The 56,237-nt window shown below is 41.6% G+C and overlaps 1 protein-coding gene across 1 annotated transcript; it reads right to left on the bottom strand.

Moving 5' to 3' along the window:
- Positions 1–2,236: 2,236 nt before the first annotated feature.
- On the bottom strand, positions 2,237–36,620 carry ENPP6 (ectonucleotide pyrophosphatase/phosphodiesterase 6). Its single transcript, XM_060246458.1, has 8 exons — positions 36,167–36,620; positions 26,185–26,364; positions 15,486–15,597; positions 10,642–10,783; positions 8,035–8,214; positions 6,712–6,849; positions 4,424–4,547; positions 2,237–3,057 (listed from the first exon to the last, which is right to left on the bottom strand). The coding sequence occupies exons 1-8, from the start codon at positions 36,402–36,404 to the stop codon at positions 2,852–2,854; spliced, it is 1,320 nt and encodes a 439-aa protein (XP_060102441.1). The 5' UTR covers positions 36,405–36,620; the 3' UTR covers positions 2,237–2,851.
- Between the last annotated feature and the right edge of the window lie 19,617 nt (positions 36,621–56,237).

Below are 56,237 nucleotides of genomic sequence, written 5' to 3'. Positions count from 1 at the left end.
GTTTAAGTGAACCTCTCATGAGAGGGGTAGGGAGGAGTGATCCAAATGATCGAAAGAGCCTGGTCTATTAATGAGAAGCAAAGGCCGCTAAACAATCGGGGCTTGTTTCCCAGCTACTGCAAGTGCTCAGAAAGAACTAAATTGCCTTTTATACTCAATTGCCTGATAACAAAAGATGACATTTCTTTCCTTTGTTTTTCTCCTTCCAATTGATTTGATGGCTGACTTGATTTTTTTTAAACTACAGAAATGTTTACTAGTTATTACAGAACTCTTCTGTCAGGTTAGTATTTAAGTACGTGTATAAAACATGCAGGTGCAGACTCATTGTAGTGTATCCTCAAAATATCTCTGAAAGCAGCCAAAGGTATGATTTTCATAAATATTCAGTTTGTGAAATATGTCTTTCCAGCGTCTTAAGGCAGCAGACACCCTAAGGCTGCGATCACACATGCAGTTCAGTCTAGTGTTGCCCCACTTCTAATTGATCGAGGGGGTTTTTTGTAATGAAGAGTTTTGATCAGACATACCCCCTTAACCCACTTCAATGCGCTTTCACTCTGTGGTTGATTGAACAGACATGGCAGTCACAAAGTGGGGCAGTGGGCTTTTAAAAATCATTTGTCTTTTGAGCATGCTCATAAGCAGACCCCCTTTTTTTTGTTTAGCAGGAACACAGAGAAATGCAGTTCTGGCTGGCTTGGTGTCAGGGGTGTGGCCTAATATGCAAATAAGTCCCTGCTGGGCTTTTTCTACAAAAAAAGCCCTGTTCATAAGTGCTTATGGGAAGCAGCACTTCAAACTTCTGACAGAATGGCAACACCTGGTCACCAATGGGATTGCTGGAGGAGGATAGGTAGTTCAGTGTGGGGAAAATGTTTTTGAAACTGTGTATTTGATAAATTCAATATTTCAAAACCAGAGGGAGAAAACAGGTTTTTGAGAAGTTCCTGTGTGTGTGAGAGAGAGAGAACAGACAGAGAGGTGCGAATATGCATTTGTGCATACCTCCCTAACTGTCTCACACACACAGCCACCTTAGTTCAGGGAAGGGACAGGCAAGGTGGCAGCTCCAGAGGGAGGCTGTCTTTGATTCAGCTTAGGGAGACAGGGGTGAATGGTGCGGGCAGTGGGAAGGAGCCACAGGGCCAGCCCAAGACTGTCTAGCACCCTAGGAAAGGCTAACTTCTGCGCTGCTGCCCCCCCTGCACTGATGTCACCAAGTCTCATGCCCAATTCAGTGCCTCCAGAAGGTCGGCACCCTAGGCAATTGTCTAGTTTGCCTAATGGCAGGGCCAGCCCTGGGGCGGAAACAAAACCCCATAGATAGTGCTTTGCAGTGCATAGCTGCTTTTATCCACATTGGTAACTCGGTGGGAGGAGGGAATGGCAGCAAAACAGAAAGTGAGTGATCTGACTTCCCAAAAGGCTCCAGCCTACAAGAGAGCAATCAGACATCCACAGAAACACTGTAAAACCAATAGGTTTTGTAAAGACAGGACGTTCTGTGGTGTTGGGAAGTCAGGGGTGAGCACGCAAGGCTGATGACTACAGCACGGGAGCCAGATGCTGCTGTCTGATCAAATGCTTCAAATCCATTCAGGAGGAGCAACAACAATGGATCAAAGTGCTCATGTGATCATACCCTAAGAGATAGAAGAAGAAGAAGACTGCAGATTTATACCCCGCCCTTCTCTCTGAATCAGAGACTCAGAGCGGCTTACAATCTCCTATATCTTCTCCCCCCACAACAGACACCCTGTGAGGTGGGTGGAGCTAAGAGGGCTCTCACAGCAGCTGCCCTTTCAAGGACAACCTCTGCCAGAGCTATGGCTAACTCAAGGCCATTCCAGCAGGTGCAAGTGGAGGAGTGGGGAATCAAACCCGGTTCTCCCAGATAAGAGTCCGCACACTTAACCACTACACCAAACTAGAAGGACTTGGTACTGGTTTTCTTTTCTACAGAGAGTGCAGTCTTATTTATATAAAGAAATGCTGGTAGCTTAACCATTAAGCTAAACCAAGAACAGCTTTTTAAACTTGCTAAATGGGATCTAAATCAGAGGGATTTTGTTCCTCCTCCTCCCACCATTGGAAATATTTTCAAAACTAATTCAAATCATACAGCCTAAAATATTTACTGTAAGAGAGCTGGAAGGAATGGTAAACAGAAATGATTTGTGAAACTGAGAGGGAGGCAGCCAGTATGCCAGGATATGTCATGAAAACCAGAATCTAGATCCTAAAATATATTTATTTAAAAGTGAATCTCAAGTTCAGGTAAAATTAGTGGGACTTTCTGCTGTGTAGGGATGAAGTGTCATCGCTCTGAGAGGAACAGCCAGGGAAGGCCATGGCCAAATAAAAACTGAATAGTGATGTTAAGGGGAACTTGGGAAAGGGGAGTGGTTGCATAGCAACCACATGGCAGTCTCCCAAGATTATCACTGTATGTAAGGCCAGAAAGGCTGCTGGAGGAGGAAGCAGAAAGAATGCCTAATTCTGAAATTGATTTGGTTGTGTTGTGATGATGGCTTTTGAGCTTCAGCTGGGCCCTGAGGAGATTGCTGGCGGAACAGAGGACAAGTAAAAGTGAAAGTGGTTCTCCTTTTTTTGCTGTCTTTTGTAAGGCACAAGCACCTTCCTCAAATGAAGCATGCTTCAAAGTTTTGCTTCTTACACTCCAGACAAAACCTGGAGACAGGCTTGTTGTTTTTAAAGAGATGAATGTACATAGTTTTCTCTAGACAGCATTCCATTAATGCTGCTATTCAAATGATTAAATGGAGCGGGGGTGGGGGGACTGGATACACTGGCTGACATTGTATTGGGACCAGAGTAACAAGATGTGTTATACAAACAACACAAACAGAACTAGTGCCAGTGCAGAGCTGCTCCATTGGAATAACTGTGCCAAACTGGCATTATTTTTTAACATGCACTCCACTCTGGACCAGGATCCATTGTTTGGCAGTGGCTGTACTCCTGTGACTTTGCACATAACATTATAAACATCCACTGCTCTGATTGGTGCTGCTCTGAAGTTAGACTTGAAATCTGGAGAGAAAAAATGACAATGAGGCATTTTAGATGGCTGTAGTCACAGGCAGTCTTGCAATCTAAATGAACATCACTGTCCTGGGTTTGAAATATTGCCTAACTTCTGCAGGAGGTCAGGTATCTAGTGAGAAAGCGAGAAATAAATGCAAGATTTCAAGTATTTATCTTGGTGTGGCACAGTATGCCATCCTGTGTGTGTAGCTGGTTCAAGTGTTCCCTGTCGCATGGAGCCCTGACCATGTGGAAGAGGTTACAAGTGGCCAATCAGCTCCTTCAGTGAGTCTATCCTGTGTTGGAGCATCCCAGGATCCACATGAACAGGGTAAAAAGGTAACGGTAGTCCCCTGTGCAAGCACCAGTCATTTCCGACTCTGGGGTGATGTTGTTTTCACAACGTTTTCACGGAAGACTTTTTAAATGGGGTGGTTTGCCATTGCCTTCCCCAGTCATCTACACTTTTAGATCTTCCCATACCCAAAATCTGATTTGGTTTTGCAGACCTTGACAAGAGCTGCATCCACACATTGATGGAGATCATCACACAGTCATTTGAGCTAATTTAAAAGCTCAAATGATGCAAGATTCACACTTTTCTCATTCCAACAATTCCTGAGACTTGGTCTGTTGGAAGCAAAATTAAACAGGAATCTTGTGATGCATTACATACTACTTCCATGGACTAGAGTAAAATCTGATGCATGTGAAGTCTTGCCCAATAAGAACCCACTACATGCATCTGATAAAGTAGGGTCAAGTCCACAAAAAGTTATGCTAGACTTTAAAAGCTTGTCAGTTTTTATGGTGCCACAAGCCTCTTCTTTGCTTTTACACTCTCCCCTCTCCAACAAGTCATGGGTGCATTTGAGGAAGAGATATATTAGCTATGCAACCTCATGTGGATCATAATGGAAGGTTTCTAGACATTATAACAAGATAGCTGGTCATGTGCTGGTAAAGTAAATTGAAGGTCATTTTACCAAGAAATTGAAAAAAGATATGGTAGTTAGAAGTACAATAACTCTGCCTGCTTCCTTTATTCTAATGGACAGTCTGACCCCCAAGTCTCTGTGATTAATGACATTACCTACAAGCAATTAACAGAGCAGAAAGGGTTGGATCCAACCAGTTTTTCTGTTTATGGAAAAGAAAGACTAAATCTCCTCTGAGAACCCAAAAGGGCTATGTAGGTGATCACAGGACCTACCTGGACAAAAATCATGGGGGACAACAGGGTTTGGATAATTGGGTAAGATTGTGTAAAAAGAAAACTGATTGGGTTCAACCCAAAATTCTGTGCAGCTGTTTTAGGACAGAAGGTGGCAGCATTTTTTTCATATGATGCTTATTTCTCCATTTGGCCTACCTGGGCCATATGCAAGGAAGAAACCTCTCATATTCATGAGCTCATTGTCATAGCCATGCCATCCGTTCTGCCAGGCCTCTCTTCTCCCAGTGCCATTCTCCCAAAATGGAAGGGGTTCTCTGCTCTGTGTGAGAAAGACATTTGTTCAATGTGACTTACACACCTGAGGCTGCAGTCTTAAACACAGCTACCTAGCAAAAAGTATTGTTACTTCCAAGAAAAAGAGATTATTAGTATGAATGGATTTCCAAGAAGGAAAAGTGAAATAAACAACTATTTAAAATGTAATTGCTATCTGAAACCACACCTGAAGGTATCTAGATACTCAGTTTCATCTAAGAATCTCTAGAGATACCACTTTCTGCTCAGTCGTCCAATATTCCAAGAAATGGAATATTGGAAACTAGTCTACAGGTATTGGCATCAGAGACATCTACAGAAGATTTTTTTTTCAGAAGCAGGTTTTTAATACCCTGCTTTTCTCTACTTTATTTAAGGAGTCTCAAAGCAGGTTACCATCACATACCCTTCCTTTCCCCACAACAGGCACCTTGTGAAGTAGGTGGGGCTGAGAGAACTCTGAGAGAAGTGTAATTGGCCCACAGCCCTCCAGCAGGCTTCATGGTGGAGGAGGAGTGGAGAATCAAACCCAGTCCTCCAGATTAGAGTCTGCCACTCCTAACTGCAACACCACACTGGCTCTCAGGAGAGGCCATATTATAGTTGCCTTAACTAGAGCTGGAACGACCCCCCTGTCCCTCTTCCATTGCATTTTATATCTTGGTTGACTAACCTCCATGTGGGGCCTGGAGACCATCTAGAATTGCATCTAATCTCCAGACTACAGAGAAAAATACAGTTGGATCAGTTCATGTATAGTCAAAGAGCAATAGTACTCATGATAGCCTGTTTTAACTAATATATGTTCCTGCTGACCTAGTTCCCCCTTTCTGCTTTATGTTAATCTAAATATCCTAGGCAAAATTTCCCTTTTACTTTCTCTCATATTAAAATATTTACTATATTTGAACACATGTACATGGAATGCTAGTTGCTGAGGTATGCTGGCCTGAGAAGAGGGCATTCCATTCCTTGCTTTTTGGCACACAAACAAGCTGAGCCAACAGCAACATCTAGAATTGTTGAAAGGCTTGAGTTATGTCATGCTGGCTCTAGAGGGAGCTTGCAAATTAGGTAAGAACTGGCAGTCGGTGAGTTGCTGTAGACGCTGCCTAATAGTGTACAGACCACTGACAGTTCTGCTTCCTGGAATTACATTAAACAACACAATGGCACAAAGGGGCTCTGCAGCAGGCAGAGGGAGTCCATTTTCTCATTTTCTTGTTCTGAGTGCCATCAGCAAAAATAGCTGGAGACAGGGGAACACATTTAATTTGTCAGCTAGAATCGTTCAATTATCTGGTACATCTGCTGACTATTAGCTACAAAAAATGCATGGATACTCAAGGGCTCTAAAGGTTTTTTTTCCCAAGATTAAAAAGAATTACTACGGTGCTGACAGTTTCTAGGCTTGGTTTCTAGTCATAAATAAAAGCAGAAGGAAAAAATCAAAAGAGAGTCCAGAATCTTTGTGTGTGTGTGTGTTACTTTTTGAAATTTTTTGAAACTGTCAACTGAGAGGGCATCACTCTCCAGTTTGCCATTAGTAACTCATGTACCTGTCAGCATGACTCAAAGAAAGGAGAACTGGAATATCCCCTGTCAGCAGAGACAATGGCTTTACACAGAATTTCACAGCACCTGGATGTAGTACCAACCCTGCTCTGCTTCTGAGCCCTGATGAGATCGAGCTATACCATGCCACTTTCCTGAGCAGAGTGAGCTAAAATGACTGATTTTAATGGACTTAGAAGGTTCTGCTTAGGACAGCAGTGTAAATCAAGTAGCTATGAACAGGTTGCCTTCAAATATCTCAAAAGGCACAGCTCATATTTTCAGCACTTAATGAATCAGAGTTGCAGTTGCACTGGTATACTATAGCAGTTTTAGAGAGTGATATATCCTTACTGTGATGCATTTGCCACCAAAGGTGGTGAATAGCAGCTAGGAAATCATTTAAGCTAATTTAGATCAGTCCATGTATTGTGACCAAGAGGTCATCAGCCGTGATCACCAGTTCTCCAGTGGCTCATAAACTTCCTGGTGTCTTCTTTTGTTTTGCTTCTGTCACCAACTCATCATTGCAAAAACAGTGGCACTGTGATGTATCAGGCCACAGTGCTGGCTGTGTTCTGTCTAATAGGTCACAAGTTCACATAGGGGATTACCTCCACTATGAACCATCCTTCTTCAGCCACAAGTGTCAAAGGTGAGACAAATTTCCCCCTTTTATAGTGGAACCTGTCAGGAATATCTTCCTTCCTGTAAACTGTCATGTGTGGCACATGTTTCAGCAAGTTATAGACCTGCAAATAGATTAAAGTCATGACATTTGAGCACATATTTGCTATATGGCAGCATGCATTATTACACTGAATGCAAAGCATTGCTATAAGAGAGGCTGCCATTTTTAAGTAACGTGAATTTAACCTTTATGGGAAAACTCTTCAAAGATTTTCTTACAAAAGTTGCCTCTGCTCTACATTGTCCTGCTGTAAACAATAGTGGATATTACTTGGACTTCTGCCAATCTTGTTTTGTTTTTCCTGCTGCAAGCTTATCCAGAAAAATGGTATGTTTGAGAAGTACAAGTATTTCAGTTATGCAAACTCTGAACTGTTATCTGGAAGATAATAGAAATCCGGTGCAGATAGTGGAGCCCTGGTATGCTCCCAGTGATTCTCTCCCAGGAGGAGGTCAGCAGTACTGCCCTAAGCCACAGCTGCAACTTCTAAGCCCACTGACTTCAATGGACTTAGAAGGATGTAACTCTTCTTAAGATGGCACTGCAAGGATTGTATTGTAAGGCTGCCAGATGGCCCTTAAAAGCAGACCACTGTAGATTGTGGTGCAGTAGAATAGCCTTGGAATTATGGAGGTATGTTCTGAGTCACTATTAGATTTTATGGCTTTCCCAATTTAAGTTACTGCCATGTCAGCAGACAGGGCCAGCCCGCCAATAGTATATGTAGGTATAGGGTTGCCTACCCCACCTGTGAAGGCAGAAGTCCCCTGCCACCAGGCCCTGAACGCTGCTGCCAATCAGCTGGCCAGTGAGAGGATTTACCAGGAGAGAGAGGGAGGCCTAGGCTACACCATCAGTGATATTGTGATATCGCTTCCTGTGAGGGCCGGAAGTGACATCATTACATTGGTGATGTTATGGCCATGCTCTGGTATTTGAGCAAAAACTCTGTAGTCAAAATTGCTTCTAAATTAGATTTTTTTTTGCCCAAATACCAGAGCATTGTCACAACATTACCAATATGATGACATCACATCCGGTGCAAGCTGGAAGTGATGTAGACATGTCACCAATGACGTCACCTGGGCCTTCCTCCTGTTCCTGGTAAATCCTACCCTATCGCCCACTGGTCAACAGGAGGGACTTGGCAACCCTATGTAAGTATGTAAGTAACTACAGCAAAGCAAAAACTAAATGATTGCCACAAGAACATTCATGAAAGATAAAAGGTGACTTTTTTCCTTGCCTGAAGCTCCTTGTCTTTGGCTGGCCACAGGCTTACAACAGGGCCACGGTCCTTTACTTGTATAATGTCACTCATGTTGATACAGTTTCTCAGCTCAATCAATTTTTCCATCCAGGAAATGTCAGTCATCCCATGATCAGAGAAAAGAATGACATTCAGGTTGTTCTGCAGGCCCTTATCCTGTCAAGATAGTGAACTCAGTGGATTACAGTTTGAAAAGTACACAGTGCAGTTCCCCATGTTTATTTTGGTAATCAGATATACCCCACCTGCAATGCACCTTTTCTCAATCTCAGTACTAAAGAGGCTATTTTTAAGAATGTGCCTGTCAGCATCACTCAGTTTAGGCCTTGATTCAGATAAAGTCACATTTAAGCAGAAATAAATGAAATTGAACACGTATCTTGCAATGGGGAGTAGTTTGCCAGCCAAGTGCTGGCAACCACTGGGAATATTTAGGGGACAGAGATCTGGGCAGCAAAGCTGTATGATATCATGACATCATGTCTGGCTGAGAATCTGGAAGTGATCAGGGCTGCCAAAGAGCCACCACACCCCCCAAACAAATATAGCTAAACAAATCACTTCAGCTTTCTGTTACTGTGAACAGAATAACAACTGTAACCTGAGAATAAGCTCCACTGAATTGAAACATCAGCCTCTCTCAAATAGTACTAAACTGCAAAAAAGGCTTTTGAAATATGTCTACTAACATGAAACAAACTAGCAAAGGCAGATTACAGGATGCTTAATAGGGGAAGGAAAATTGGGGTAATGTGAGAAGCCAGTTACAGTTAAAAGTGATTGTAGTGATTGTAGTCCCTGCTCTCTTTTCCCTTTTCATTCTATTCTATCCCCTCCTTTTCTGCTGCTAGCTCCTTGAAGAGGAAAAAAGGAAGCAGGAAAGCAATGTCAGATTGGGCAGCTGAAATTATCCTGGAAATAATTTCTAGAGTCACTTGAGCTCCTGATCAGGTTGAAGGTACAGAATCTTAGTAGATCAAAGGGTACAGAATTGACCAGATCTTCTGGGAGATATTCTAAGCAGATATCTTAAGTTAGAAGTAAGTTCCATTTTACTCAGGGGGGCTTAGCCCCAGTTTTCTGTTTCCCTTGTATATGAATTTTTAAAAATGTAGCATATAATATGAATTAATTATAAGGTATCATAGCTCCACAGCATGCATTTTAATGGAAATTACAACTGCTTTTCTTCCTTACCAGCAAACATTTTTTTCTCTGTGGGTATCAATACGTGCAGACTGAGCATTTATTTATTAGAATTCACTTCATGCATCTGATGAAATAGATTCTAACAACGGAAGTGGCAGTACAATACATGTTGAGATTTGGGTTTGGTTTTGCCACAACAGACTGCCATGGCTACCCCTCTAGAATTTGTCTTTTTTAGTTACTCAATTTAAGAAAAGATCTCACTAGGACTTAGCCTAAGAATTTGTTTTCAGCAGAGACTGTTATGGAAGAAACTTTCTTCTGGGCATGCACAGAATGTCTTTCCCTCAACAACAATTACAAAACTCTGGGGTCTGCCTTCTTCCCACATCCATTAATAATTCTGTAGCATACTTAAAAATGCAGAGAAAGCATCAAGATCACTATGTCCTGTTTCCTATGCTAACCATTCAGAAGCTTCTGGGAATCCCACTAGCAGGAAATAATGGTAACAGCCACCCCAATTTTTACAGGTGCTGTAAAAATGAGGGAAACCACCGGCACATAAAAGGCTAAAGATTTACCTTTAGAACACAGTGGTTATTTCCCCACTCCCTTTTAGATGATTATTTAGATGGTTATTTCCCCACTTATTTACTAACCTCATAAAAGTGCTTGTTGCTATTAACTACAAGTCATTAAAGTGTTATGGCAGTGATAGTACCAAATTGCCTTGAGCATTTGATTTAAATCTTATTTCTGGGCATGATACTAATTCATATTGACATTAGTTTATTTAATTGGAAAAAAGTGTTAGGTGCTGCCAAGCCACAGAAGTGACAGGCACATGGCTATGAGGGTTCCAGTTGAAAATTACTTCATTCTCTGAGAAATATTTGTTGTTTTGATCATCATGAAAAGACGTACTATGTACTGAGATGAAAAGTTTTTTGGGATGGCTTATACAGGTTGAAAGCAGATTAAGGCAAAAATAATATTAAAAGAAACTAATCTTAGAAACTAAAACAAGATTAGTAGAACAAACATTTACAAAACAGTACAAAACCAGCTTTAACAGCAAAATGAAATAGAAGGCAGTTTCTGAAAGTTTATATGCTAGTAAGGACCTGGTCAAATAAAAAGATTTTTACCTGACACCTAAAACTCAAGAGTAGGTGCCAAGGAAATGCACACAACAGTGGAGTTTTGTAAATGAGGCACCTCAACAAAAAACGGTCTTTCTAGTATATTATCTTATATGCTCCATTTCCAAGGTGTCATTCAGATGTCCTTCTCAAGCAACTACCCAAGGTAACTGGAGGAATCAGGGACTAAACCTGGTACTTAAGCAGTTTAGGGTCTCTCAAGCCAAGTGTCTTCAATATGTGTATATCATGGGGGGAAAGGACAGCTTAGTTTCTGAGTAATACTGACCTTGATAAACTTAGTCATATTGAGCAGTACATTGTCCACAGCTTTTAAAGCATTCTTCCTCTGAACAGACAAAGGCCCATAATGATGACCTTCTACATCGATCCTTTCATAATACACTGCTGCCATATCTGCTGTGCCTCTCCTGAAGTGGAAACACAACAGAATGCTTAGGTAAGAAACAAGTGACCTACTGTTTTAGCATTTTCCCCCCAGGCATGGCATTCAAATTGGGATTTTTAATCCATTTTGCAGATGGAGAAAGTATAGTGTTGCAGATGACTCTGGCCAGGCCTGATTCTGGTATAGGCTTTAGGTAGGAGACTCATAGCCTTTTTGATGGCCCTCCCTTTTTTGGCTGTGGAAAAGCTAATAGTTGGAGCCAACTATACATCCCATTATGTCCCAGCATTTCAAGTTTTTCTGACAAAAATGCTTGCTTGGACCTTCCATTCTGGATGGAAGTTTCACTCTGGGCGTTTTCGCACTCACCTTAATCAGCAGCGACCCCCTCTTCACCACGCAGGATCTGCGCGGATTTCGCACTAATTGCCGCGGAACACCCGGAAGAGCCGGAAAGTCCCGGCGCTTTTGCGGCGCAAACGGAAACCGCCAAAAACCAGTTTCCGTTTGCGCCGCAAAAGCGCCGGGACTTTCCGGCTCTTCCGGGTGCTCCACGGCAATTAGTGCGAAATCCGCGCAGATCCTGCGCGGTGAAGAGGGGCATCGCTGCTGATTAAGGTGAGTGCGAAAACGCCCAGAGTGAAACTTCCAGTTAAGACCATGTTCTTCATTATTTCTGGATCTTTTTAAATTTTTGTCTTCCCTTGGTGAATTTGCACCATTCTACCCACTGCATCATTCACCTAAATAATAAAGTTAATAATTCTATCCTTGGTCAAAACCCTAGATAGCCCTTCCTAATCCTGCCAAAGAGCCACCTTGAGCATCTCTAAAAGCAGCTAAAGGTGTTAATGCCTTTGGTTGTCTTGGTTATTTATTTAAATAAGTTATAATTTACTTTTTAGAAAATCTCCCAACATGGTTTACAGTAAAATAAAAAAAAGTGTAACAAATGACAAATCATAAAACCAGTAACATATAATGAATTAAAATCAATGTAATCTGTAAAAGATGGTCCAAAACCAGTAACAAAAATTACTGATGTAACAAACACGAATTTGAGCAGACTTCGGTGGATGGTGGAAGACAGGAGGGCCTGGCGTGACTTTGTCCATGGGGTCGCAAAGAGTTGGACTTGACCGTGCGACTGAACAACAACAAAATTGAAAAGGGATAGGAGTTCCAAATGTTAGTCCAGCTACTGAGAAAGTCTTGCCATAAGTCCTGCCCACAAAATTTCTGAGGGTAGAAAAACATGGAGCATAGTCTCTCCAGCTGTCCCAAGAGTGTAGGTAGATTTCTAATAGAGGAAGTAGTTCTTCAAATACCTCTATCTCAAACCATCTTTGACTTTAAAGTCAAAACTATGACTCTAAATTGAACCTGAAATTGAAAGGAGTTGCATCGAGACTGGCATTGTTTCTTTATTTACTTAATCAATTTATTAAAACATTAAAAAAATGCTAAAACAGTAGGTTTTTTGCAAGCATAGGCAAATAATTATGAAATCTCATGCAGCGTTTGTGATTCAGCACAATCTGATCCTTGAAATAACATTTTTAATGTTTTAATATTCTACCCTTCTCCCTGATGGGGACCCAATGTAATTTACATAATTCTTCTTTCCTCAGTTTTATCCAATATGTCATAATTTGTTAAAAGCAATTAATCCTCATCTACAAATAAGAAATCTCATTGGGAACAAAATGAAGTTTCTGGGAAGTTTTCAAAAGCATGCACACATATAGCACATTACAGTAGTCCAGTCTAGAATTCAACAGTGCATTTGTAACTGTAGCCAGATCAAAGCTCTCTGGGGATACCAACAGTTTGTATTATCAGCCTAAGTGGATAGAAGGTATTCCTAAGTATTTAAACCTCCAATGGCAATCTAAGATCAAGTAGAATGCCCAAATCAGAATCTAGCCCTTCAAGGGGAATACAACTCCATCCTGCACAGGCTGAATCCATAGGACATCCAATAACCAAGGAGATTTGTCAAGGCATAAAGGGTAACAATGTTACGAATAGATTCAGGTGGGAAGCCGTGTTGGTCAGAAGCAGCAGAACAAAGTTAACCATCTGTGCTGAATACTGAATAGCCTTTTCTGAAGAAGTAAATAAAGATGCACTTATTAACTATCATTATTTGGCACATCACAATGATAGCAACCCTGCAAAAAATTTTTTTTGCAAGTATAGGCAAATAATTATGAAATCTCATGCAGCGTTTGTGATTCAGCACAATCTGATCCTTGAAATAACATTTTTAATGCTCTGGTGAATGTGAACATTAAGCCAGATTTCTGCCCTTATCCAAAAATCTGTCGGGGCTTTCAAAAAGGTATTATATTACTATATAATATATATATATAATACATATATGTATTTCCCTTTTATGCAAAAATAACATGAACAGTTCCATAAAGTCTCATTGAACGGCATCAAGGTATTCCAAATGTTAAACTGGACCAAGTGAAACTCTTTTAACCAATGTATGAAGCCTGAGCAGTGGAGAATTAAGAGGATTTTCAAGATTTGGGGGGGGAGGAACACTAAGAATTGTATTACAATTGTACTGCTGTACAGCAGAGACCTATAACATCTGGCTTGGATCCTGGAGAAAACCTTTATTGATGGATGGGATTTCTGTCAGTGGAGCAGGACTTCCTTGCTTTCCCATCTCACTGCAGCCCTAAATGCCCTACAGGGCCCCCAGGAACAGCACTGGTGGGCATTCTGGGCTGAAGAAGGAGGGAGGAAGTTAACAAAAAAATTCCTTCAGCAGAAATCAGAAATTTTCCACTGGAGCCTACACTCCATCAGTAGCTGTCTGCTATATCTACATTCCCAAATGTTTTACTACCAACAGTATTTAGCATTTTGTCTGAAACTATTGAATGGTTTGCATGCCTACCTTACAATCACAAAATTCTTTGGCTAACTTACACAGCCCTCATGTCCTCTTCTCCTTTGTTCACCCCAGTTATGTTGACTGAATGTATACTGGGAGTTCCATGCTTGGAACCTGATTTCTAGGCCCCACATTTGGATTGAAACCAGGGCATGCAGGGAGAGGAGGTTTAAGCCTTACCCCCCTATGCTGTTTTCCCTGCTTGAAATTGCCCTGGGGAGTAGTTGTCGGCCACACTGGGGGAACCTATGCATAAGTGCTAGATTTTTATCTCAGTAACTTGACTTCTTTTTACTTGATAAATGAAATGTGAACAGAGATTAAAATAAAGTGGAAGTTGAGCAGGAGATGACAGAGAGTCTGATGCAAAAACTTTGTAATGTGGGAAGTGGCCCTTGGGTGGAAGATTCCCAGGCAAACAGCAGCTTAAGAAGGCCCAGGGTGCTTCTGGCAGTCAGAAGAGAAGTTCTGAGCTTAGATGAACTAATAGTATGTCAGCTTCATATGTCAGCTGAGGGACAGCCTCTGCCTATATATGCCCATGTGACAGACCTGTTTTCCCCTACAGTGTCCATTAACCATCTTTATCATCATTGGTCTCATCCATTTGTGTGGATCTTCACTTTTCTGGAACTAGCAGCAAGCTGAAGGAAGGGCTGCACCATCTCTGCCCTGTTTGGAGGCCTTGCTGTTGGTTTTACTAGTCTTAAGCTGTCTGATGGTTGTTCTAGATTTTTATGGCATGTTGCAATATTGCTGGAAACAACTTCGAGCTGCAAAGAAAAGGTGATATATATATACCTCTGATATATTTTATCTATTTATTACCTTTGTCCCATTTTCCTTCAGTCATAAAACTCAAGTTGGTATACATAGAATTCCCAAGAGGTCTCCTGTCCAAGCACTGAACACCAAGGTCTGCTTAATTTATGTTGTGTATGTGGACTAATGATGCTTTTATTAGGGTTGCCAATCCCCAGGTGGGGGCAGGGGATCCCCCGGTTTGGAGACCCTCCCCCCGCTTCAGGGTCGTCAGAAAGCGGGGGGAGGAGGGGAAATGTCTGCTGGGAACTCTATTATTCCCATAGAAAATCATAGATAATTGATTTGCAGGTATCTGGGGCTTGGGGGGCCTGTTTTTTGGGGCAGAGGCACCAAATTTTCAGTATAGCATCTAGTGCCTCTCCCCAAAATACCCCCCAAGTTTCAAAAAGATTGGACCAGGGGGTCCAATTCTATGAGCCCCAAAAGAAGGTGCCCCTATCCATTATTTTCTATGGAAGGAAGGAATTGAGAAGGTGTGCCATCCCTTTTAATGTGATGGCCAGAACACCCCTGGAGTTCATTTATACTTATCACACCCTTGCTCCTGGCTCCGCCCCTAATGTCTCCTGACTCCACCCCCAAAGTCCCCAGATATTTCTTGAACTGGACTTGGCAACCCTAGCTTTTACCTATGTTCCTGCCTGGCTCATTGGAGCCTTTAGGTCAGAGCTTGGGGACTGGAACAATGGGCAGTAGGATCCAAATCCCTGCTGCCCAGCTCCAGTCACGGCCTCCTACTGGTTTAAATGATCCAATGGCGTCCTAGCTCAGGAACCTTGAACTATATATAGTTGGCCCTGTTGGCCCAGTAAACCAGTAAACTAGTTTCTCCATTACCATGCTGTAACTAATAAAAAGAGTTATGATCACTGCAACCATGTCTCCTCCTTGCATTGAACCCACTATATTATAGTTTATGTGCCTTCCAACTATACAATGGGTCCATAGCACACCAAGGAACTGAATAGCTTTTGGTTATTTTTACCTCAGAGATTCAATAGCATTATTCACGGCATTGGAGAAGTTGGCATCTGTTGGAACACTGTAGTATGGTAGGCAGTAGGTAGGCCTGATTCCAAGGATTTCAACTTCACATCCTAATGAGAGAAATGTTGGCAGTTATGTCTTATTCTAGATTCTGGACTTTCAATTACTGAAATTAATTGTGATGAGGCAAATTTTTGGAGGGATTCCTTTTCCTAGCTTGACACATTTTCTTCATTATAGAATTTGTCAAATCAGAGCTGAAATTGACTGCAGCACTTGAAACTGAAGTCGCCAATGCAAATGATTTAATGTGAAATGTCATAACAACCTAAAACTAACCCATGCTCCATATAGATATACACACACACCTAAATGTTGAAACTTTTGTCTGAAAATTTGATCTTAAGACTTGAATTCAAAGCTTTTCTGTGAAACTGACTGCCAGGAAGAAAAATGCTGATTTCACTATTCAAAGGTGGGATTTGTAGATTAAAGCTGTTTAATGAAATCCCTGTTATAATTTCTTCATTTGAGAAAATGACTGAATTTAATTTTTTTAAAGCAGCATAGGCTACCACAAAGTTGGGGCCTGACCTACCCCTAAGCCATACACCCTATGTCTCTTATTTTAATCTCCTTTCTCAGGGGGATTCAATTAATTCCTCTAAACCATATATAATTAAGATCAATTCCATTCATTACATTAAGTTCAATTCATTAAATAATACAATAATACAATTACACTATTACACAATTAGTTATTATTTCTATTCCATCAGCTATCCACTAGTCCTCTTTCCACTTATTCAGCATATATATATGTATGTTTAGTTCTCTGCCATATAGTTAAATTATCTATTCCATAATCCATCATATATTAAGTTCACCCTTTCTAGTTCCTTCTTCCTCCTCTTCTTCCACTATGAAGCACTTTCTTTCTTCCTTTCTTTCTTTCCTTCCCTTTTTCTTCTTTCTTCTTCCTTTCTTCTTGCAGTTCTTTCTGATTTTGTAGCTCTAATTATTGTCTTTAGCTACACAGATTATTCCAACGTCTCAAAAGCCTCAAAACGTCTCAAAAGCCTCAAAAACCCATCTTCAGTGAGGAGACAGCCGCAGCGAAACTGCTGCTCAAAACCATCTCCCCACCCTTTGCCAGCTATATATCTCCCAAGTTCTGTACTTTCTCTCTTATCCTTTTAGGCAGTACTATTCAGTCCACTCTCCACACAGTCTATACAATTTCCCTCCTGGAAGAAGACGCCATTCCTCCTCCCGTCTTGTACTTTCACTTTCAACAACACCCGCGCCGCCATTAATCTTCGTTCCACATAGCACTTTCCACCATTCACCACTTCTTTTTCTTTTCCCTTCTTTTTATATTTCCTTATATCTCCTTATTTCTTCCTTTCCCGATATTTTTGTACTATATTTTCCTCTTAGACCCCCTCTTTCCATCACTCCACCTCTGGTCACTCACCCAGTCCACTCGTTCTCACAATTCAGTCACTGCCGCCGCAACCGCTGTCCGTCCTCTACTTTTCCTGCACATTTGGCTCCACTCCGACTTCCCCGTCTCCGTCTTAACACTGGATATTTTTATTTCTACCTTCTTTCCACTCGGAGCTCAGAATATCTACCCTTCGCCTCCGCCTTAAGCACACACCAGCCTCGCATCTGCCGCAGCCGTTGCCATTTGACACCGCTTGCCGCTCGCCTCGCCTCACTTCGCCCCGCTTTCCTCCGCTCTCTGTTCTCCGTTCTCCGCTCTCCGTTCTAGACACTCACCCGCCGACTTCAGCTAAACTCAGTCTTAGTCATCGATGGGCACACGTGGGATCAAGATTTCGACTTCCAGATTCTTTTTGTTGTTTCTTTATTGGAAATCAAACGCTGTCTCCGTCCGCTCCCTTGTCCGGTGGCCCGGTTAGTCACCAAGGTGTTGCTGGGCATCGGCTGCAGGGACAAGCTGGGGTTGGATGAGGAGCCTCCGCTCCCCCCCCCCACTCCCAAAAAGCTCCCCAAACTGCGATGTGTCTTCTGACACTTCTTTAGGAGGTACTTCCCCACCGGAAAGTCCTCCCAAATGCCCCGCAAAACAGAGCTTCTCCCGGAGCTCGGAAGATTGCTCTGCTTCACCACGCCATTACACCGGAAGCTGTTTAATGAAATCCCTGTTATAATTTCTTCATTTGAGAAAATGACTGAATTTAATTTTTTTAAAGCAGCATAGGCTACCACAAAGTTGGGGCCTGAGTAATTATACTGTCTTCTCTTCCATTAAGTATAATCTTTATTTTAAAATATGCTTGCTTACCCACTTCTCTTCCAGGCTAGGAACAGACTTAATTTTCAGAAATAGACTTTTACCAAGTACTATAGCTTGGATCCTTATGACATCATGCCCCTCACACTTCTCTCTGGCTGCTGCATCAGTATTCCTTTGCTATGGTGCTTGCTTCCTCTGCCACTAGTATTTCCACCTGTCCAAGGAGCCCTTACACATGCAGAGAAGTGCCAATGATAGACAAAAGCCTTCACAGTGGCCAGAGAGAAGCATGAGGACAACATTGTCATTGGAACCAAGGTCTAGAGCACCTTGTATTGTAGTTGCTTTCTTGCAAAGTATTTTGCTTTGTGGAAATGGTTTGTCGAGCTGCTGAGTCTCTCCCACAAGAGCTTATTAAAGTGTTTTTGGCCACCCAATTATCTTTCTGTCACCTTGAGCCCTTTGCAGCAAAATAGAGTGTTTGGAGTCCTAGAAATCTGTGGCAGCAATTACTAAAGGGACGCATTGGCTCTGAACACAGGAAAAGCTGTGTTTTAATATGAATATATAGTATATTAAATATTAATACACACAACTAAGCCATTTAGTTTTGAATCGCCCAGGAGCCCTGAAAGCTTAGTGCTGTGATAGATTGCCTTAAATAATCCCAAAATGGAAATATACAGAGAGGGATGAAAGAACCTTATAGAGTTCTCTTAAACTAGATAAAGAGATATTATCACTTAAAATTAAACAGTTTTTCTAACACAATGCAAGTTTCCCCAGTGGAGTAAATGGGGGTTTACCAGGGCCATTTTTGATTGTGAAAACAGTGCTGGAGAATGGGTTTAATATTGCTTTACATTGCCTTGTGGACACAGGACCCTGCCCGCCTTGTGAGTTTTTTAAAATGGTGTGAGTTCCGCACCCAGAACTCCCCACATATTGTCTGTCTGAACACTCAGCTCCACCTTTGAGAATTAACACTCAAGGAATGCTGAATCATTGTGAGAAATTGTAGGCTTTCCAAAGTAGTATATTATTTACTGGGAAACTCAGAAAATACATCTTCTGGGAAATTTAGAACACTGTTAACATTGCATATCAAGAACCACTGATTAAATGTGACAGGATATAGGTATTTAAAATAAATTGAGTGTGATGTTTTTCTAATTGATGTCATCTTGTGAAAGGTAATCTGATCTGCAGGTGTACATTGTCATATTAGTTTGCATTGTGTGGAAAGGCACTTCCAGCTTTAGCCTCCAGGGTGTCTGCAAGATTCTAAAGTGGCATGTGCACAACCCGACAACCTTCAAGTAATTTCCATGAAGTTAAAAAGTCTTTGTGTGACTGAGGCTCACTCTAGTTTCTTTTCCCCAAGAATCGGGAGCAATAGATTAAAATACCTGTTGAAGACCACCTTATTCCCTCTCTCGAGCGGGTCTCAACAAATCCCTAGAATAGGCTTGCCATTTGCTGAGGATTGCCAGCCTCCAGTTGTGGCCTGAAACTGCAAGAGATATCCTGACTACAGAAATCAGTTTTTTGGAAGGAGGGATGGTTCCTTTGGAGGAGAGACTGTATAGCATTATACCTCACTGAGGCCCCTTTCCTCCCTAAACCAACCCCAGATAGTCAGGAGTTTCCCAACCCAGGCTTGGCAACCCTTCATTAGCCTTCTTTGGATCACAAACTACAGATTTTTTACAAAATGCAAAACAACAACAAAACAAACCCACAGGTAGGATTGCCAGGTCTGGGTTGGAAAACACCTGGAGACTTTGGGGGTGGATCCAGGAGAGGGCAGGGTTTGAGGAGGGGAGAGGCCTCAGCATGGTATAATGCCATGGAGCCCCCCCTTCAAAGCAGCCATTTTCTCCAGGGGAGCTGATCTTTGCCAGCTGGAGATCTCCAGGCCCCACCAGGAGACTGGCAACCCTACACAGGGGGTAGAGGGATGGTGAGTGGGAGGGGACAGAATGGGGACTGGCCCATGCAGAGACTTCACTGCCACCGCTAATGGCTTTGCATTCAGAAAGAATTCACTTTATGTATTTATTATTTACTTATAAAATTTCTATGCTGGTCCTTCAAAGTCCTACTTGAGGAGGCTTACAATGAAAATATACAAGTGGATAACCCACAACAACATGCAAGGGTAGGCTTCCCAACCCTCCCGCCCTGGCGGGGGACCCCAGAATTTCCACCCTCTTCCCCCGCTCCCCAAAAAAACGGAAGCGGGGGGAGGAAACGGCGCCGGGGAGCATGGCGAGCTGCCCCATCCCGGAGTGGGCGAGGCCCCCGTGCCGCCGCCTCCCCCTCCCCGCCCACTGCAGCTGCTCCTCCGAGGCTGAGCCCATCTCGGAGGAGCAGCCAAGAGGCGGCAGCAGCGCAGGCAAAACCAGGGGAGGGCGGAGGCAGGCCAGGAGCATGGTGAGCCGTGAATCCTGAGCCCATCTCGGAGGAGCAGCCACGGCGAGCGGAGAAGAGGCGGCAGCTGTGCAGCGGTGTCGCCCGCTCCGAGACGGGGCGGCTCGCCACGCTCCCTGGCACCCTTTTCCCCCCTCCCCCCAGCTCCACCCCAGTGTCTCCTGGCTCAACCCCCAAAGTCTCCTGGCTCCACCCCCAAAGTCCCCAGATATTTCTGGGATTGGACTTGGCAACCCTATGCAAGGGGCATCTTCTTTTACTCTCCTCCACTATTTCCATCCCTAAAAGCCCCCTATGCCTCTCCCCATTTCCTGATTCCTTCTCTGCTTCCCACCTACTAGTCAACCTACTTTTATATATCCCTCTCCCCTCACTATTTCCTCTTTCCTTGCCCTGGTATCCCCCGTATTCACACCTTACTCTGCTTCCTTTTCTCCTTCCCACCCACCAACAATCTACTTTTTATTTGCCCCCTATATTTTGCTATATTTATTTACTTCATGTATACTCTGCCTTTCTCGATCATGGGGACCCAAAGCATCTTATATTATTCTCCTCTGCTCCATTTTATCTTCACAACAACCCTGTGAGGTAAGTTAGGCTGCTACTGTGTGAATAGGCTAGTGAGCTTCTATAGCAAACTATGGATTTGAATGTGGGTCACCCAAATCCTAGTCTGGAACTACAGTGACTTTAACGGGTGGCTGCTACTGAACAATAGCAGGCCTGGATGAGTCATACAGCTCTGGTGGTAGCAAGTCACCGGGTGGTTGCCAAAACAGCCTTGCAAATGCTCTGCCCCCTCCCTCTGCCTATTATGGACAGAAACCAAGGCTTGAAGGCTGGCAATACTGTGGTGGTTGCCTTGCAAGCCACACAAAAGTCACTAAAAAGGTATTTATTTCTTAAACAACAGGTACAGCTTACATTGTGGGGGTGGGGGTAACCACCAATGATTTTCTTTTTCATGTTTTCAGGGCCTTTTTCAGGTTTGTAGAAAGATCTGTCTTGTCAGTTCATGGCTCTAGTCTCCAGATTTAAGTATCCTCAGATTTGGCAATATTGAGAATTAGGTATATTAACTGTAGAAATCAAGAAGCCATCAAAAATAGGAAATCACCCTATACAGCAGCCACCTAAGGTTACCCTGCCCCACAGTGGTATGATAGACATGCTATTCATTCCCTGTTTATTCAATTTTGTGTCACTGTTACCTATGGTCAAAAAGGTTCTTAAATTCTGAAGCAGTCATAGCTTCCTCAAATGCATTTAACGGCCTGTTAATTTGAGATAAGATATTTGCGCTGTGTAGTAAGTGATGAACTTGGCGATATTGAATCCAAGTAGCTATAAGTTGGTATTTTCTTTCTAAGTTTTTATTAGTTCTCATTAAACTGTTGAGGTTTAAATGTTTAAATCTAAAAACACCTTTTTGTCTCCAATCTTGAAATTCAGAAGTAGATTTTGCTGCTGGGAACCAGACTTGTCCCAAGAAGACAATCGCAGGAGGCATGAATATAATAAGACTGGATCATTTATCCACTGTTGGTGGGAATGCTCTTTGATTTTGAAATTTTGGAAACTAATTATACCAACAATCGAGCAAATTATTAACCATAATATTCCTCTTACTCCTGAATCTATTTTATTAAATCTATGGTCGCCTAATGAAGTTCCAAAACAGATCTGAATTAACAACGATGCTTTTACTAGCAGCAAAAATGTTAATTGTTCAATACTGGAAATCCACATCTTTGCCATCTAAACGGCAATGCTTCCTGAAGATTTGGGACATAATTACAATGGATAAAATTGCATACAACTTGCAGCAGGCAAATGTTAATTCTGAAGCTAACAATTTTATGTAAAAATGGTTTCCTTTCTTTGATTTTGTACAAAACCATCAAAATACTTTGTGTAAGCGTCCAGAGAAATATATAAACTTTGTTTATTATTAATAACATAGATTTGTATGCTTAGCAGGTTAGTTTAAGTTTGTGGTTATGTTGATAATGTATGATGTATGTGTGAAGTACATTTTTACAATAAAAATTTAAATTTGAAAAAAAAAGGTTCTTAAGCACAGCAACAACAAAAAAACCCCCTGCAAAACCTGTGAAAAGAGATGGTGAGGACTTCTTGAAGACCTTGGCAACTATGACTTCTGACACCACTTTCAATTCCTTTTTGTTTGTTGACTAAATGGTGATTTTCCTGAAAGTAAGGATAATTTAATATTTATATCATTTGAATCTCTAAGTTATGCCATTTGTATTATACCAGCTTTCTGGTTATAACGTTAATCATTTTGGTATGCAGAATCAATGGGTATTCTATTTACCCTTCCTCTTTCTCTCTGTGAAATGTATGGTTTTCCAGATTATATGTTTGACACTGAGACCTTAACTTCTGGCTTTTGCATATCTAAACACTGACTTCACAGTTAGATACTGAATGCCATAATAAATCTTTGAAAGCTGTCCAGTTCTTCTTAGGAGGTCTGAGAAACGTCTTGAGTGAGGGGAAAATGAAATTTGTGTTTGTTTTAAATTTTCACTAATGTTAAAGATGTGGCCATGAAGCCATACCATATCATCAAGTTTAAAAGAGGGAGATAAATTTTCATCCCTATTTTGTTCCAATAAAAAATAAGCTCTGTTGCATGATTAGAATATCTGTGATCCAAACTCGTATATCTGTTTGTCATACATTTTAAGTGACCTTTAGATTTTCAAGAAGGTTTTACCAAATGTTTATGTTGCCATGGCTTTGCAGGAATAGATAGCGGTGCAAACATTTAAAATCAAATACACCTAGTTCTCACCAAAGACACACCCAAAAAAGTAGATCAGATTGTAGACAAGCATCTGAACATATGAACATATGAAGCTGCCTTATACTGAATCAGACCCTTGGTCCATCAAAGTCAGTATTGTCTACTCAGACTGGCAGCGGCTCTCCAGGGTCTCAAGCTGAGGTTTTTCACACCTTTTTGCCTGGACCCTTTTTTGGAGATGCCGGGGATTGAACCTGGGACCTTCTGCTTACCAAGCAGATGTTCTACCACTGAGCCACCGACCCTTCCCTATGTATATTAGGCACATGCGACACAGAGGCCTGTGACCATACCAGAGCAGGAGTGGTGGATGAAAGACAGGGACCTGTAAGCATGTAAATTAATCTCCCTTTGCAACACAAGCAGCACCAAGACCTGAAGCTTCCAAGCTTTAACAAATATTCTGTTTTGCAAGTTTTTCTCACAATAATGAGGGCCAGACTTCTCAAAGTTTTTCACTATTAGACTATTTCTAATACACAAGCTGTATTAGAAATCTAACTTCAATCTCTAGCACCCATGCTAATTATGAACAGTTAATTAGAAGGAGTTCAGAAGCTCTGGGGATCTGCAGAGCTCCTGAAAGATTATGCTCAAAATATACATAAACCAAGTATCAGAACCTAGCAATCTCTAAAAAAATCATGCATATATGCTATATGCTACAGTTATCAGCATGCCAGTTTCTGACTTTATCCCACAGGTGAACACCATCCTAACCTTTCTTCTTTTGATACACGGTATCCCCTATTATCTGTCTTCCAACAGGCTCAGGAACAAACCTTAGATCAGACGTGCAGTCACTTTGCACGAAACGTTGCAATACCAAAGCTAAATGAAAATCAGACACAAGTAACAAAATAATCAGTCAATAGATATGCAAAGGTGTGAGAGGCCTCATCAGGACCTCTCATCAGGTGTGAGAGGCCTCATCAGGACCGCGCAGCCAAAGACATGAATTCTCGACAGCTAAACGAAGAAGCCGCATAGCACGTGCAGAGAGAAAGTACTTGGGGCAAAATCACTTTCGCACTCTCAGCCTAGCAAAAATAAATCAATCAATCAAAATAAATGCAAAAATAAATCAAATTTAAATCACTTTAATTTTTAACAATTTAACAATTTACCAGTTACCATACCAATTTACCATACCAGTTCAGACCGTGGGTTGGGACTCGAAGGAGCAAGGACCATGTCCCCATGACATGACATGGTATTCTCCACCTCCTGCTATAATTAGCCAGAGATTGTTCTGGATCAAACATGGATACTTCTAGGAGAGAGCAGCAGATGGGTAACTCTCTGGAGTGAATTAGAAAGCCACTGTAGGCATATTGGGTGGCAAAAACACAGGAGGACTTTAGTCTGTACCCTGCATTTCATCTTTTAAGGCACTACTGGCAGTGGCCACTGTGGGAAACAAGATTTCAGCATTTTCTTGAAGAAGGTGCTTTTAATTCAGAGGGAATTTAATTAAACTTGATACAAAGTATTTCATATCTTAATCATCGTTTTGTCTTCTTGTTTTTAATCAGGTAATTATTAATAATATTGTTCCCAGCCTGAGTTCTTGGGATAGGATAGTTTAGCCACTGAAATAAGTACCTTTCCCAGAGATAATTATTTGGACAGATGAGGGCTTGGATCCCATGGAGGATTTCTTCAAGCAGAAGGCAATTATCAGAGATTCTTCTCTTCTGCTGCAGATGTCTAACTTGCCCCTTGTGCTATTCTGGGAGATGTTGTGGGTGGGGGATGACATGGTGCTACAGGATGGGGGAGGCAAGGAAGTCATCCTCCATGGAGGGAGATCTCTTCCATGTGTAAAACCCTCCGTGGGATCCAAACCATTTTAACATACTATTGTTTTGGAATTTTTCTAACTTAAAGGCATATTTTGATGGATTTGGGGCTCCATCTATACTTTTAGGTTACATCTACATATTACAAAGTCCTTGGATTTGTTGGGAGTAACACAAAGACTTTGCATTACACATGTGATGGCAGATACCAGATCTTTTCTGTTTGTGACCAAAGTGGCTTTAGTTCTCTCCCTCATGGAGCTGTTTTCACAACTGCAAATTGCCCCATAGAGCTGCTGTTGGCTCTGTGCATGTAGCCACACAAGTAATGTGAGAGATGTGCATAGCAATCTAATGCATGTACAAAACCAGTATTAACATGGCACTGTTTTTGTACAAGGAAAGTTTACTGTTCTGGGCATATTTCAGAGCTTTGTTTCCTATTTCATGTTCAGTAGTTCCTACACTAAACCCAGTTGCCCCTCACAGAGAGTGGTTTGTAGTTCAGCAAGGGCCTGCAGTTCTAGGTCTTTAAACCTAAAAAAATGAATGGTTGAACTTTTGCATATGAGTATGTGGTTTTGGCATATATAGGTGACTAAAGAAGATTTTGTTTAAATGTTCCAGTCCAGCAAAGCACTATACCTACCAATAAGAAATGGTGCACATGAACAAATGGTATGCAAGCAGTTCCCTCCCTGATGCACCTACTGAAGCTCTAAGCTATGGTTGGTTTGGGTTTTTTTTTTAAACTGCAGTCCCTTCAATCAGCTGTTTGGGAAAGAGAGGCTTGGGGAGGAGCATCTGCTTGGAATGCAGAAGGTCCCAGGTTCAATTCCCAGCATCTCCAGTTAAAAAGGGCTGGGCAGTAGGTGTTGTGAAAGACCTCTGCCTGAGACCATGGAGATCTAGAGTTGCCAAGTTCCCCGCGACCTCCGGTATCCATAGAGTTTTCCCTCCCAAATTGATAGAGCATCCAGGAAAACCATAGAGTTTCCCCTGAAACGTTTAGAGCAGCCAGTGTGTGGCGTTGCCAGTACAATGACGTCACTTCCGAGTGACGTTATTGCACCGGTGGGCCGGCGGGTTGGGAATCTCCAGAGTGGGAGAATCCCTGCCCAGCCTGAGGGCTTGTCAGCCCTACAGAGATCTGCTGCCAGTCTGAGTAGACAATACTGGCCTTGATGGCCCAAAGGTCTGGTTCAGTATAAGGCAGAAACGTGTATTCTGTTATACATTGTCACCTCCTCTTACCTGCTGAAGAGTTGATAAGCACTCCATGCCATGTATGCTCTATTAGATTAAAAATAATACAATGTAGTGCTGACAAGTAAGAGGCTTGGGATCCCATGATACTCACCAGGCCAATAGTACATGAAGACTTTCCGCTTTGCTTTCATCATTGTGACCCATAGTGGCTCTGACCCATTCCACCAAAGAGGCAACAGGCTCTCTTGATTCACACCAATATCAAAAGACATGTTGGTGGTTGTGTCCCACATGTAGTTGCCAATCATTTGATGGACCTCGCAATGGCGACCTGGAAGGTAAAGGGGTTACTTTATATTCTGTCTGCTCAGAAATATTTAGCAATAATATTTTTTTTTCTGTTTTCAAAGCTCAGTGAAAGCATAGATACTATTCCTATAAGAATACTAGATAATGAATGTTACTCAGACTTTGCAAAAGAAGCAGCTAAAGGAACGAAGGTAAAAATGCAGTTTTGAAGAACTTGCGTTGCTGGAGTTTGTTTATGTGTTTCCCAGGAAAAGGTAATCTGTTCTCATCAACCATTGTTAGGACTTTCTAAAGCAACTGAAGAAAAGTTCAAGTTATATTAACTTTGAAGGAAGGCCTTTTCATATAGAGATGTCACAAAAGGGTTTTCAATCCTAATGTGAATCTGGCTTACTCCTAGATTCACAAGTCTATTCCAGCTTTACATCCATTGAGTTAAACACTAGATCAGGGATGGCCAAACTGGAGCTCGGGAGCCACATGTAGCTCTTTCACACATACTGTGTGGCTCTCAAAGCCCCCACCATCCCATCAGCCAGCTTGGAGAAGGCATTTGTCTCTTTAAATAACTTCTCCAAGCCAAGCCAGTTGACAGCTTGGAGAATGCATTTAAACTTAAAGTTGCTTTCTTTTCACCTCTCCCACCCTTACTATCCCCATCTATTTTCCTTCCTGCCTGCCTGCCATCTTGTGGCTCTCAAACCTCTGACGTTTATACTATGTGGCTCTTATATTAAGCATGTTTAGTCACCCCTGAACTAGATTAACATTGGGAAAAAAACATAATTTGCTACAAGGAATTGGTGGGGTAAGAGATGTGACTTGCAGACATACTGGGGGATTATCCCTCCCAGGTTCAACTCTGGAGAAGAAAAGGTGGAATATCCCCCAAGTAGTCTTCCTCCATCTTAAGTGGCTGTTCCTCCAATGGAAGAGGTCTCCTTAGATTAGAAAGAGGCTTCAGACTTGACCAAAATAAAATGTGGGGTAGAAATAAACTTTGCTCAATAGAGTGGTAAGATAGGGGTAGATCCACCTTGGTAAGTTTAGTTTGAAGGATGTGAGGAAGTTTGTGAAGCAGCCGCACCACAAATGCTTTTTAGATGTTTAAAAGTTCATATATTTTAACTGTAGTTTTGCTGCACAGCAAATGTATGTAACATGTGAATGTGATGCAGTCCTTTGTTGTGATTGATGAGTTTGTGAAATAGAAAGCAAAAATCAGTTTGGGTGCTCAAGCTCAAGGTGGTATAAACTTTAGAATCTCTTACAAATAATTTTTATTGCCACCTTAAAACCTATATTTTATTTATGGATGGCTTCTCTTCTGAAAGCACTCAAGGCATTGTATAATATCTATTTTTAAAAAATCCTCTCATAGAATGACAGACACCAAAAATAGTAAAATCCTAAAAAGAATGATACTATAGCAGGGGTGGCCAACAGTAGCTCTCCAGATGTTTTTTGCCTACAACTCCCATCAGCCCCAGCCAGCATGGCCAATGGCTGGGGCTGATGGGAGTTGTAGGCAAAAAACATCTGGAGAGCTACTGTTGGCCACCCCTGTACTATAGCAATAACATCTAAATCTGAAATCACAATTAAATGGGTTTTTAAAAAAATTAAAAATAACCTTCAAGGACTGCTAAATCATTAGGTAGATGTGACCTTTTGCTGAAAAGGTTAGACATTTTTCATCATTGCCTCCTAAAGACTTTCTCACAATCCTGCTGGAGAAGCAGAACTAATTGGCTGCAGCTGGATTGTAAAGGACAGCTGTTATGAAGGCCTTCTATCTACTGGACTAATCTAACAGTTTAGCTGACTAAACTACGGTACTTCTCCCTAACAAGATGGAGACCTTGACTATACACACACACACTGAACTCTGAACAAAGGAAGGAAGAAGAAAAACCAAAATGCCTACATGACAAAACTCAGGTAATACCTCCCAATTACAAATTAACCAATGACCAGGCTAAATGTCAGGTCATTATGCATAAGACCTTCCCTTCTAAAACAGGAACTTCTACTTGATGCCCCATAGGTCCTACCTATCTAACTAACAATTAGCATAGACAAACACACAGGTTAACTCTTTAATGACATCAGGTAGACCAGAGAACTTGTACACACTCCAATACACCTGCTATCCCCCCCCTCTCCACTCCATAGCCACTGCTAAAGTCCCTGTTGCTAGATATTAAATTTATGCCCCACAGTGATCTCAACTGATGCAATGACAAAGCAGACTGTTCTCAGGCCTTCATTCTAGTACACCTCCTCAGAAATTCAGTACTTTATGGACTACTTCTTGGGATAAAGATACATGATGATTTTGTAACCTACATGTGTGCCGCCTGATTTCATACATATGTGCCATCAAGTAATGGTAGTCTCAGCCAGGGTCTTTCCAGGCAAGTAGAAGAAGCAGAGATGGCTTCTTTACTCAGTTCCCTGAATATATACCTACTTCTTTGTACTTACTCTGCATTCTAGTGCACTATAAATAGGGTAAATTAACCCTCCAAGTCACTCTGTTAGTATGTGTTGATTCTCAGGTTGGGCATTAAGTGCTTTGTTAACCTTAATTTAAGATCCTGTCCCTTGTCATTGCCACATCCCTTGGCAAAAGGGATAGCAATTGTAGTCCACCTTTTTAACATGTATAATTTGATTGTGCGAACGGGTGTGCGTATTATTATTATATTGGTGTCATACCTCATAAACCCAAATAGGCAGTCGTGTTGGTCAGAAGTAGAACAAAATAGGAGTCAATTGCACCTTTAAGACCAACTTAGTTTTATTCAGAACGTAAACTTTCGTGTGCATGCACACTTCTTCAGACGAGGAAACCCAGAAACCTGACAAACTAGCTGAAGAGACACACCCCCTCCAACAACAGGTAGCCAATCAGAGTCCAGGGAAAAGCTCCTTCAAACCCGTTAGAGATCTGGAGCTATGAAGAGGATGCGACTGACTGCAGAAGAAGGGGAGGGGTCAATTTCCTTTCAACGTGGCAGTGCTGGGATGGGGGCATCCTCCTCCAAGCCGTCCTTTTACTCCACTCTATTCAAGCAGATCTGTTCACAGTCAGGTCGCAGTCAAAAGAAGAGACAGGGGCCTAATCCAAAGAGTACTTTCCCTATTAGAAATGGCCAGTTGATTTGGCATCAGGTGTATGGGCATTGTACCAACAGGAGAGACATGCAGAAATATGTGTCTCCGTGGAAGGCCAAAGAAGAGAGCTTTTCCCTGGACTCTGATTGGTTACCTGTTGTTGGATGGGGGTGTGCCTCTTCAGCTAGTTCATCAGGTTTCTAGGTTTCCTCATCTGAAGAAGTGTGCATGCACATGAAAGCTTACGTTCGGAATAAAACTAAGTTGGTCTTAAAGGTGAAATTGACTCCTATTTTGTTCTAATACCTCATAAACCTAATCCTAGAAATAAAGAATAAGTATCTAAATAAATAGACTTTTAAGGAAAGAAAACTTCAAGAATTTAGTGATCCAGCTGCAGCAATTGATCTGACCTGTCACCAGTTGCCAAGTCCTTCTTCAACTCACCCAGGCTATCCTGACAACTTTTTAAACCATCTGTTCGTTTGTTTTTAAGTCCCACTGGAGTATTCCATCACCACACATCCTATCCCACTTCAGCATCAACAGCCTCTCCTGTCTCTCAGAAAAGTACTTTTTAACACATCTCCCTGTTGCTGTAGCCTTCCTGATTACACTTCATTGCCTTTGACAAGCAACATAGGCTGGGGAGTTCCTATTTTCAAGCTCCAGTCAACCTAGATGTAATGTGGTGCAGGTTAAAGAGCTATTGACCCTTTATAGAAAACAGGGGAAAGTACTTCTTTATTACTTTCTTTTTAGTGCATCAAGTCTCTGGATGCTTGACCCAAAGAACATTTTTTTAAAACGATGGCTTGTGCCTTCTTTACCTGAGATGATAATCTTCTGTGGCAGTTGAGAAAAGACTTTTCACAGCAAAGTATAAACAGAGGGTTGGGATACTGGATAAATAAATGCTGTCTGATCAGTAGACTACTTTTGTAACCTCTTGATTTGCAAAGTATTGTTGCAAAAACACATCAATGAAATTTAGCAGTTATTTATGAATCAGGGTGGTATATCCATATGCACCTCATCTTTCCAGTGATATTAATCAGGAAACACAATTAATGTGTATTCATATTGCTGTGGTTTCCCCCAAATGATCCTGCAAGTTGCGTTTGGTGACAGTGAAGCATTCTCTGATATACCTACCCCCTTACAAAGCTACATTTCCCAGAATTCCCTAAGGAGTAGAAATGACAACTGAATCACTTAAGCCTCAGGCGTAGACATGCCCTTAGCTACTCCTCAAAGTCTTATCCACATTGTGTTCATGCTGCCATGTCTGATTACCTCACCTAACTTTCAGAATTAAAAGGTGACAATGTAGCCATTAAGTACTCATCAGTTATAAGAAAGTTTTGGATGATCCGGGTGAGGTAACCCACTGTTTCTCTCCAACCTCTTTGAAACCAGGCAAGGACTCCAATTCTTCACTAATAATAATGATAGTGCAAGCCATCAATTAGATATGCTAGAAATTTTGGATGTGCAAAAGATATGCTTGCTGGAGCAAGGCTAAGAGAAGATGGGCTGTGTGGAGGGCCATGATGCTAGTCTCATGCTTATTATCTTCCCTTGCTCAATAGGTCAAAAGCCTCAAGGGTACAAACTAATGAGTGAACTTGTGCTTCAGGCATTGAACCAGGAAGTTGGCTTAAATGGGTGTACCTTCATTGGGCTGCCACTCCCATGTAGTTTCTTTGATGGGTTTATTCCAAGTAGCCTGACTATCCCAAGAGTTGCCAACTTCTAGGAGGTGACTGATCTGGAGATCTCCTGGCATTACAACTGATCTCCAGGCAATAGAGATCAGTTCACCTGGAGAAAATGGCTACTATAGGAGATGGACTCTATGGCATTGTACTCTGCTGAGGTCCCTCTCCTCCCCTTAGAGTCTCTTTTAGGGGTTTATATACGAGCAAGTAGCTAAAGGGTAACAGAGCAAGTTGTTGCTTTGTTGCTGTTAATTACCAGTAATTAGGCATGGGCACAGACATGGAAAGCCCGGTTCAGTCCAGAACTTGTGAACCAGGCAACCCTGGGCTGAACTCCAAACTGAACCCCTGAACAAAAGACCTGCTCGAACTGAGCTGGTTCAGGTGGCATTGGGCTGCCCCCAGCATGCCCGTGTCATCTGGAAGTGATGCAAATGCATTGATCCCTCAATGCAGTTGTGTCACTTTTGGGTGGCATTGGGCCTGGCCCCCACCATGCCCACATTACCTAGAAGTGATGCAATCACATCAGCAACACACTTACGTCACTTATGGATGATGAAGGCATTTGGGGGCAGGGCCCAGTGCCATCTGGAAGTGATGTGTTGTACATGCAAGCCAAACCAAGCAGAAAAGCTTAGTGAGTGTTCAGGAGAAGGTGCCTTCTCTGAACTTTGGCACGCAAACTCCAAACCAGGCAAAGTCCAGCTCAGACTTTGGATTAGGTTAGGATCTGTGCCCATACTTACAAATAACATTACAGCGATGTCTAAATTGTAGGTCAGAAACTAAGGCAAAATGTGTGATAATATTTATTTACTAATTGCAGATAACCATATGAGCCCCGTGGCACAGAGTGGTAAACTGCAGTACTGCAGTCCAAGCTCTGCTCCTGACCTGAGTTCAATCCCAGCAAAAGCTGGGTTCAGGTAGCCAGCTCAAGGTTGTCACAGCCTTCCATCTTTCCAAGGTCAGTAAAATGAGTACCCATTTTGCTGGGGGTAAAGTGTTGATGACTGGGAAAGACAATGGCAAACCACCCAATAAAAAAGTCTGCCATGAAAACATTGTGAAAGCAATGTCACTCCAGAGTCAGAAACAACTAGTGCTTGCACAGGGGACTACCTTTACCTTTTTACTAACTGTAATTTTGAGCTTTACATTTTTTATATCTTTTAATGTGTGTTATTGAATTTACCTGGTTTATCATGCTAATGGACTCTCAAGGAGCAATACAATTCTTTCTTGTGACAGTGTAGAAAAAGGCATTGATGGAATCCCAAGCATGCCAGTGGTTTCAGAGCTAGAGCCTGCTAAACATCTAAATCATCAGGTGTGGTTTTTGTCCTGTTTCTTGCTGAGCTTCAGAGAGTGGCCATGGTTCAGTGGCAGAGCATCTGCTTTGTATGCAGAAGGTCTCAGGTTCAGTCCCCAACATCTCCAATTAAAAGGATCAGGTCATTGGTGATGGGAAAGACCTCAGCCTAAGACCCTGGAGAGCAGCTGCCAGTCTGAATAGACAATACTGACCTTGATGGATCAATGGTCTGATCCAATATATGAAAGCTTCATGTGTTCATATGGTCACAATTATGATGAGAGTATGTCAATTCATCCATTAATGGTATCATGGAGCTGCAACATTATGACCAATTTATTGTTTCTCAGCTTACCAGCAGCACATTGCCTCTGAGTATGGAGTTTCCAGGCTAAATGCTTTGAGACTTAGGCCACACACCCCTGATGTAGCCAATCCTTCTGGAGCTTACAGTAGGCCCTGTACTAAGAGTCCTATAAGCTCTTGGAGGATTGGCTACATCAGGGGTGTGTGGCCTAATATGCAAAAGAGTTCCTGCTACAAAAAAGCCCTGGAGACTCTCATGTTCTATTTGTCTAAGGCGCTTTTATAGCCACCTCCTCTAATATCTAGCTTTTTTGTGGCAGTAAATTCAATATATGAGGCATTAAGTGATGAAATAACATTTTTGTCTTTCCTCAATATATGGCTGATCAATTTTGTTTTGTGACTTCCAAGTCTATTATTATAAGGGCAAAAAAACTGTTTCTCTCCCCCACCTCCCTACCACTATGCATAAGTTTATAAACCTTTACCATGTCTCCAGTTGTCTTTTTTCCCTAAACCAAAGAACTCATGCTACAGCATTTTCCTTATTGCATAATTTATTATTTTAAGCAGCATTGTGTAACTGGTGGAAAAGCAGGATAAAATGATTTAAATCATTAATAAGTAAGGCTGCAGTCATGCAGAGACTTACTTGGCAGCAAACCTTTCTGAATAAAATGAACTTGTTTCTGTGTGTAAACATGCCTCAGGATTGGCCTGTACATGTACCTGTGCACTGCTATGTTTCTAAAGTGAAAGTGTTTTTACTGGAAAGCAGGGTGGCGATAGGGAGGTGCTGAAAGGGGGGCCACAGTAGCAACTAATAAATCCCAAATATGAAATTCAAGAGAGAGAGTATTAATTTGTCTTAAAGAAAAAGAGTAGTCCTGCTATACAACAATTTATCAGCTGGTATCTGGGCACATTTCCCTTATTTATATCCCATTTCTTTCTCATGCATTCCTGCTATATAATGATCAAGTGAGAAAGTGAACTTTGGAAACATTACATGTTACAATTCATGAACTGCTCACTCTGTAGGTGGCCTGTTAAAGCAATTGCAGTGTCTCTAGGGTTTCAGTACTTCATGAGTGGCCAAGCGAGTATGTAGCTGCCTAATCATAAAGTTTACTGTACTGTCATATGATAAGACAGACCTACCACAGCTTCAGTAAACCCACTTTTAAAGGAGAATCTCTAATGCAGGTGTACTATGCACAAACTGTGGTAGAAATGCTTTCAATGTAAACCTTTACAAGTCTTTTTAACATAAAATTATAATCATAACAGTCATTTCTCACTATGAAAAATTCCTGCCTGTGACATACACTGAAATTGTCATGCGTGCATGCTTAAATTTATATATATATAATTTGGTTTGCATATATTTGGTTTACACACACACATGGAAGATACATCACACAGTATATATCATAGATGCTCCTTGAGTGAACAGCAAAGAAATTATTTACAGTTTAAATTATCCATTTGTATGCTCTACTGCAACAAACAATTTCTTAAAAAGAAATGATGTTCCCTATCCCAAGACGGTTCTTAATTTTTTAATTTTGAATAATTACAAAATTTGGTTTGTATAAATTAAAAAAGGATTCCCTGATCCCATTACATTTTAAAATCTTTTTCTGTAAGGTTGAGCACCCATTTTCAACCATGAGCAAAATGTTTCAATCACTCAGCATAATCCAGTGATGGAGTATGAGCCAGCTGAGGAAAAACAAACATTCTGAGTTGGATCCCACATTTCTTCAACTATTGATGAAACTTTCCTTTTTTCTGCTGATCCAAGAGTGTGGTCCTCAGGGGAAAGTTCAATGTACCAAAGGAAAGGGCCCTAATTAGCAGAACTCAGGATTCATCCCTATGTATCCTAGGCTCATGTAATCAGGGCTTTTTTTGTAGAAAAAGCCCAGCAAGAACTCATTTGCATATTAGGCCACATCTCTGGCATCACTATTACTTCACACAGGGATTTTTGTAGAAAAAGCCCAGCAAGAACTCATTTGCATATTAGGCCACATCTCTGGCATCACTATTACTTCACACAGGGATTTTTGTAGAAAAAGCACATCAAGAACTTATTTGCATATTAAGCCACATCCCTGATGCCAAGCCAGCCAGAACTGCATTCTTGCTCAAAAAAACCCTGAGTATAATTATCTTTGCTGTGCCAAATAGTATTCCTTGAAGGAGGAAGCCATGCCAATACTTGGTTAATAATGCAGAGTGCTGGTAAGAATAATCAGGTTAGATTTTTCCATGGTGGAGCTTTGAAAATAACTAGCAACTGTCTGACCATATTACATGAAACTTTCTTTCATGATTAAAAAAAAAAGGCAAAGGTAAAGGTAGTCCCTTGTGCAAGCACCAGTCATTTCTGACTCTGGGGTGACATTGCCTTCACAGTGTTTTCACAGCAGACTTTTTATGGGGTGGTTTGCCATTGCCTTCCCCAGTCATCTACACTTTCCCCCCAGCAAGCTGGGTACTCAGTTTAATGACCTCAGAAGGATGAGTCAACCTCAAGCCAGCTACCTGAACCCAGCTTCTGCTGGGACCAACTTAGGTCATGAACAGAGTTTAGGACTGCAGTTTTACCACTCTGCGTCACAGGGCTCTATTACTTCTTTCATTATAATAAAGTTAAATGAACTGATGGCTCTCCAGTTCAAATACTGCCATACCTTGTCCAGCCATGCCTTTTTAACCATTCTTGAATGCTCAGGAAGAATGCACTGGAGAAAGCCAGTTTGATGTAGTAATTAAGAGTGGTGGACTTTAATCTGGAGAATAGGGCTTGATTTCCTCCTCCTCCACATGCAGCCAGTTGGGTGACCTTGGGTCAGTCACAGCCCTCTCAGAACACTCTCAGCCCCACCTACCTCACAGGCAATGTTCCCTCTAAGCTGAGTCAGTGTGAGCTAGCTCACCATTTTTTAGCCTCTGGCTCACACATTTTTGTCTTAGTTCAGTTTTTTAGCCTCTAGTTCACACATTTTTGTCATAGCTCAGGAGCAAAGTAATTTATGCAATAGCTGACAACTTTAATGTCAGTAGCTGATGAAGTAGAATTTCCGCTCACAAGACTCCACAGCTTAGAGGGAGCATTGCTCACAGGCTATCTGTTGTGGAGAGAGGAGGGGAAGGTGATTGTAGGCTGCTCTGAGACTCCTTCAGGTAGTAAAGGGCAGGATACAAAACCAACTCTTCTTCATCAGAGAGCTTTGTCTACACTCATCCTCTTAGTGTTACGGAACACAGTGACCTTATGTGTTTGTCAATAATAAAAAGCTATCAGCTCTTAACAGCATCCCAGTGAGAAAGTGAAAGAGTATACTCACCAGTCATCAAGGTGTAGTAGTTTGGGTAGGAAAGACTAGGGAAATCTGGGGTCAGGTAATCCACTTTCACACCACTGTTGACAATCTCTTTGAAGCCAGGCAAGGACTCCAGCTCTTGGTCGTTGATATAATCATGGCGAAGGCCATCAATCAGGAACAGCAGAAGCTTCCGATGTGCAAGGGATGAGCTTGCCAGAGTCATGACAAAGAGGAGAGAGAGGGCTGCGTGCTTTGCCATTCTGGTGGTTGCAGAGGAGTCTCTCCAGAGCACAGTCAGCACCGCTTGTCTCCTTTTGCTCTTACTCTGAAACCAGCATTTGAAGCTGCTCTCAAGGGCTGGCCCTCACTTGGCTGGTTTGATTCCAAAGTTTAAAGGTACAGCTGCATGGATTGCATACAAGCAGACTTGAAAAGTTACTTTCTAACTGCTGTGATATGATAAACTTTGTCTGCTGGGATGATGCAGGAGAGAGTAATTTAGTGAATACTAGCTGTAGAGGAGGGGGGGACAGCGGAGCAGGACAAAGGAAGTTCATTGTGTTAAGTCTAGTGCTGTCTCCCAGATATACAGAGGACAGAGAAATTATATAGTCTTTTCAGTGGCCTGTCTGTCAGATTTTTCAGATCTCAGAGGTTGTGGTTACATTTGAAAATTAAACAAAAAAATTTGTCTTAATTTTGTTTGAGTGTTGCACCTTATCTTTCCAAATAGTGAATTGATATAATTTTAAGAATTCTCTTTTTCAGGGCTTTGGCTGAAAATGCTGAAATATACCAGTGCTATTGTTCCCACAGGGACTGCCACAGTTTATGAGCTATTGTGAAGAAGAATGAATTTAACTGTGCACAAGCTCTTGTGTTAGCTTTTATTGATTTTGGTGTGAGATCTCAGGAAGTGGCATGTCTTTCTTCATCAAACTTTATCCTGTATGCATATAAAAATAACGCTGTTGTTTTCTTTCTTCTGAGTAAAGCAGGTGCCAAATATTGCCATGCTCTACATTTTTTTCCATTACCATGCTATAGTGCATATCCTGAGCAAACTATGCAAGTCAAAAGTGAATAAGGAAGCAATTTGGGTGGAGCAATGTAGCCAGCCCTTTAGGAGGGTAGAGAAGTGCTCATGAGCTAAGATGTGCCTGCTAGGTTTGTATCCTGTGCTTTGAATGAAAGTTGATGGTTCACTTATTGGTACTGTTTAAATTGGTGATGTCATGTGTGACAAACAGCAGCAATATGCATGCTGAGGACCATTGAGTGACAGCTGATAGAACTCACTCCCATTGGTGGACTGCCTCAAACTGTCAGTTAGGCAGTTGGAAAAATCAGTTGGGGAGTTAAAGACTGACTAGAGAAGAGAGCAGAGGTCTTTCGGAGACGCTCTCTAGATAGTGATAAAAGTCACAAGGCAAAATCTAATGCCGAGCCCATGAAGTGGGGTTAAATATTAGAGACTTTGGTGAGAGACTGCTCTCAGAAGTGAAGAACAGTGTCTGTATTTGTCAATCAAATAAGCACATCTTGATGGGGAAAACAGTCCCTTTATGAAGCTTAGTGTCCAAAGGGAAGAAGAGACTGAAAGGCTAGCAGATCAGGCTTTGGAAGAGGGATTTTGAGGTGACAGTACAAGGTCCTCAAAAGGTGCCCACAAGCTCAGGTTACTAGTCTGAACAGGCAGATAGTAATGATCGTGCCAAGAGGAGGTCTAGGGCAGAGACATTAGTCTCATACTCACAAGAACAAAGCTTAGTGAACTCAAGTTTGTGGGAAACTGTGAAAGGAAAACGTTAACCAGAAATACAGACCAGTCATAAAAAGTTAAACCAGTGACATTTGTGAAACCTTGAAAGAAAGTTAAGTTTCAGGGAAACACTGTATCATGTAAACCCAGTTACCTCAGCAGAAGTTTTGTGTGCAAGTTTATATCTGTTCAATCCTAAACACCTGTGTATATACCAATACCCTTCCTTTTCAGTTTGTTTTGATAAACCAACTTTTGTTTTATCCATCCCTATGCCTACTGAGCCATTTCCTGGAAGATAAATTTTGAATACAGAAACAGTGACAGGGGGATCCATTTTAGTGGAGTATCAGTTAAATCAGTCACGTCCCTTGTATCTCTACAACAAAAGCATCCAGAGACAGACTTTTTTAAAAAAAATAATGAGGAAGTCAGGAACTCAGAGAGATGACAATATTCAATTGCTCATTTTCAAAATAGCCTCATGGTGACATTCTACCCTGGTTTAGAAAAGTGTATTTTTAAAAAACTGTAGGTGAAGAATAAATGCACTGTGACTAGAATAAAAAGAATGGTGAGTAAGGCAGGCACAGAATCCAAAGACAAGATTAAAGGCTTACTGCTCTGAAAATTTGCAGTACAATATGTGTGCATAATGGGCCCATGTTTGCTGGGTCACATGCACTTTTGGTCTTTAGTAAGCATATGCATGTGATCCCAGTAATTTGCACTTCTTTTCACATGCATGAGCCAGTTTAGCTGTATACTCTATGACTTTCAAAACAGTCAAAGATATGCAGAAAATTAGACCAGGGACCTTCTCCCTTCCCCTTCTTCTTACAGGCAGAAGTGTCCCATGCACCTGCTGAAGCCTCTTGCTGAGATGGTCATCCCCTTCCATCAAGCACACAGCTTCAGAAGAGGAAGGGGACACCCATCTAGCCAGCCAGATTGCCCATACATACTTGCTGGACCATAATAACATTGACACAATATCAAATTCTGAACTTGAATTTTAAACAAAGTGTCACTGGGTGTTGTAGATATGTAGTTTCTATTGCTTGCTGACAGTATGTGTGTGTTAGCCACATACAGTTTGAAGATTTAAAATGTATATCCAGTTAAAATGTATTTTAACAATACCTTAAGGGTTTTTAAAAAAATTATTTAGTAGTTTAGAAATTTATACCCAGCTTGGACTAAGAGCTACTCACAACATAATTCTCACTTCTGCTTTTTCCTCACAACAACCCTGTGTGGTAGATTAGGCTGATAGAGTGACTGCCCCAAGGTCACCCAGCAAACTTCTAAGCCAGAATGGGGGTTAAAATTTGGATTTCCCAGATCCTAGTCCAACACTCTAACTACAACATGTTGGCTGTCATAATTTTGTCTCAACAGTTGTGTAAATCCAAATCCAAACCCAAACTACAAAACACAACTGTGTAATGATATTGTGGTGGGGTAAATAGAGAACTAAGAGTGGATATATTTTTGTGAGTAGCTGAAGTAAAGGATCCCTGGTAGCACAGATGGGACAGGCATCCATCTGCACCCACCCTGAAATCCACCCTGAAATCTGCAGCCAGTTAAGGAAGACCGTATTAGAGGGAGCATCTCTGCATGCCTGGACTTTCTCCTGGAACCAGATGCCTCTCTTTGTCTTAACCTGGGGGGGTGCCCTGTGACTCCTCCTCTCTCTTTTTGTCCTCTCCCTGTCCTCACATGGCCTCCCATGGAGACACATGTCTCTGCAGGTCTCTCCTGTAGATACAATGTCCTCATACTCCCACACATATGCTCCTGGACAAGTTCGCCATTTGTGATTGGGAAAGTACTCTTTAGATTAGGCTTCTTTCTCTCCTTTTGATTGCAACCTGAATGTGAACTGAATCTACTTGAATAAATGTAAGTTTACCTTTTTTGCAATATATTTCTTGGGAGATTTATTTACTACGTTCAGTAACATGCTTCTAGAACTGGGCAAACTCTGCTATATTAACCAGGTATCCTAATAGACAGTACTGGACTGAATAGTCTCTTCATTGAGGCAGCCTCTCAGCTTCCTCCAGTATCGAAGCCTTGACCTGGAAACCACTATTATAATAAATATGAACCAGTAGGTCATTCTCTTTGTCTTTTGCAATCATTCTCTCTAGAAAAAAAATGGCCTTGAAAGAGAACATTGTAGTGGCGAAACTGTGATATGGACCTTGCTTTTATTGAGGACATCAGTTCATCTTATGTGGGTCAGGTAACAACATTTGTATGCTCAGGTAACACAGAAATAAATAATTTGGCACAGATGTGAAACGTTCTACTATTCTGTAAAAAATCAATCTTGTCTCCATCTTCCCACTTCCTTTGTTCATTAATGGCATAGTTCCACAGGATTTTAATTGCTGAATAATTATAAGAATACAGGCTGAGAGCCCTTGAGCCAAAAGCAAACTCCTGATGAGCTAAAACAGTTGGTCTGACTTCTTGATCTAGGGAGATTAGAACAGCCCTTTGGAACGTTTCTTGAACTGAGAGAGAGTGCGGGGAAAAATAACAAAGAACTGTTCTCATTCTTACATTGTGGATCCAATCTTCTCATGCTAGTGCATGACAAAAATGGGTTTTGAGATCTGTTTGCCAATCCAGTACAGTATAAAGCTAAGTATATTTGAGTGCAGCATATTGAATGGAAAATAAGATTAATAATCTCAGAAAGAGCTCATCAGGGATAACTTCTCAGTTTTATTTCAGTGGAAGCTTGAGCTCTGGCAAACATGAATATTAAAGGAATGTCCTTGAGCATATGTAGAATGCAGGAGGTGGGGGGTGGGAGGAGGGGTTCCATAGCCCATTCTAGTACAATTGGGACTAGAGATATTTTGCATGCATGAAAAGCAATGAACCTAAGAAGAATATTGCCTTTGGTTACCGTGAGTCATAAACCTGTTTGTTTAGTCCCAGAGAATGAAAGGTGGAAGGAATGTTTAAAGTTTTTGAAAACCACAATATTAATAGGAGAATAATAAAGAAAAACATGCATAGTAAACTAATCATTACCAACAATATGCACACTCATACATATGCACTCATAAAGCTGGCTCCAACCAGATTTCTGCAGATGAAAATAGGTACAAGGGTCTCCTTTGACTACCCAAAAAGGCTGTGCTGTGGATCATGGGACCTACATGGACAAAAGTTATGTGGGATGGAGGCTGTAGACAATAGGGATGGGCACAAATTAGCTCACAAACTAAAGTTCATCACAAATTTTGACTGGTTCCTGGTTAATGAAAACAATGTTGGTGAACCGAAGAGATGCCACAAACTTCCGTTCATAGTAGTTCATGAAGAGCAGGAACCCTCCCCCCCACTTTCTGTTCTTCACAACAGAAGTGAGTGAGTGCACAGCTGTTTGGTTTAAAAAGTGGCAGAAAGCAGGGGTTTAAATGACTCTGGGCCATTTCACCCTCAGCTTTCTGCTTGTCACAGCTTTTGGCAGTGAGCAAAAAGCAGGGGGTGAACTGTTTAGAAGGCTTTTCACCCACTGCTTACTGCTCATCATGAAAAGCTCTCCACCAGTCAAATGTCTGGCTCAGAGCCACTTAAACCCCTGCATTCTGCTTGCCACTGCTTTTTGTGAGGAGCAGAAAGCAAGGGTTTAAACTTTAAATGGTTCACTAACTGATCCCTGATATGAACCTATTCACATTGTTAACTGGCCTATTGGTTCATGATTCAGTTTGTCGTTCAGCCATGAACCCCAAACTGAACTGCAGAAATGCGGTTCGTGTCCATCCCTAGTAGTATGGAAGATAATTAGGTGAAATTGAGCAAATTCAATCAATTTACAGCTATATGTTACAAAACTATATGAGGGGATAATTTAACTGTGTCTTCTCCCCATTTTTCTCTCTCTTAGAGAGAGGTTGGGTTACTTTATAAATGATGTACACTCAATAGTCATAGGTCAACCATTGTGGCGCTTGTGTTCTATTTCTAAAAAACCTAGCCATAAATAATGTTTGTTCATAGCCAGATACTCACTGGGAGTGTGTGCTCCAACTACATTATTGGTTTGAGGAGAGAGTCCATTAAATTCATGACCTGTGTAATCTATATATATAATATATAGCCAGAAATTTTATGGTGAGGGGGCCTAAGGTATGCTAAAGAGAAGGGATCATTAATCAACTTGACATAGAAAAAATGTAAATTATTCCAATATGCTTAAACATGAATTCACTTAAAATGAATTGGATTTTAAGGGTCAGTTTTTCATGTAGGCTGGTATTCTGAGGCTCCCAATGACAGATTGGGGAAGTTCACAATGGGGAAATTACATCTGTCCAATACAGCATTACCTTATTAAAAGTAATGCGTTCTTCACAGACATAAAACCCCAACCTCATCAATGGTGGTAGTAATGTTTTACCCACAGATATAGTACTGTTCTCATTTACTTCAGAGTACACCACGTTGAAAACAGTGGGGTATACTTCTGACTAATCATGGATGGAATTATGCTGCGAGAGACCTACACAATAAAGCAAAAATAGATATTCACAGTCCTGAATTGTTTCGCAAATAGACCAGCTTGGAAGAGATCAGATGGGGGCAGGGCCAGACACAATGCCATCCATTTATACATTATTTAGTGTGTGAAATGTCTGTGCTTTGGGAAACTTTATCTCATGTTTTGCTAGTGATTTTTTGATCTTTAAAATGCTTTTAAAAGGTTAGCATTAGAATATAGGCCGTGGTACCAATAAGTCACAAAGAGGGCTAATTTAAAACACCAAAAATGTTAAACATAAAAAGTTGAGAAGTTAATATATATGTAGTAGGATAGCGAGGTCGGTAAAATGAGTACCCAGTTTGCTGGGGGGGAAGTGTAGATGACTGGAGAAGGCAATGGCAAACCACCCTGTAAAAAGTCTGCCGTGAAAACATTGTGAAAGCAATGTCACCCCAGAGTCGAAAACTACTGGTGCTTGCACAGGGGGCTACCTTTACATTTTAGTAGGATAGCCAGCTCTACATTTTGAAATATCTGGAAATGTGTGTGTGGGGAGGGGAGTGGAACCAGAGGAAGGAGGAGGGGAGGGACTTCAATAGGGTATAATGCCATAGAATTCACCTTCCAAAGTGGCCATTTTCTCCAGTTTTCTCTGTTGCCGGGAGATATCCAGCCACCACCTGGAAGTTGGTAAGCTTAAGTGCAGCATGGCACAACATCATAGGGTTGTCAAGTCCCTCTGCTGCTGCAGCGGGGGACTGTTCTCAGTCTCACACAAAGCACGAGGCGTGCAATGATGTCACCCAGAAATAACATTGTTGACTGGGGACAGTGCACCAGGGACACTCTAGGACTCATGATAAAACTCTTTGACACCATAAAGTTTTACCATGAGTCCTAGAGCATCCCTGTGCAATGAGGGATGGTGTGTAGTGACAAAGCTCTTCGAGAGTGGGGATCCCCCCAGCAGCCTGCTCCCTGCCAGCAGGTTGGGGCCCTCCAGACTGGGGGATCCCCCAGCGGGAGCTTGACAGCCCTATAGCATCAGCAATCCAGGGGAAAAAGAGCCATTGATTTGCCATCAATAGAGTGTGCCTATATTCTTCTCTCAAGAAAAATATCTGGGGTGTGAGACTCTATGATAACATTCAAAATTGTGTTCCCTTTGTTTAAGGGAATGGGGAATATGGTTAATAATGTCTGCTTAAATAACTATAACGGAAGTTTACAGATTTACACTTGCCTGCCAGTCCAGTGCCACTGCCAGTCAAAATCCTTCAGCATTTGATAGCGTTCAATGCTGAAGGATTGTGCCTGGCAGTAGCGTTCCAGAAAAAATTCAAAAAATTCTAACAAAATAGTTATTTGGAAAGCCAGGAAATGAATTATGGTACTTCAAATCTACTGAACCTATGAGTACAAAAGACGGTCCCTTGAAGAAGGATACTCCCAAAATGAAATTGAACCGGTTCTTTTATTATTCGTTGGACTACAGTTTAAATGTTGCATAGTTCTTTGGACAGTAGCTGTGTCATGCTAGGGTGGTTTGCTATCGGTATTACTGAATTGTTTACTAGCACACAGAAGTTGCAAATTGTGGATTACACTGAGAATTATTTTTTACACGGAGTGAGTGTGTTGCTTTTCTCCAGTTTTGTTTACCTCCGTGGTCCCGATCTCAGCTGACGTTCACTCAGCAGAGGCAGCTCTAATAGAATGCCCAAGACTTTTCCCACACATGGGTTTAGATCCAGAGGTCTCAGAAGCACCAACCTTTTGCCAGGCAAGTGGGAGGGGCCATGGCTCACAGAAGGTCCAAGGTTCAATCCCCAGCTTCTCCAGTCAAAAAAACAGGCAATTCAAAGATTGCTCCCTGAAACTGTGGAGAGATACTGTCAGTTTGAGTAGACAATACAGCTTAATGTGTTCATGTGTATTCTTATTCACTTCTGTACTGTACAGGGAAACAGAAAATTTTCAAAGAACAAAAGATTAAAAAGAAAAGGCTTTCTGAACACGAGAGAAACTTGTGTCCAGGGCCTAATAAATTCATTAAAGTGTATATATCTGATTGTTAGATTAATTTTCTTTAGAGAAAATTTTCTTGAGAGCCAGTTTGGCGTAGTGGTTAAGTGTGCGGGCTCTTCTGGGAGAACCGGGTTTGTTTTTACACTCCTCCACTTGCAGCTGCTGGAATGGCCTTGGGTCAGCCATAGTTTTCACAGGAGTTGTCCTTGAAAGGGCAGCTGCTATAAGAGCTCTCAGCCCCATCCACCTCACAGGGTGTCTGTTGTGCTGGGGGGGGAAGGTAAAGGAGATTGTGACTGCTCCAAGACTCTGAGATTCAGAGTATAGGGTGGGATATAAATCCAATATATTCTTCTTCATAGCTTTGTTTTCTTGCTTCACCTTCAAATGCAATTTGCAGGATTAGGTAGACATTGGTCTGACCCACAAGGCAATGCTGAAGTTCTTATGAGTGTTGCCACTAGGTGTCAGCATTGTTTAAACTTACTCTCAGGCTCTTGTCTTTTAAATAGCACAGCATGTATGCAAATCCAATGACAAATTCATCAGGGAATTGTTTTCCCATTCCCATCTTTCCCAGAAGACGAAATGAACTGCAGTACAAATCTTTAATGTTGTTGAACTAGTTTGTCTTGGTACATGTATTCTCACAGTCTCTCTGTGGTTGCGACTAGGCTGAGTCCTGCTCAACATCTCTTCTGCTATCGAAATGGGAGGAGAAAGTTCCTGTTGACCACCAAAAGGCGATGCTGGGGATTCTGGGACCTCCATGGACATAAGCCATGTGGGACAGACACTGTAGTAAGGAGAGGAACTGGACAAGATGGAATGAAAACATATTATCCAGCCCATAGTTTCACACTGAAACATGGAACCAAAATATCAGAGAATCCTTCCACATCTACATACTTTTTGGATACTGGAAGCCTATAGTAATTCCTCTGATTGCATTTAAATGACAGAAGTGATAAGTTCAAAACCACAGGGAGATTTATCAAACATTCGTGCACTGAGGGACGGATATTCAGATATAAAACATAGACAATGGCTGCAGTGAAAATTGCCACGTATTTACAAAGTTCGTCTTGTGGACAGCTATAAACTTGGTGTATAAACCAGCTTGTCTAGGACAACATTTCAGAACTTGATTTTGCCCAGAATACTGTTACAAAGTCTCTGCATGTTCTACACTTTGATTTATTATTTATTTAAAATAGATATATCACGCTCTCAATAAAATTTTCACCAACTGCTGCACCAAGAAAAGGCAAAATCTGCATATGCAATAACTTAGGGAAATAAAGCTGCTTTTCATAGATCTGCTTATTTTTCATGATATATTCTGTATCTGCAAGTCCTAGAGAACATCAAGGAACTATGCTGAATACACCCAATTGGAAGGTCTGTGTAGCCTCTCCATTTGCTTTTCAGACTTTTCCAAGCATTATAACACTTTTACAAACTTTTTTTTTTGCTGCACCAGGGCTAGAAATTTGTTTAACAAATAAAAATTACAGCTGAGATTTTCAGTATGCAGAATTCTGTACCCCGGACTAAATACATTGTGACTGAACAGCAATGGCTAGAAGGCATAATAAAAAACGAAGTGATAGGGCACTTCTTTGAAAAGTAGCCTTCAGTATATTTCAGTGTCTCACATTACAATATATTTTCCCTTCTCCTCATTTGAAACTGGACCAATTGAGTTTGTTCATGAAACACAGCAGTTGTCCTGAGCCAAACATACCTCAACAAGGGACACTGGCAGTGCCTCCATTTTCAGGGGAGACATTGTATTGTATTGTATTTGACATTTTTCTTTCCGCTTATGAAAACAAGTGATCTAAGCCTGAAACAGCACTGGATGTGTTTACCAAATGTAATGATATCTCAGTGTTCAATACAGTTATTTTAAAACACGTTTGTGAAAAATTAACACACACAATACAAAAATGAGTGTTTCAATACACAGAAATTCTATGGGGCTAGTTAGGCTGAGAGAACATGAGCTTCCCAAGAAACTGTATTGATTTCACAAACATTTATGTGACATTTCTTTCTAAGGTATGTCAGAGAAATGACTGGATGTTTAAAGATGGCTGTTCCTTGTCTTTAAATGAAATGGCATCAGCTCTTCCTCTGTTCCCTCCCTCCAGCCTGCTTCTTGACTGGCATCCTAGCAACTGTATGAATGACTGTTGTTATGGCTGCTGAGGTAACTGGAAAATAATCTCGGAGTGATGTTAACAGAATAATCTATTACGCTATACTGAGCAGGAACCAATTTTTATGTTGCACAGGACTGGAGCACCTCTCCATTGGCTTCTTTTTCTTGTCACATGACAGAGTAGGCACACAGTCCCTACCTCATCATCCACTCTGCTGTTTCAGTATACTTCAGGAATAAGGGAAAAAAGAGTGTTAGTTAATTTGGCTGGAGGGATTGAGGGGCTGGTGGAAGCAGGGCGCTATGACAGCGGCCGAGATGAGGGTGAAATGGTGGTGGTGGTGGCGATGTCAGCGACTTCGCCTGCCCCAAACACTGTCTCAGGCAATTGCCTCACCATGCTTCATTTTAGAGCCAACCTTGAGCTGAACCTATCTTTAGTTTAAATCAAGCTGTAAAGAGGGGCCAGCCCTAGCTGAGAGTTCTCCCTGCAGGCTCTGATGGAGTTCTGATGGGCAGCTCAGTTTAATACAGACTGCCCAACAGAGCCCACCAAGGGGCTGATCCTGCAGGCTTGGTTGAGGCTCTGGTGAGCAGCCTGGTTTAGACCAGACTGCCAAACAGAGCCACCCCTATGCTCCTTGCTTCCAGTGGAGAGGGGAAAAGGCATTTAAAGGGATTGTGGTCCCTTTAAATGCCTTTTGCAAGCTGCAAGTGCACTCCAAAGGCATGTAAAGGGCTTGTGGTACCTTTAAATGCCTTCTCAAAGTGGTGAGTTCATAAGGAAGGTGTTTAAAGAGACCAATCTCTTTAAAGACCCTTTACCTTCAGCTATCCAGAGGTCCTGAAAAATCCCAAATATTTCTAGGATTTTTTGGGTTGCCCATTTTTGGATAACCAAATACCGGGGTCTGTATCTGACTGGGGAAAAAAATTGGACAATACTAATTTTTTTTAAAAAAAAAAAATGTTGGTTCGATATAGGTCAAATGCACATCCCTATTAGGATGGGAATTAAAAACAAATCAGGTGGTATCATAATGTCCCTTTATAAATTGATGGTGCAGCCTCATTTGGAATACTGTGTACAGTTCTGGTCACCACAACTCAAGAAAGATATAGCACTGAAAAAGGTGCAAAAATGGCAAATGATTAAAGGGGTGGAACACCTTCCCTATGAAGAAAGGTTAAAGAGGTTAGGGCTCCCTTAGCTTGGAGAAACAATGACTGAGGAGTCACATGACAGAGGTTTACAAAATTATGCAAGGGATAGAAAAGGTAGAGAAAGACATACTTTTCTGCCTTTCTCACAATATAACAACTTTTGGACACTCAATGAAATTGATGAGTAGTAGATTTAGAACCCAAAGAGTAGTTAACACATGGAATTCACTACTGTAGGAAGTGATAGCAGCTACAAGCATAAACAGCTTCAAGAGGTGACTGGATAAACATATGGAGCAGAGGTCCATCAGTGGCTATTAGCCACAAGGTACAGATGGAACACTATGTCTGGGGCAGTGATGCTCTGTGTTTTTGGTGCTTGGGGGGCTACTGGCTTCTCCAGGGCTTTTTTTGAGCAGGAACACACAGGAATGCAGTTCTGGCTGGCTTGGTGCCAGAGGGTGTGGCCCGATATGCAAATGACTTCTTGCTGGACTTTTTTTTTTTACAAAAAAGTCCTGTGCAAAACAGGGGTGTGTGGCCTAATATGCAAATGTGTTCCTGCTGGGCTTTTTCTACTAAAAAAAGCCCTAGACTTCTTTTATATTCTTATGTTCTTAGTTTAGGATCCCAGCATGTGGGGAGTGAACAGCCTCTAACTGGGCCAGGTGTGTTGCTTACAGACATCATGCACAGCTGGAGTTTATTTCATAGTCCGTCCATGTATGAAGGGAGGAGTCAGGGTAAAACACTGGCATGACAAACAAGCCACACTTGTGACCACTGCAGCAAACTGTAGTTTAATTGTGGCTCAGCATGATGTCTGAATGCAGTTCTAGAAGGGGGAAGCTCTGTAATCTTAGCATGGTAGCAAAACATTACAACAGCCAAATGTCACCCTTGAGTAAGTTTAGTTCAAGTGGTTTATTTTTAGACTGGTACATTGGCATCATGTAATGTTAGAATAAATTGCATCATAGTTGCTGTTTGCTCCCACAAAGGTCCAGAGATATAAATAATGGGGCAGCATTGGGAACTTTTGCTTTTTCTCATGATGTAGAAATCTCTCTGGCAAAGCATCATGGAATCTTGTTTGAAAATAATTGTGCCAAAAACCCTGATGCCAAGAGACAGTGGTAGAGCTGCTCTAGCTAGATGAAGGGTCTGCAACTTATATGACTCAAGGGCCAAATGAGGCCCAGAACAGAACCATATCTGGCTCTTTTAAAAAGGAAATGACATCTTTAAGCCCAGGTGTATTGGTGCTAAGATAACTAGACTGTGAAGACAAAAAATATCTTACTCTGAAGGCCTTACAGAAAGGGAAACTTAGGGAACTTAGGGTTGAGTTTCAGGAGCAACTACTGGAAACTATGGTGATTCCTCCTCCATCAGGGGACATGTATACTAAAGGCACACAGCAGGGGCATTTTCTAGGGCTACTTTGGCCTCTCAGTAGTAACTCTGATATTGGAGCGAGGTAGCATATTTAAAAGCAAAAGCATATGAGATCTGCTCTCTCAATTTTTTTCCTGTCACCTGATGTAATACTGCTCTTAGCTTTAGATGTGGTAGCACTTCTATTTTCCTATATATGCTTGCTCAATGTGAGCAAGACATAATAGCAGCACACTTCCTGTTCTTTCATCCTCTATCCTTGAGTGATTATACATCCATGCCTAGACATCAGCAACATTTATATATATATTGGAATGCATTCTGGGCTTTTGTAGTGGTTGGAGGGTGAGTGGCTGAGTTATTCCAGTATCATAGAGGGGTAGGGAAAGGAAAAAAGAGTTTGCTGGTGTTCGCTGAATTGCTGTGATCCCCAGGGTCTTTCTTTCCTGGCTGCAGTTGGCTCATGATTACACCTAATAAAGGAAGATTAGAAGAAGCAGTGGCCTATAGTAAGTAGCCCATGAAGGCAATATGCCAGGGAAGTGGGGGCTAGGAAAAAAGGAATAGTAAGTAGCCCAGGGGAGAGAGAAGACAACGAGAGCAGAAGAAAAATACAAAGAAAGAATCAACAGAGAGAAGTACTCATGACTTGGAGCTGAAAAGATGAAGCTTGTTTTGATGTGAAGTAACAATACAACTATTTGGCTGTGTGCCTTTAGTATACATGAAAAACCATTAATCTGTTACTTAGTCTTTCCACTTTAATCTCAGTTCACTTCTATTCTGTAATAACAGCCTTGTTTTATAAAGAAGTCCCTTTTTCTTTTTCCAATACTTACCACAATAGGGATTGTAAAACAACCCCCCCCCCTCCTTTTCCCTGCTGTATTTGTCCACAAATACAACCCATGATTGGAATACTGTTAATTTAAATTGTTTTAACTGTTTTATTATCTGATATTTATTGTACTTTAAAAAATTGTTTTAACATATTGATGTAACCCACCCTGAGTCTGTTCATGGGAAGGGCAGGATATAACTGTAAATAAATAAATAGATCAAAAGGGTGTTGGAAAACAATAGCAAAACACTAGAATCATAGAACCATAGAATCATAGAGCTGGAAGGGGCCATACAGGCCATCTAATCCAACCCCCTGCAGGATCTACCTACAGCATCCCTGAGTGCTACAGAGTGTTAAAGTGTTAGGCAGATTTTATAGCACTATGACAGTTCTATTAACATTGGAAATAGGGTATCTATCACTGTTATAGTGATGTAACAATTCTATTAAATTTTGAAACCAAGAAGTAGCAATATATTGTTATAGCATTATAGCAATTACCATTTTTCAAATCAGAAAGAAATACTGGTAAAATGTTGCCCACAAGGGGCTAGCAGTAAGGTAAATGATTCCAGTGTGAGCAGGACTTTTATAGGGTACCATTCCTTCCAGACAGTATACTTTAGTCAGTTTAGTTTCAGTTTATTATTATTACAGCCAATGGCCAGCACAGATCAAAACAAACCAATCCACACAAAACACAAAAAGTGCACAGCCAACAAGAGCATCACAGCACAACATACAAGGACCCAAGAAGGAGGCATTCAAGGGGAGAGGGAATCCCACAGCACTCCCAATGGGTGTGGGGGGGGGGGGAGAGGAAGAAAACAAAGGAAGAAGAATGCAAAGCTTTAGGGACATTTTTATCACTCCTTTGTGTAGTCTTTGCGAATTCTAAATGTGCTTGGACTACATTATTTAAAAAAAAAAATCAGAGTAAACCAGATTGGGGAAATAGTGTATTGAGGGTGAGGGAAAACTGGTAAGATCTATGGAAACAGCCTTAGAGAGGATAGGTGCTTGTCTTACACTACTTCGTTAAACATCTGTCCTGTCTTCCATCCATTTAAATGGAAGAAGGAAAATCTGTGTGTATACATATATCCTTCTCTGTGGGGGACTTCATCAAACTGCATGGGAAAGCTATCAAGAATGTTCGGACTGGGATATACAAGTATGTTTTCTCTCTCTACCTAAAGATGTAGCAGGCTGAGACAATTGCCTATCTTTTTTTTTTTAAGAATTGCTCTACAGCTCAAAGGTCATTCCGGTATTGGGAGATACTAAGCAGTTACCATGGCAAGGGAGTCAAGTCAATTGTTGCTATAGCAACACGGTGCAGGGACTAGTTGAACAAGTTGTTGTGTAAACTGGGAGTGCAAACATACATTGTAAAAGTTAAGGTGCTGAGTTTTCAGTTAGCTAGAAAAACAAAATGACATTAGAAGGGGTTTTGCACTATTATGCTTGTATGCTTTTTAAGTACCTGTGCATGAGCTACTCTTTCTTTTTACCTGAGTAAAGAGTATTTTAAAAATGCAGTTTATGGCCTATAGAGATGCCTTTGTTTACATACCTGAAGGACTCATTTGCAAAGACTTCGCATTGATCCAGGTTAAGTGTGCTTTTATTCATATGGTTCTTGGAAATTTTCCTCCGGTTGCTGCTCCTGTGCCTTCAACAGTGGACCAACCTGCAGAAATGTATTAGAAGAAGACTGCAGATTTATACCCTGCCCTTCTCTCTGAATCAGAGACTCAGAGCGACTTACAATCTCCTATATCTTCTCCTCCCATAACAGACACCCTGTGAGGTGGGTGGTGCTGAGAGGGCTCTCACAGCAGCTGCCCTTTCAAGGACAACTCCTGCCATAGCTATGGCTTACCCAATGCCATTCCAGCAGGTGCAAGTGGAGGAGTGGGGAATCAAACCAGATAAGAGTCCACACATTTAACCACTACACCAAGCATTTCCCATCACTGTTCTCCATGCTGGGAGAAGCTTTCATAGAATCATAGAGTTGGAAGGGACCTCTAGGGTCATCTAGTCCAACCCCCTGCACAATGCAGGAAACTCACAAACAGTTCCACCTAAATTCACAGGATCTTCATTGCTGTCAGATGGCCATCTAGCCTCTGTTTAAAAACCTCCAAGGAAGGAGAACCCACCACCTCCCGAGGAAGCCTGTTCCACAGAGAAATCACTCTAATGGTCAGGAAGTTCTTCCTAATGTTGAGCCGCAAACTCTTTTGATTTAATTTCAACCCATTGGTTCTGGTCCTACCTTCCGGGGCCACAGAAAACAATTCCACATCATCCTCTATATGACTGCCCTTCAAGTACTTGAAGCTGGTGATCATATTACCTCTCAGCCGCCATCTCTCCAGGCTAAACATCCCCAGCTCCTTTAACCTTTCCTCATAGGACTTGGTCTCCAGACCCCTCACCATCTTTGTCGCCCTCTTCTGGACCCGTTCCAGCTTGTCTATATCCTTCTTAAAATGTGGTGCCCAAAACTGAACACAATACTCCAGGTGAGGTCTTACCAGAGCAGAGTAAAGCGATACCATCACATCATTTCCTTGCTTGCTTTCTGTATAGAAGACAAAGGCACTGCAAATTTCAACATCTGAAACCGACTGCATTTGAAGATGTCAATCAGATGCCAGTCCAACACCCCATCTGTTTACTTCATACTGAAAACCAATAACTCCTGCCAAAGTGGCCTACATCTGGTTTAACAAAACTCCGCATAGGCAAAGATGCTGTTGATTCAAACTGATTGATTCAAACTCGCCATTGGCATCAAAGGGGGTGAATTAGAAAGCCACTCTAGGAATAGAATTCTAACATACCCCCCAACTGCTATGTTTGGGGAAGGGTGAAACATGGCAAAGTTAGAGTTCAGGGGGTTCGGATCTCTAACTTTGCTAGATTTTAACCTTCTGCAAATCCAGTGTTTTGGGTGGGGGCTGAATTAGAAGCTCACGCCTAAGCTCAAAGACCAAATCCCTGCTTTTTATTGTGTGGTGTTTGGATAAGGGCTGTGATATGTCATTAACCAATGGATTTTGGGTAACTCCATGTAAATGTCATGAGGATCCATGATTTTTATGGTGCTCCCTATAGACCAAGATATGAGCTATGATACAATGGCAGTTTTGTTTTGTTTCAGTGCTCCCAAATACAATAATTTTGTGGGAAGTGGATTATAACCCCATCTCCTCCAGTTGCTTTGCTTTAAAAAGGCTGGAACAGTTCTGCTAATATGGGAGCCATCTTCTGGAGCAAAGGATCCTGCTTTTTGTTTGTTTGTTGCCCAGATTAGGAGGAAGTTTCTGCTTTTTTGTAGGTCCTAGAACAGAGGTATCAAACTCATTTGTTATGAGGGCCGGATCTGACATAAATGAGACCTTGTTGGGCCAGGCCATGTGTGTACCTATTTAAGATTAGGTAGCAGAGATATAAACTTTATAAAGGACACAAACACAATTAAAGATATTTAAAAACCCTTAAAACATGCATAAAACATTAGCACTCATTGGTCTTAAAAGTGCTGTCTTTGTATTTCTCCCATGGGATTCAGGGAACTGGGCAAAGGAAGCTCTGGCTCTTTCCTTCCTTCCCCAGGGGATCAGGAGGAGGAGGAGCCTAGTCAATAGAAGGAAGAGAGGCTTGGCTCAGTAGCTCTGCTGTGCGATTGAGAGAGCCTGGCAAAGCAAGCTCTGCCTCCCCCCCTTCCTCCCCAAGGGAAGAGCCTCAGCCAATGGAGAAAATAGAGGCTTTGCTCTGTAGCTCCTGTGCGATTGAGCAAGCTTTTCAAAACAAGCTGTTACATAGAAGGAAGCAAGAGAGAGGGAGAAGGAAGCAGATGGCATCCTGTTGCTCAGGGGCCTGATAGGAGCCCTCTGGGGGCCTGATTCGGCCCCCAGGCCAGATGTTTGACACCCATGTCCTAGAAGGTCTTGCAAGCTTAATTGCATCCTGCTTAAGAAAATATTTCAATGTTTTCTGTGTTTATTAATAATTATGCATATTTATTATTTCAAGTTCTTTAGAATTTCTGTTGTTCTAAAGAACTTGAAACATACCTGGTTGTTTATGTCCTTGTTGCCGGTACAAAGGCACAAAGGCTTAGATCTGAATTGCAGGAAGGTTCAAATGTAGTTCCATTCACACTACCATTTTGCACAAGCAATACCAAGAACACAAGTGACAGTGAGAATGTCTAAAGTTGTTAAGGAATATTTGCAGCAGTTATCGTCCCAGTTTCTGCAAGTGGAAAAAACTCATAAGAGATAAGTTTGGCTAAGAATATTTGCAAACACAAATATGGGTTTCCTTGTGCAGGGGTACATGTGGAAAAATAACAGCACCTTAGGATCCAAGCCAAAATGCTGCTGGTTCTACTCTTAAGTCTGTGTTTTCAGTTAGAGGTGTCTCAAACTTTATGGCAAACATGAAGATATAGGACTCATGTTGGGCTGGGCAAGAATGTTTATGTGTGAAATGTTGGTGACTGCACGATAGTGTTTCAGTACACAGAAAGTAACCTGCCAAACAGGCAAACTGATAAATCTACTGATGAAAAACTGGCTTCCTTCATGTAACCAGCAAGCAGAACATGGGTTGGAGAAGGAGGTGCTCAGGCATCTTTAGTTTAGTTAACTCTTTTGCCAGTCTTATATATAGTGTAGCAAAGTAAGAGTGACTTTAAGGATCGCAATCTTAATATGCTGTAAGCTCCCCTGGTTACACTTTTGTACAGAAATGGGGGTATAAACATTTTAAACAAAGAAATATGTTTTACACAATCCTTGTTGCATAAAGCTATGAGAGCAAGAGTGTAATTTAGTGGCAGAATATATGCTTTGCATATGAAATGTTTGTTGGTCAATCCTCTTCTTCTACAGTTATTAAAAGAATCTCAGGCAGCAAAGCAGTCCACTCTTGTGCATTTACTTACAAGCTAATCAAACCATTTTTTGGTCAGCAGAGTCACTCAGATCTTTTCACCAAAGACCATTGTGCTGATACATTTATCTTTTGAAATTGTTCAAGGCTATCAGATTACGTGCACACTGTCTTTTGGAGGCCTTTTGATTGTATATAAGCGGGGCCTCATGTTTGCTCAAGCTCTTCTGTTCTCTAGTACTGCACCTGTCAGGCACAGGAACAAAAGATTTTGCTTGCACCTGTTGGGTTGGAATGCAAATGCATGCTGCATTTTCCTCTCCCCTGTGATAAGCAACAACTCCACTAGGTGGATAGTTGAATGTTTTCTTGTACTACCTGAGATGTTGTTTTGGTCTTTGAGGAAAGATATAAGTACAAAAAATGGAGGATGCAGACACCTTCCTTTGTGGCTCAAAGAATTGGACTGCCTGGTCCAATCTTTTTGAAACTTGGGGGAGGGTTTTGGGGAGAGGCAGAAGCAGCTATGTTGAACATTTGGTGCCTCTACCTCAAAAAACAGGGCCCCCAAATCCCAGATACCCACAGATTGATTCTCCATATACGTCAGTCTCCATAGGTTCAGTTATAAACAATGTCCTTGAAATGTGGCAGAAAATCTTCTTCCAAGGTATTTTCTTGGCAATATTTCAAATTAGATGTAATCTATGTAGTGAAGCCTCCTGAAATATACAACACGATTTCCGGATGTCTTAGCGCGTTTCAGAGCGTAGCCCTTCATCAGGCATACCTTCTAAATGTCTAGAACTGGGGTGGCCAAACTGTGGTTCAGGAGCCATTTGTGGTTTTTTCACACATATTGTGCGGCTCTCAAAGACCCCACTGCCCCATGGGCTGGCTTCGAGAAGGCATTTAAAGTTAAAGTTGCTTTCTTTCCCCCTTCCCTCCCCCATGCCTCCCCATCTATTTTCCTTCCTTCCTTCTCTCAAACATCTGATATTCATGTCTTGTTGCTTTCAAACATCTGACAGTTATTCTATATGGTGGCTCTTATGTTAAGTAAGTTTGGTCACCCCTGTCTAGAAGTTGGCAGGGAGTATCCTTTCACTGAGGGGCAGAGCCTCAGGTATTTCACTTCTGTTCAACAGGAGGGGTGGGGAGTTATAAATAAAATTTCCCATTGGAAATGAATAATTAATTCAATAATCAAGGTAATATTTATAACAAATTTATCAAAACTGAATGAAAAACACCAATAAGCCTGTGAGCATCTCTAGCAGTTGACGCTGGAGTCCACTG

This window comes from Heteronotia binoei, chromosome 9 (assembly GCF_032191835.1).
Source record: "Heteronotia binoei isolate CCM8104 ecotype False Entrance Well chromosome 9, APGP_CSIRO_Hbin_v1, whole genome shotgun sequence".
Lineage (NCBI taxonomy): Eukaryota > Metazoa > Chordata > Lepidosauria > Squamata > Gekkonidae > Heteronotia > Heteronotia binoei.
The sequence above is the reverse complement of the archived record's forward strand: the minus strand, read 5'-3'. Positions and strand labels throughout refer to the sequence as shown.

Excerpts from the sequence above, each read along its gene's own strand:
- ENPP6 (XM_060246458.1), bottom strand. The coding sequence starts at position 36,404 with ATGGCAAAGCACGCAGCCCTCTCTCTCCTCTTTGTCATGACTCTGGCA. Across the intron at positions 26,365-36,166 it reads CTACTACACCTTGATGACTG|GTCGCCATTGCGAGGTCCAT; the intron begins GTGAGTATACTC and ends TTTACCTTCCAG. Across the intron at positions 8,215-10,641 it reads ATATGACTAAGTTTATCAAG|GATAAGGGCCTGCAGAACAA; the intron begins GTCAGTATTACT and ends CTATCTTGACAG.